This window comes from Plecotus auritus (assembly GCF_963455305.1).
Source record: "Plecotus auritus genome assembly, chromosome: 1".
Taxonomy (NCBI): domain Eukaryota; kingdom Metazoa; phylum Chordata; class Mammalia; order Chiroptera; family Vespertilionidae; genus Plecotus; species Plecotus auritus.
In genome coordinates this window covers 150,291,418-150,353,030 of record NC_137770.1, presented here as the reverse complement: position 1 = coordinate 150,353,030, position 61,613 = coordinate 150,291,418, and the positions used below count along the sequence as shown (strand labels likewise).

General features: G+C 42.8%; 2 protein-coding genes and 1 pseudogene across 3 annotated transcripts; 1 reads left to right on the top strand and 2 right to left on the bottom strand.

The window, feature by feature from the left end:
• Positions 1-13,670: 13,670 nt before the first annotated feature.
• On the bottom strand, positions 13,671-14,461 carry LOC308243389 (large ribosomal subunit protein bL9m-like; annotated as a pseudogene). Its single transcript has one exon. The product of its transcript is annotated as a large ribosomal subunit protein bL9m-like (transcript).
• A 3,155-nt stretch (positions 14,462-17,616) lies between these two features.
• On the top strand, positions 17,617-47,752 carry OLAH (oleoyl-ACP hydrolase; the record flags this gene model as incomplete). The annotated part of the gene is made up of 7 exons (XM_080654763.1): positions 17,617-17,621; positions 18,898-19,028; positions 32,792-32,930; positions 37,287-37,386; positions 38,040-38,209; positions 47,224-47,306; positions 47,625-47,752. The coding sequence occupies 7 exons, from the start codon at positions 17,617-17,619 to the stop codon at positions 47,750-47,752; spliced, it is 756 nt and encodes a 251-aa protein (XP_080510889.1).
• A 1,647-nt stretch (positions 47,753-49,399) lies between these two features.
• Positions 49,400-61,357, bottom strand: ACBD7 (acyl-CoA binding domain containing 7). The gene is made up of 4 exons (XM_080650455.1): positions 61,253-61,357; positions 51,279-51,396; positions 51,113-51,175; positions 49,400-51,031 (listed from the first exon to the last, which is right to left on the bottom strand). The coding sequence occupies exons 1-4, from the start codon at positions 61,262-61,264 to the stop codon at positions 50,958-50,960; spliced, it is 267 nt and encodes an 88-aa protein (XP_080506581.1). The 5' UTR covers positions 61,265-61,357; the 3' UTR covers positions 49,400-50,957.
• Positions 61,358-61,613: the final 256 nt, after the last annotated feature.

Below are 61,613 nucleotides of genomic sequence, written 5' to 3'. Positions count from 1 at the left end.
TTTATACTGGCACCCCATTTCCCCAGCAGAAATAAGCTTCAGTCACCTGCAACTGTATCTGACTTGATCAAGTGGGATTTCTTTTTAAGATGCAAGGCTGGTTCAATATTTACAAGTCAATTAACATGATACAACATATAAACAAAATGAAGGGTAAAAATTATATCAATACACGCAGAAAAAGCATTTGAAAAAAATCAATTTATGATAAAATACCCTCAGCAAAGTGGGGATAAGGGAACATACCTCAACATAATAAAGGCAATATATGACAAACACACAACTATCACCACACGCAATGATGAAAATCTGAAAGTATTTTCTTTAAGATTAGGAACAGGACAATGATTTCCACTTTCACCACTCTTTTTTTTTTATATATATATTTTATTGATTTTTTACAGAGAGGAAGAGAGAGGGATAGAGAGTTAGAAACATCGATGAGAGAGAGACATCGATCAGCTGCCTCCTGCACGCCCCCTACTGGGGATGTGCCCGCAACCCAGGTACATACCCTTGACCGGAATCGAACCCAGGACCCTTCAGTCCGCAGGCCGACGCTCTATCCACTGAGCCAAACCGGTTAGGGCATCCACTTTCACCACTCTTATTCAACATAGTACTCAAGGTCCTAGCCATAGCAATCAGACTATATATATATGGCATCCAAATTAGAAAGAAAGATGTAAAAATTGTCAGTTTTTGTAGATGACATGATACCATAGAGGGTGGTGCAAAAGTAGGAAGACATCAGGTTCAGGCTGGTGACTCTAAGAGCCCCTACCCAACTCCAGCAAGAGTAAAAACATCTCATACACTCCCCAAATCTGGGAATTTCTTCTGGCTCCACTTCCTACTTTTTGCTTTGAATTATCTCCCTCTCCCCTGGACTTTTTTTTTTTTTTTTTTCAGAGAGAGAGAGGGAGAGAGAGAGAGAGATCATTGATGTGAAAGAGAAACATCAATTGGTTGCCTCCCATATGCACCCTGACTGGGGATTGAACCTGCAACCTAGGTATGTGCCCTGACTGGGAATCGAACCCGCAACCCTTTTGGTGTACAGTGACAACACTCCAATCAATGGAGACACTGGCCAAGGCTCTCTTGGATTTGAACCCACTTTCTTTATCTCTGCATTGATAACTTTTTTGGATTGTGCGTCTGACTCTTTAATTCAGAGCATCATTTCTCCCCCAAGATACTGCTTCTAAGATTGGCCCATGGCTCCATGCACTGCAGCCTAAGAGCTGAGACTGCCCCAAACTGTGAATGTTACCAGGTTCTCTGATACCATGACTGACCCCAGGCCTTACATGTCCAGGGGGAGGATGGGAGACTAAACACTAAGCCCATGGAATGTAAGTTCATGCTGCTTAAGAGATGAGAAACACTGGTAGACCCTGTCATGCTAATTTTATGCTCGGCTATGGAGTTCCCAGATATTGGGTCAAACTTTATTCTGGTGTGTCTGAGAGGGTGTTTTTGGATGAGATTAACATGTGACATGGTAGACCGAGTAAAGCAGATTGCACTCCCTAATGTGGGTGAGCCTTGTCCAATCACTTGAAGGCCTAACTAGAACAAAACGGCTTCCCTCCTGTGAGGAAGGGGGAACCCCTGCCTGATTTCTTGAGCTGGCCCATCAGTTTTCTCCTGTCTTCAGAGTGGAATTCCCCCAGCTTTGCTGACTGCAGATCTTGGGGCCTGTTAGCCTCCATCAATGCCTGAGCCAATTCCTTATAGGAAATTCCTTATCTCCGGTTGGTTCTTTTTTTCTGGAGAACCCCAAATAATACAACCCTCCTGGATACCACAACCCAGTTAAGATAACAAAGTAAATTCATGATGAAATGAGTAACAGGGCCCAGTAGCATGAAGAGAAAAAACATGAATTTTATAGACTAGAGAAATTAGGGAAAGCTTTTTGGAAAGTTTGGGACATGGGCTGAATTTTGAACAGATCAGAACTAGTCATAGGTGCAGAACTCCCTAGGACTTACCAAGTGGATCTTAAATTGGGTTGGGTGGTCCCTTGGAGGGCAGGAATAATGGCTCGTTCATGTTGGTCCCACTCTTCTTTCTTTGCTTAACTTGGCATCAGCCTTCAGAGGAAGCCTTTCCCCATTTTTTTCAACTCCTTCCCTTGACATGTTCTCGCAGCACTTATTTTATTTCAGCACTTTATCACACTCTGTTTTAAAAGTTTATTTTCTTATGTTCCCTGCCTCCCTACAGGACTGAGTTCATGGACGTAGAAGCCTACAGCGTTTATTTGTCATTGCATCTCTTAGCACCATAATTCTAGTATGGATGGGTAGGTAGATAAATAAATGAGTAATAGAAATAATAACAAACTAGTAATAATATTACCTATTATTAATGAGTAACAAAATATAATTCTACTAGAGGCCCGGTGCATGAATTCATGCACGGGTGGGGGCTGGCCAGCTGGCCCTGATTGGGGCCAATCAGGCTGGACCGACCAGGGGGAGGGGCCATGGGCAGTTGGCCATCCCCATCACCTGGCTGAACTCTGGGATGAGAGGATAATTTGCTTATTAGCCTTTTATTATATAGGATTATTAAAACTTTGATAGGACTCTATGAAATAAAGGTAGAAATAATTTATTACCAGAAAAACTTGGATACATTGGAAAATAGAATCCAAGTGAATTCCAAAATGGAAACATTGGATAAATATATTTCCTTTCTCTTCTTTTCATTTGAAAGTGATACATGCTTTTTAAAGAACATTTAAGAAAATACCTGAGTAGAAAAATTAAAAATCACTTACGGTTCAATGCCCCAAACAAAATATATAACAATTTTGTTATATTTCTTTCTGATCAAAAGGACTATAGTGCCCTAGCCAATTTGGCTCTGTGGATAGAGCATCAGCCTGCGGACCAAAGGGTCCCTGATTAGATTCTGGTCAAAGGCACATACTTTGGTTGCAGGCCCCTCCCTGGCCAGGGCCCTAGTCAGGGCTCATGCATGAGGCAACCAATTAATGTGTTTCTCTTGCATTGATGTTTCTCTCTGTCTTTCCCTCTCTCTTCCACTCTCCCTAAAAATCAATGGAAAAATATCCTTGGGTGAGGCTTAACAAACAAACAAAAAAGGACTATAGCTAACATTTAAGACTCACAAATTCTCACAATAACTCACAATGGGTTCAGCAACCAGCTCCAGGTCACAGAACTGGCTAAATGTTAGAGCCAAGCTATGGACCCGAACATCTTGGGTTCAAAGACCTCATTATACCATTTATATTCCTTTTATTATTGCACATAATCTATAAAACAAGGATGAAAGCTGTTGCACTCATGAAAATCCACCATGAGAGCCATCTGGAGACCCATTGCTGACAACTGCTGAGCATCTTTGTTCTACGGTCTTATTACCCTGAAGGTAATAGGCAGTTTATGGGTGTCTTAGCATGAGACTTATTGACCAGGCATAAATAAAACACACAAAATGAAAACCAACCCACAGAGAATTTTGTGACTTGCTGTTCAAAGTGTTAGATGTACAAGGTTTCTCAAAATTGCAATTTCTGGCACAGGAAGTGATTTTTGAAGTGGTTCTCAGAAGTCATGGAAATCAGCATGTTCTTAAATTCAGAGAAGTGGCAACTAAATCGGGCCCTATGTTTCTATCTCTTATGAAAAACAGCTTCCTTCATTCTTACATCTATCAAGGAAGTTACGTATTGAACTCACTTAACAATTTTACTGACTGCGATATATATGTAGCAGGAATATTGCTAGAAATTAGTGGTTCCCTAATTTTTAAGGTTTATAAATTTGGATTTCTGGGCATATTTAATCAAAATAATAGGCGATTGTACAGGTCAAATCCTTTTATGAGTTTAAATCTAGGCATCTAAGCATGATTGATTCCTTTCCTTATCATTATTAGCATAAGTATAGGAACAAAGAGGTAGGGAAGGAGGGAGAGAGGGAGAAAGAGAGAAGGAAGAGGAGGAGATACAGAAAAGGAGGAAGAGAGGGAAAGATGAGAGAGAGGGAGAGAGGGAGAGAGACATCGATTGGTTGCCTCTTGTACATGCCCTGACCAGGGATGGAACCTACAACCTAGATATATGCCCTGACAGAGAATCAAGCCTACGACTTTTCGGTGCACAGGATGACACTCCAGCCAACGAAGCCACACCAGCTAGGGTGAAGCTTTGATTGTTAAAAAAAAAAAAAAAAAAAAAGCTGAAGTCATTCACTGAACCTCCTAGAGGTTGGAGGTGAGTAGGAGCTAGGAGAGAATGCAGTGGGAAGGCGGGACTTCTAGGAACACTGTTCTGGGCTGCAAACATTGCACAGCTCCTCCGTTGCCTGGGGGCAGGATACAGAGGGAGAGGGAGCAGGTCACCGAACAATGGGTCAGTTGGAGTTTGAAGGGAGGCAGTGGTTCATGCTCCGGCCAAGCGTGCCCAGGCATTGCACCTGTGCCCTGAGTTTCTTGGAAACAGCTGAAATGGCTTTTGTAACCTTTGGGTTGTCATTGTAACTATCCTAACTCCCTCTTGTGGTTCCTGTGTATAAATTTGCTGTAACACCTGTGGACTGCACTGCAGTTCGGCCTTTACTGCGGTGAAGTGCTGCAACTGTAGTCGCTGGCCAGCTTAATAAAGGCTCATAAATTTTGATCTCAGTCTCTGGTGGTCGTCTCTTGCGGGTCGCCCCACAACAACACAGAGAAGCAAAATTAGAGAAAAGGAAGCTGCAGAGCAGAAAAAGTTGGTCTGTTAGAGTGGTGATGTTCCAAGTCCTGGGAACAGTGCAAATACCACCATCTTCTGTGCTCACCGGTCAAAAGCATCTTACTTTCTTTCTGTGGTGCAACACTGAGACCCCAGGAGGAAGTGCGGTGGTAGAATTGAGCCCTTGGTGAGAGAAGGGAACCACAGGCACATAACCTACCATTTTCCAACTTGAAAAGTCACAAAAATTAAAGGGTGTTGTGTGTCAGGGTAGTAGGAAGCTAGGGAAATTCCTGGGCAATTGGAATGGGGAAACTGAGATAAGAAAATTAAACAAGGCCAAATAGTTTGGACAGCTTGCAGCTAGCTTGTGAATTGCAAGACCTTATCTTCCCCAACTAAGGACACTTTAGAGGAAATGATTTATACCTCTCTTCCCCAACCAGAGAATATGTAGCTTAAATCATGCTGGCCTAGGAAATATTGAATAAAGACCCTTATCCAGCACCCTCCTACAGTGATGGTGTTTGTACAGCTGCTGCAAAAGGGCCTCTTCCTGAGGGGCCCACTTGGCCACTCTTCCTCCTACTTTCCTGACCTTCCTATCCAAGTCTCCATGGCAGCTTTTTTTCCTGCCTACTATTTAAATACTCGTGATGCCCAAGGCTCTGTCCTAGTCCATTTTCTTGTCACTCAACCTGAAATCCACCAGCTGTCAGTGAGTCCACAGGTGAGTTTGGTGAAGAGAGCACTGAGCACCAACACAAATAGGCATGGCCATTTCTTCCAGGAAGAAGGTCTACGTTGATTTTTGGTGCTCTCTGACCCACTCCCCAGTTAAGAACCTGCTTTCTGTTCTCTCCCAGGCCTTCTCAGTCTTTCCCTTAGCTCCAACCTCCCCTTGATGAAGACCATCCCCAAAATCTCCTCCCAGATATGCTCTTCAGATCCAGATCCTATACCAAACACTTTCTGATACTCTCCCCTTGAAGGCCTTCAAACTTAACACATTCCAAACTAAACGCATCACCTTTCCCCCAAATCCACTCTTCCTCTTGTGGTTTCTATTTCAGTAAATATGTATCCAGCTGCTCAAGCCAGACAGCTGGGAGTCAACCAGATTCCTCTCTCCCCCATCTCTAATAAATTGCCAAATCCTATCAACTCCCAGGGCTGAAGGACCTGGGGAATCCAGCCCCCTTTTCAGTCCCTTAGCACAAAGATGGAATGTGTTAGTGCTTAAGAGGATAGACAGTTTCTGGAGTCAGACCGCTTGGGTCTGTTCCCTGTCTGTCCACATGTGTCTTTTTAAAAATATATATATTTTATTGATTTTTTACAGAGAGGAAGAGAGAGGGATAGAGAGTTAGAAACATCGATGAGAGAGAGACATCGATCAGCTGCCTCCTGCACGCCCCCTACTGGGGATGTGCCCGCAACCCAGGTACATACCCTTGACCGGAATCGAACCCAGGACCCTTCAGTCCGCAGGCCGACGCTCTATCCACTGAGCCAAACCGGTTAGGGCATCCACTTTCACCACTCTTATTCAACATAGTACTCAAGGTCCTAGCCATAGCAATCAGACTATATATATATGGCATCCAAATTAGAAAGAAAGATGTAAAAATTGTCAGTTTTTGTAGATGACATGATACCATAGAGGGTGGTGCAAAAGTAGGAAGACATCAGGTTCAGGCTGGTGACTCTAAGAGCCCCTACCCAACTCCAGCAAGAGTAAAAACATCTCATACACTCCCCAAATCTGGGAATTTCTTCTGGCTCCACTTCCTACTTTTTGCTTTGAATTATCTCCCTCTCCCCTGGACTTTTTTTTTTTTTTTTTTCAGAGAGAGAGAGGGAGAGAGAGAGAGAGATCATTGATGTGAAAGAGAAACATCAATTGGTTGCCTCCCATATGCACCCTGACTGGGGATTGAACCTGCAACCTAGGTATGTGCCCTGACTGGGAATCGAACCCGCAACCCTTTTGGTGTACAGTGACAACACTCCAATCAATGGAGACACTGGCCAAGGCTCTCTTGGATTTGAACCCACTTTCTTTATCTCTGCATTGATAACTTTTTTGGATTGTGCGTCTGACTCTTTAATTCAGAGCATCATTTCTCCCCCAAGATACTGCTTCTAAGATTGGCCCATGGCTCCATGCACTGCAGCCTAAGAGCTGAGACTGCCCCAAACTGTGAATGTTACCAGGTTCTCTGATACCATGACTGACCCCAGGCCTTACATGTCCAGGGGGAGGATGGGAGACTAAACACTAAGCCCATGGAATGTAAGTTCATGCTGCTTAAGAGATGAGAAACACTGGTAGACCCTGTCATGCTAATTTTATGCTCGGCTATGGAGTTCCCAGATATTGGGTCAAACTTTATTCTGGTGTGTCTGAGAGGGTGTTTTTGGATGAGATTAACATGTGACATGGTAGACCGAGTAAAGCAGATTGCACTCCCTAATGTGGGTGAGCCTTGTCCAATCACTTGAAGGCCTAACTAGAACAAAACGGCTTCCCTCCTGTGAGGAAGGGGGAACCCCTGCCTGATTTCTTGAGCTGGCCCATCAGTTTTCTCCTGTCTTCAGAGTGGAATTCCCCCAGCTTTGCTGACTGCAGATCTTGGGGCCTGTTAGCCTCCATCAATGCCTGAGCCAATTCCTTATAGGAAATTCCTTATCTCCGGTTGGTTCTTTTTTTCTGGAGAACCCCAAATAATACAACCCTCCTGGATACCACAACCCAGTTAAGATAACAAAGTAAATTCATGATGAAATGAGTAACAGGGCCCAGTAGCATGAAGAGAAAAAACATGAATTTTATAGACTAGAGAAATTAGGGAAAGCTTTTTGGAAAGTTTGGGACATGGGCTGAATTTTGAACAGATCAGAACTAGTCATAGGTGCAGAACTCCCTAGGACTTACCAAGTGGATCTTAAATTGGGTTGGGTGGTCCCTTGGAGGGCAGGAATAATGGCTCGTTCATGTTGGTCCCACTCTTCTTTCTTTGCTTAACTTGGCATCAGCCTTCAGAGGAAGCCTTTCCCCATTTTTTTCAACTCCTTCCCTTGACATGTTCTCGCAGCACTTATTTTATTTCAGCACTTTATCACACTCTGTTTTAAAAGTTTATTTTCTTATGTTCCCTGCCTCCCTACAGGACTGAGTTCATGGACGTAGAAGCCTACAGCGTTTATTTGTCATTGCATCTCTTAGCACCATAATTCTAGTATGGATGGGTAGGTAGATAAATAAATGAGTAATAGAAATAATAACAAACTAGTAATAATATTACCTATTATTAATGAGTAACAAAATATAATTCTACTAGAGGCCCGGTGCATGAATTCATGCACGGGTGGGGGCTGGCCAGCTGGCCCTGATTGGGGCCAATCAGGCTGGACCGACCAGGGGGAGGGGCCATGGGCAGTTGGCCATCCCCATCACCTGGCTGAACTCTGGGATGAGAGGATAATTTGCTTATTAGCCTTTTATTATATAGGATTATTAAAACTTTGATAGGACTCTATGAAATAAAGGTAGAAATAATTTATTACCAGAAAAACTTGGATACATTGGAAAATAGAATCCAAGTGAATTCCAAAATGGAAACATTGGATAAATATATTTCCTTTCTCTTCTTTTCATTTGAAAGTGATACATGCTTTTTAAAGAACATTTAAGAAAATACCTGAGTAGAAAAATTAAAAATCACTTACGGTTCAATGCCCCAAACAAAATATATAACAATTTTGTTATATTTCTTTCTGATCAAAAGGACTATAGTGCCCTAGCCAATTTGGCTCTGTGGATAGAGCATCAGCCTGCGGACCAAAGGGTCCCTGATTAGATTCTGGTCAAAGGCACATACTTTGGTTGCAGGCCCCTCCCTGGCCAGGGCCCTAGTCAGGGCTCATGCATGAGGCAACCAATTAATGTGTTTCTCTTGCATTGATGTTTCTCTCTGTCTTTCCCTCTCTCTTCCACTCTCCCTAAAAATCAATGGAAAAATATCCTTGGGTGAGGCTTAACAAACAAACAAAAAAGGACTATAGCTAACATTTAAGACTCACAAATTCTCACAATAACTCACAATGGGTTCAGCAACCAGCTCCAGGTCACAGAACTGGCTAAATGTTAGAGCCAAGCTATGGACCCGAACATCTTGGGTTCAAAGACCTCATTATACCATTTATATTCCTTTTATTATTGCACATAATCTATAAAACAAGGATGAAAGCTGTTGCACTCATGAAAATCCACCATGAGAGCCATCTGGAGACCCATTGCTGACAACTGCTGAGCATCTTTGTTCTACGGTCTTATTACCCTGAAGGTAATAGGCAGTTTATGGGTGTCTTAGCATGAGACTTATTGACCAGGCATAAATAAAACACACAAAATGAAAACCAACCCACAGAGAATTTTGTGACTTGCTGTTCAAAGTGTTAGATGTACAAGGTTTCTCAAAATTGCAATTTCTGGCACAGGAAGTGATTTTTGAAGTGGTTCTCAGAAGTCATGGAAATCAGCATGTTCTTAAATTCAGAGAAGTGGCAACTAAATCGGGCCCTATGTTTCTATCTCTTATGAAAAACAGCTTCCTTCATTCTTACATCTATCAAGGAAGTTACGTATTGAACTCACTTAACAATTTTACTGACTGCGATATATATGTAGCAGGAATATTGCTAGAAATTAGTGGTTCCCTAATTTTTAAGGTTTATAAATTTGGATTTCTGGGCATATTTAATCAAAATAATAGGCGATTGTACAGGTCAAATCCTTTTATGAGTTTAAATCTAGGCATCTAAGCATGATTGATTCCTTTCCTTATCATTATTAGCATAAGTATAGGAACAAAGAGGTAGGGAAGGAGGGAGAGAGGGAGAAAGAGAGAAGGAAGAGGAGGAGATACAGAAAAGGAGGAAGAGAGGGAAAGATGAGAGAGAGGGAGAGAGGGAGAGAGACATCGATTGGTTGCCTCTTGTACATGCCCTGACCAGGGATGGAACCTACAACCTAGATATATGCCCTGACAGAGAATCAAGCCTACGACTTTTCGGTGCACAGGATGACACTCCAGCCAACGAAGCCACACCAGCTAGGGTGAAGCTTTGATTGTTAAAAAAAAAAAAAAAAAAAAAGCTGAAGTCATTCACTGAACCTCCTAGAGGTTGGAGGTGAGTAGGAGCTAGGAGAGAATGCAGTGGGAAGGCGGGACTTCTAGGAACACTGTTCTGGGCTGCAAACATTGCACAGCTCCTCCGTTGCCTGGGGGCAGGATACAGAGGGAGAGGGAGCAGGTCACCGAACAATGGGTCAGTTGGAGTTTGAAGGGAGGCAGTGGTTCATGCTCCGGCCAAGCGTGCCCAGGCATTGCACCTGTGCCCTGAGTTTCTTGGAAACAGCTGAAATGGCTTTTGTAACCTTTGGGTTGTCATTGTAACTATCCTAACTCCCTCTTGTGGTTCCTGTGTATAAATTTGCTGTAACACCTGTGGACTGCACTGCAGTTCGGCCTTTACTGCGGTGAAGTGCTGCAACTGTAGTCGCTGGCCAGCTTAATAAAGGCTCATAAATTTTGATCTCAGTCTCTGGTGGTCGTCTCTTGCGGGTCGCCCCACAACAACACAGAGAAGCAAAATTAGAGAAAAGGAAGCTGCAGAGCAGAAAAAGTTGGTCTGTTAGAGTGGTGATGTTCCAAGTCCTGGGAACAGTGCAAATACCACCATCTTCTGTGCTCACCGGTCAAAAGCATCTTACTTTCTTTCTGTGGTGCAACACTGAGACCCCAGGAGGAAGTGCGGTGGTAGAATTGAGCCCTTGGTGAGAGAAGGGAACCACAGGCACATAACCTACCATTTTCCAACTTGAAAAGTCACAAAAATTAAAGGGTGTTGTGTGTCAGGGTAGTAGGAAGCTAGGGAAATTCCTGGGCAATTGGAATGGGGAAACTGAGATAAGAAAATTAAACAAGGCCAAATAGTTTGGACAGCTTGCAGCTAGCTTGTGAATTGCAAGACCTTATCTTCCCCAACTAAGGACACTTTAGAGGAAATGATTTATACCTCTCTTCCCCAACCAGAGAATATGTAGCTTAAATCATGCTGGCCTAGGAAATATTGAATAAAGACCCTTATCCAGCACCCTCCTACAGTGATGGTGTTTGTACAGCTGCTGCAAAAGGGCCTCTTCCTGAGGGGCCCACTTGGCCACTCTTCCTCCTACTTTCCTGACCTTCCTATCCAAGTCTCCATGGCAGCTTTTTTTCCTGCCTACTATTTAAATACTCGTGATGCCCAAGGCTCTGTCCTAGTCCATTTTCTTGTCACTCAACCTGAAATCCACCAGCTGTCAGTGAGTCCACAGGTGAGTTTGGTGAAGAGAGCACTGAGCACCAACACAAATAGGCATGGCCATTTCTTCCAGGAAGAAGGTCTACGTTGATTTTTGGTGCTCTCTGACCCACTCCCCAGTTAAGAACCTGCTTTCTGTTCTCTCCCAGGCCTTCTCAGTCTTTCCCTTAGCTCCAACCTCCCCTTGATGAAGACCATCCCCAAAATCTCCTCCCAGATATGCTCTTCAGATCCAGATCCTATACCAAACACTTTCTGATACTCTCCCCTTGAAGGCCTTCAAACTTAACACATTCCAAACTAAACGCATCACCTTTCCCCCAAATCCACTCTTCCTCTTGTGGTTTCTATTTCAGTAAATATGTATCCAGCTGCTCAAGCCAGACAGCTGGGAGTCAACCAGATTCCTCTCTCCCCCATCTCTAATAAATTGCCAAATCCTATCAACTCCCAGGGCTGAAGGACCTGGGGAATCCAGCCCCCTTTTCAGTCCCTTAGCACAAAGATGGAATGTGTTAGTGCTTAAGAGGATAGACAGTTTCTGGAGTCAGACCGCTTGGGTCTGTTCCCTGTCTGTCCACATGTGTCTTTTTAAAAATATATATATTTTATTGATTTTTTACAGAGAGGAAGAGAGAAGGATAGAGAGTTAGAAACATTGATGAGAGAGAAACATCAATCAGCTGCCTCCTGCACACCTCCTACTGGGGATGTGCCCGCAACCAACGTACATGCCCCCAACTGGAATCGAACCTGGGACCTTTCTCTGTGCCTCTTTTGTTCATCTGCAAGATGCAAATAATAACGCCTTCATCATTTTTGTGCAGAATACTTACTTGTGAAAAATAAAAAGCTGAATACATATTAAAAGCATAGAGCAATGCCTGGCCCTTAGTAAGTATTCAATAAGTGTTTGCACATTCTAGGATTCAGCCACATCACCATCCTTTCTGTCCTAGATCATTATGACAGACTCCTAACTTACTCTTTCCCTCACTCAACCTTGTAGCCCAAGCCATCATTCTGAAAAGCAACTATGGTCATTGCATATTTCAATGGATTCTTATCATTCTTAGGGTCAAGTCCAAGATCTTAAGATGAATTCACTGGTAAGATCAAGTTTAAATCTCTTGCTTACAAGGCCATTCACAACCCGTCTCCTACTTACTGCCTTTTTCTCTCACCACCTGCTCATCCATACTCTACTTGCTGGTCATAGAGAAATCCTTTTGTTTCCTCTGGGAGATGGAACGTGCTGTTCTTTCTGCCTTTTTCTCCGGTCGCCATGCCCTTATTTCCCATTGCTGTCAGACAGCTACTCCTCTCTTAGAGATTGTTTTCTCTGTGCCCACTGAATGACTAAATATTCCTCTCTTCTAGTTTGGATGACTTATGATGTGTTTCTGTTCTCTTAAGGACTTGTCTTACAAATTAAAGCGTGCATATTTATTAAAGTCTGCATTTAATAAAACCTCTAAGATAATAATAGAAGGATCTTCCTTTACTCCTTTTTTTTAATTTAATAAATCTTTATTGTTCAGATTATTACAATTGTTCCTCTTTTTTCCTCCCATAGCTCCCCTCCACCAGGTTCCTACCCCACCCTCTGCCCTTACCTCCCCACACTGTCCTCATCCATAGGTGTACGCTTTTTGTCCAGTCTCTTCCCGCACCCCCCACTCCCCTTTTCCCTCAAGAATTGTCAGTTCATTCCCTTTCTATGCCCCTGATTCTATTATATTCACCATTTAATACTGTTCATCAAATTTTTATTCCCTTGGTTTTTAGATTCACTTGTTGATAGATACGTATTTGTTGTTCATAATTTTTATCTTTTTTTAAATATATTTTTTTATTGATTTCAGAGAGGAAGGGAGAGGGAGAGATAGAAACATCAATGATGAGAGAGAACCATTGATTGGCTGCCTCCTGCATGCCCCCCTTGGGGATCGAGCCTGAAACCCAAGCATGTGCCCTTGACCAGAACTGAACCTGGAACCCTTCAGTCCACAGACTGACGTCCCATCCATTGAGCCAAACCGGCTAGGGCGAGAGTAAATTTTAAGACTAAAGACATAAGAGTTTGTTGAGTAACTTGCCCACAGCAACTGTGAGGTGTGGTCTGCAAATGTATTTTCTTCCTTTTTAGTAGCAAACCCCAGTGGCTCAAGAGGACATATCATGTGGATGTCCTGTCCCCAGACTACTCAAGCTCAGTAAACACCTAAAAAGAACACAACCTCTTTCTTTTTGAGACATAAATGTTCAATTTGGATGATGAGGATAGGCAAGCACTAAAGACAATGGCTAGCTCTTCCATTTATTCTAAGACTGTTTTTGATCTATGAATATTTACCTTATCATATCTACAACTTGGTACTTCTTGAGCAGGACTGCCCCAATAAGGCGAGATGTGATAACAGTCGAAGATGGAGATGACAAATATGCAGAATTCAACATATATATGCAGTTTAGTCTGGTGTCCCCATATGGTCTCAAATTCCATATTTGGTCAGAGCTGGCTCATCTTTGCTCCACTGTGCCTCAGATTCTGCTTCACCACTTTTGAGGGAGAGTAGGTTCAGATCGTCTGTGAGCTGGTGGGGGGCGTTTCCTTGGCAGCATGCTGGGCCAACCAGTACTTATATCTGTTTGTCTTGGTTTTCTCCAAGTTCACCACAGACATAGGTACCCTGATAGTGTCAAGCCCATATACTGTCACCTCACACCAATACTCGCCCCATTGTGTGATGGGCTCTTCTGGTAACTTTAATGCATGTGGGGCTACCACAACACCAAGATTTTTTAGAAAATGGAGGGCAACTATTTCAGGGTTTAGCTCCCATTTGACATTGTTCTTCATCCCCACTTCCAGGTGACAGCTTTTCAGAAATTTCACTGTCGTTTCACCGGCCTTGGTCTGGATCTTTTCTAACTTTCCTTCTTTTCTTAGCAATTTCTCCTCTTCAAACAACTTCTTGTTTTCAGGGGATGCATATACAGACAGTCCTTGAGGAAGAAGCTGGTTATGGCCCACAGATTTCTTCACTGAAACCAAGTCACCCCGGACTCCAAGCTCCTCTACCGACTGCGTGAGGATGAGCTCTAGGTTGTCTCTGGGCCGGTGCTTCGTGTCCTCCACCAGCCTGTAGACGCGGTGCCGCCGGTGCAGGCGCGGCTTCCGACCCTTCCCGGCCAGCGGCACCTTCCACCAGCGCTCCATGATGACCGTGCCCCAGTTATGAGAGAGGCTGAAGCCACGCTCCAGGCCTGGGGTGCCCCCTTCGAGTTGTGGCCAGAGCAGTGCCCTGACTGTCCTCGCAGTAGCTGCTCAGCGGCCACACACAGCAGAGCCCGGCTGGGGAACGCCATGTTCCTGGGCTCGGAGGGGGCCCATAATTTTTATCTTTATCTTTTTCTTCTTCTTCCTCTTCTTAAAGAATACCCTTCAGCATTTCATATAATACTGGTTTGGTGGTGATGAACTCCTTTAGCTTTTTCTTATCTGTGAAGCTCTTTATCTGACCTTCAATTCTGAATGATAGCTTTGCTGGGTAGAGTAATCTTGGTTGTAGGTTCTTGCTATTCATCACTTTGAATATTTCTTGCCACGCCCGTCTGGCCTGCATAGTTTCTGTTGAGAAATCAGCTGACAGTCGTATGGGTGCTCCCTTGTAGGTAACTAACTGTTTTTCTCTTGCTGCTTTTAATATTCTCTCTTTGTCTTTTGCTCTTGGCATTTTAATTATGATGTGTCTTGGTGTGGTCCTCTTTGGATTCCTTTTGTTTAGGATTTGGTGCACTTCCTGGACTTGTAAGTCTATTTCTTTCACCAGGTGGGGGAAGTTTTCGGTCATTATTTCTTCAAATAGGTTTTCAGTATCTTGCTCTCTCTCTTCTTTTGGGACCCCCATAATTCTGATGTTGGTATGCTTGAAGTTGTACCAACAGAGGCTTCTTACACTATCTTCAACTTTTTGTATTCTTTTTCTTTTTGCTTTTCCGGTTGAGTGTTTTTTGCTTCTTTGTATTTCAAATCTTTGACTTGGTTCTTGCAGTCCTCTAGTCTGCTGTTAGGTCTCTGTATAATATTTTTTATTTCAGTCAGTGTATGTTTAATTTCTAGTTGGTCCTTTTTCATATCCTTGAGGGTCTTGTTAAATTTATCGGCCTTTTCTAGGAAATTCTTGAAAAACCTTACAACCGTGGTTTTGAACTCTATGTCCAGTCGTTTACTTTCCTCCATTTCCTTCATTTGGGACCTGCCTCTTTGTCTTCGCATTCCAGTTGCTTTCCTGAGTTGATGGAGTGGCTTTGTGTGCTAGGTGTCCTGGCAGGGCCCAGTAGCTCAGCCTCTCCAGTTACCTGAGGTGGACACTCTTGGTGTGCCCCTTTGTGGGCTGTGTGTGCAGTCTTGTTGCAGTTAAGCCTAGATTGTTGTTAGTATCACTGGGGGGAGTTGACCTGGAGGCCAATTGGCTGTGAGGATCAGCTGTGTCTCCGCTGGGAGAGCTTCTGTGCTCAGCTTGGATGGGGCGGAGTCTCAGGGTAAAGCAGACAGCCTTGGTTTCCCATCAGCCACGCCCTACGAGGCCCCTGTGTTTTAGTGTCCCGCGGCAATTGCTGCACTTACCTCTGAGAGAAAGCTGCCCTTGAGTTTCGCCCGCTGCCAGACAGTCCAGTTTCTCCCAGAATGAGTCTGGGTACCGAAAAGTCTCACCCGGGACTGGATTTCAGTGCAGTTGGGAGGTTTTGTTTCTCTCCCGAATGAGACACCTAGCCTCATGCTTGCTGCCCGCCCTCTCCGAAAGTCGCGAGTAAGCCAGCTGCCTATTCAGCTGCCCGCCCTTTCCGGGGGCGCCCGCGAGTCTCTGCACCTCTGTCCTCCACAGCTCCTCTGAGTCTCAGTGTCCTTTTATCTTCCCTTCTAGTTGTAGAATTTCCACTCAGCCAGCTTTCTGGTGGTTCTGGACGATGTCCACTCTGTCTTCCAGTTGCAGTTTTGAAATTGTGTGAGGCAGCAGTATAGGTGTTTACCTATGCCGTCAACTTGGTTTCTCCTACTCACTTCTGACATACATTATTTTTGTCTGGTATTTTAATTCCATATATAGTTTAAGGCCCATTAGATACTACTATTTTATACAGTCAATGTCCTTTACACTTGCTCAAATATTTACCACTATTTACCATGCTTTGTTTTTCATTCCTTCTTACATCTCAAATCTTCCATCTGCTATCATTTACTTTTTGCCCAAGTATTTTCTTTAAATGTTTATTTAGAGAGTGTCTTCTAGCAACAAACTTTGTTTTCACTTGTCTGAAAATGTCTTTAGTTTACCCTGTTCCTTAAAAGTTGTTTTGAGAATTCTAATTTGGCAATTTTCTTTTTAACACTTAAAGATATCATTATACTCTCTTCTACCTTTTTATATTTCTGTCTGTCTAATTGCTCTTCCTTCCAAGATAATAGTCCATCCTCACTTCTTCATTGCCTGGCTGCTTTCAATATATGTTCTTTGTCTTCATTTCTTTTTGTTTTGCAGTTTTATTATAATGCCTCTGTATATAGATTTCTTTCTTTTTAAATTATTCTTCTTGGAATTCACTGGGCATCTTTTACCTTTGGACTGGTATCATGCTTCAGTTCTGGAAAAATCTAAGCCATTGTTAATCCTTACCCGAGGATATTTTTTCCATTGAGTTTGAGAGAGAGAGAGAGAGAGAGAGAGAGAGAGAGAGAACATGCCCTTGACTGGGAATCAAACCTGCAACCCTTCAGTGCACAGGCCAGTGCTCTAACCACTGAGTAATACTGGTCAAAGTTAAGCCATTGCCTCTTGAAAATTGCCTCTCCTTGATTCCCTTTCTTCTCTCCTCTGGGACTCTAGTGGTTTTCTCTTGAGAAGAGTCAATATTATATTTGCATGAAGATACCTCCAGTGTTAAGAAATGACCCCGGACCTTGATCATGACCCCTCAGGAAACGTCTGTTAAATAAATTTGAACATTGGGTTACATTTAATCCAAGTCCAGCTGATCATGAGATATGCCAGTCAAAAATAAACAGACACCAGAAAGACAGGTTTTACCTATTTTAATTGGAAAGTGTGGGATAACTTTAGCCTAATTTTATTGAAGATTTATAGATCAATAACAGCCCTCAGTTGTAAACACTGAAAATGTATATATATCACTCTAGATTGCCTATTTTCCTTGCTAGAAGTAGCCATCTTTTTCTGTATTTTACACCGTTGTCTGAGAAGAAATCCTAATGAGTCATCCAGGTTGTTCTTCTGAGGGTTTTACTGGCTCTCGGTCATCATTACAAAAAGAAGGTTCTGGAGACAGATTCCCATCTCTGTGAACTCGCTGCCTCTGTTGAAGCAAGCCTTCCTGGCACTCCCGGCCCGCATGCCACGGTAAGGGCTCTGTAGGTTGAGGGATCTGCCTGGGCTCTCAGGACTGTTCTGAGATTCGCACCGAGGACTGAGACATGCTTACTTCTTGGGATGTGAGGAGTTCCTATGGCGTAAAGAGGTAAAAGCTTTACAAATGGCAGACCTTTTGCTAATTATTTTTCTTCTCTTTTCTGAGTATTTGCTGCTCACAAAATTGGAAATCTGGCACAGTAGTGAAGTCCTTATGATTTTAGAGAAAATGTAACTATTTAGGAAGCCAAAACATTTATATTTTAAAAACAAACATCCCCTTCCTATGCCAGTTTTCTGGTAGGCACTATTTTCTGCTTGATTCACCTGCAGGGTTGTTCAGTTGTTAGAGTTTAGAAATGTTGCACCTTTTCTCTCTCTATTAGCTGGAGGCTCGGTTGTGCTTGGAGTACATTAGTTATGTTGCTTCTAACACACTTCTTTTTTAAATAGGGGTTGAAACACAGTCAACAGATTTAAAAAGAAATCTGGTCATTCTTCTGTGTGTACAAGAGGTACTGAATTTGCCATTGACCCGCAAGCTGCCAAGACCAGCAATTGTGCGCCATCTCCTCACAGCATGGAAAAAGAAAACAAAGCTGGCAGCCAGGTATGCACTGGGTGCAGCCTGGTCCCTGCCCCACCCCAGGTGCTCCGACGCTCTGCCTCTGTAAGGCCACCTTGTTAGACTGAAAGGGGCTTCAAACAGAAGCCTCATTTGGTGTCCATTGCTTCTAGTACAAGGCATTGTAAATGTCACTACCCACTCACTTTGTACAATGGTATTGAAATGGTAGTGATTTAAAGTGAACGTGTACATCCACGACTTGGCTGAAGCACTTGTGTGGATGAGGAGAGGTGAAGGTGAGGTGCACTTTTCACACCAAAGTGGAGAGGAAGTTCTTGTCCCTGACTCTAATCCAAAGCTTCCCAAATACACTCTCTACTTCATGCCACTTAGTGGTCCACTTGTATATTGTTGCTGAGAATATGGGAAAAGGGTTAAGTCAGGACACTGAGATCACAGCTGCCCATAAACTGTTTCGATAAAACTATTCCCTAAATTGTGAAAAAGGCAATTTCTGAATTAACATTTTTATCATTTTAAACGTGCATATTAAATGTACTTGCTAAATGTTATATAGAAATACTTGACTATTTTACCTATACTCTAAAAGTTTACATATTCAAGTTCTCAAGAACAAACCGTAAAACCTTTTTGCGGGGGGGCGTTCTTATTGGAAAAATTGACACTCACTTTATAGTTGGACATATTCTCCTTATAACTAATAATGATTTCCATTAAAACACACCTAGTTCAGTTTGGGTGAATTAATTGATATGTGTAACATTAACTATATTTTTATTTTTCCCCAGGAATGAAAAAGCTGTGAGCTGCTTATACCGAAAGCCTAATGCAGTTTTTAGGCTGATTTGCTTTCCCTGGGCAGGAAGTGGCTCCCTTTATTTTGCCAAATGGGGCGAAAAGATGAATGACTTACTGGAAGGTGTGTTAACTTTCAACACCATCTACGCAATTTATAAGGTCAGATGACCACACATGTATAGGAATTTGAAGCACAGTAAAGATTTTCCATATTGGGAGATACATAATAATAAGTTATTCAAGATTACATTCTAATAAAATAAATTTTATATTTCTAAAGTAAGAAATTCTGTTACCTTTATTTTGTTATTATTGGAGCTAGAAGGACTTTTTAGAAAATGGTATTCTAACCTTGCACGTGTTTTTAATGTAATTATTGATATGGTAAAATGGAATCTACTATCTTACAATTGTTTTCAATTTGTTCTGAGTTATTCCATTTTCCCTGTTTTGTCCTTTCCTTTTGAAGGAACATAATATTAAAAAACCATTTTTCTTTGTACTTCCTCTATTGCCTTATAAGCCATATTTCTCTTTTTAGTGGTTGTTCTAGAATTTACAAATATATCTCTCACTTATCACTGTCTATCTTCAAAAAGCATTATTCTTGGTTAAACTTCTTCCTAAGCATTTTATTGTTTTTGATGCTATTGTAAATGGAATTGTTTTCTTAATATCTTTTTTGGATGAACATTGTTGGTCTACAGAAATACAACTGATTTGTATGTTAATTTTGTATCCTGCAACTTTACTAAATTTGTTGATTAGTTCTAACCATTTTTTGGTGGAGTCTTCCTAGGGTTTTCTCTATATAAAGTCATGTCATCTGCAAACAAAAACTTTTTTACTTCTTTCTTTTATTTCTTTTTTTAATATATTTTATTGATTTTTTACAGAGAGGAAGGGAGAGGGATAGAGAGTCAGAAACATCTGATGAGAGAGAAACATTGATCAGCTGCCTCCTGCACACACCCACTGGGGACGTGCCTGCAACCAAGGTACATGCCCTTGACCAGAATTGAACCCGGGACCCTTCAGTTCACAGGCTGATGCTCTATCCATTGAGCCAAACCAATTTTGGCACTTTCTTTTGTTTCTTTATTCTTCCTAATTGCTCTGGCTAGGACTCCAGTATTATCTCGAGAGCAGGCATTCTTGTCTTAATCCCGATCTTAAAGGAAGAGTTTTCAGCTTTTCACCATTGAGTTTTATGCTACTTGAGAGTCTTTATCATGAAAAAAAGTCACATTCTTTTTATACACCTATTGAGGTGACCGTATGAACTTTATTCTTCATTCTGCTAATGTGATGTATGAAATATGCTGATTTGTATATGTGTAACTATCATTGCACCCCAGGGATAAACCCCCCTTTGTCTGGTGTATGATCCTTTTAACACGCTGTTTTATTCCATGTAACATATAAGAACTTTAAAACTGCATGCTTCCATTTCCCCTTCTGTCCTTTTGCTATTGTTGTCATACATTTTATTTCTACAGTAAATTTTTATTATTTTTTCTTTGAATAGTTATAATTTTTAAATGAGAAAAACAGCTTTTATATTTACCACATTTTTATAATTTTTAGCATTTTCTTTCTGTATAGTCTGAATTTCTATCTAGAATAATTTTCCTTCAGCCTGAAAGAAATATTTTTGTAGTGCATGTTGGCTGGCAACGAATTTTCTAAGGAGACTGCAGTTTTCTGTATTTTTGCCTTGACTTCTGAAAGCTATATAATCCTATGTAATAAAAGCCTAATATGCTAAGTGTCCAGTCTTTCAGTCGTCCATTCAACCAATCAAAGCGTAATATGCAAATAATATCCTAAGGCTGCTCAACCGCTTCCTATGACGTACACTGACCACCAGGGAGCAGACAGTTGACTGGTCAACCAGTCACTATGACGTGCACTGACCACCAGGGGGCAGACACTCCAACTGGTAGGTTAGTTTGCTGCTGGGATCCAGCTGATCAGGACTGAGTGAGATGGGCCGGACACGTCCTGGAGCCCTCCCGCGGTCCCTCCCTGGCTGGCCAACCTCCCATGTCCCTCCCCAGCCCTAATCATGCACTGGTGGAGTCTCTCGGCCTGGCCTGCGCCCTCTCGCAATCCGGGACTCCTCAGGGAATGTTGGAGAGCCGGTTTTGGCCCGATCCTGCTCAATGCAGGAGCTGCCCCCTGATGGTCAGTGCACTCCCACAGGGGGAGTGCCGCTCAGCCAGAAGCCGGGCTCACAGCTGGTGAGTGCAGCGGTGGTGGCGAGAGCCTCTTCCACCTCCGTGGCAGTGCTAAGGATGTCCGACTGCCAGCTTATGACATCCCTTGAGGGCTCCCAGACTGCGAGAGGGCACAGGCCGGGCTGAGGGACCCCCCGCCACACACACCACCAAGTGCATGAATTTTGTGCACTGGGCCTCTAGTCTGGATATAAAATTCTAGGTTGGCATTTTTTCCTTTATCATTCTAAAAATGATATAACATTGTTCTCTGACCTGTGTTGTTTTCTATGAGAAGTCAGCAATACTTATTATCTTTATATGCAATGGTCTTTTCTGTAGTTGATTTTAAGACTGTCTCTTTATTAATTTTAAGAAAAAGGTTATGATGTGCCTTGTTGAGTTTTTTTTTTTTTTTGGGGGGGGGATCTGTGGATTTACAATTGTTATTAAATTTGGAAAATGTTCCAGCCGTTGTATCTTTGAAAATTATTTTCTATATCTCTCCTTTCTCAATTTGTTGGATTCTGATTAAATATATGTTATACTACTTGATTCTATCCAACAGTACACTGGAGTGCTTCATTTTTTTAATCCCAACCCACAGATATGTTTATTAATTTGACAGAAAGAGAAAAAGAGCGTGGGGGCGCGGGAAGAGTAAGAGAAAGACAGGTAAGAGAGAAACATCAACTGGTTGCCTCCCAGACCCATCCCTAGCAGGGATTGAACCTGCAACCTAGGTATGTGCCCTGACCAAGAATCAAACCCTCAACCTTTTGGTGTACACGGGATGATGCTCCAATCAACTGAGCCACCTAGCCAGGGTGAGCTCTATTCATTTTTTAAAGCCACTTTTCTCTGTGCTTCAGTTTGAATCTATTGTTCTGTCCTTCCTAAGATCTTTCTTGTTGGTGGATTGTAAACTTTTTTCTCTCATAGCATTGTGAAACTCAAACGCCATTCTTTTTTTCAATAATTTTCTGTTTATATTTTCTTAATCTCTTAATATGCCTAATTTAAGAATAAACCAAATGTTTTAAGGGAGAAAGCACTGTACTTGTCTCTCTGAGATCATGGGCTCTTAAATTCTAACTGCTTCTATAGCCACTGTATTTCAATTTTTGTATCTCTAGCTCAGTGGGAACACAGAAAGCTCTGCTGGTATCTTGGTCTCTTAGAGGTAGCCCTCAGCCTGGAGTACAGAACTCTTGACCTGTGCCGAATAATTGACATATTTCCATAATGGAAAAGAGGCTGGAAGAATCTCAGTTCACTTTTCTAGCATTCTCTTCTCTCCAGGCAAGTCCTGATGGCCTCAGCAGCTTACAGATGCTTTCAAACAGTGCGTGCGTGCATGCATGTATTTGTATGTGTGTGATTCTGTTTTCTATTTGTTCAATCAGAGTGTTGGTCTAATGTGAGCTGCTTCTGAATAACCAAAAGTGAAAAGATGGTTATATAAAGTAATATAACAAACCATAGTGTACCAACTACCTGCCTTTCAATATTACCTTCTTTTTAATCCTCACCTGAGGATGTGTTTATTGATTTTAGAGAGGAAGTGAGAAACATCAGTTGGTTGCCTCCTGTACACACCCCAACCAGGGATTGAACCTGCAACCTTCTTGATGTACAAGTCAATGCTCCAACCAACTGAGCCACCTAGCCAGAGCTCAACATCACCATTTCAACATATTTGCTTCAAATTCTTTTGCTCCTGATTAAATAAGAACCCCCCCCCCACAAATATAAAAATGCATTAACTACAATATAAAAATGCATAACACTGTTCTGTAACTAGCTTTTTTTCATCAATTACCGTATACAGCAAACTATTATCCATATCTACACATTCAGGCTTTACTCATTTTTTTTTTTTTTAGTGTTATGGTATGCTCCCATTTGTGTAAATCCCTAAAAATATATACACACACATATACACAGATTAATACAATGGAAGCATACCCAGAGAAAGGTATGGATGCTACACGAAAACATGGCAGAACACACAATACTGATAACAGTGGTTTCCTTTGAGGTGATGAGGTAGGATTGAGGAAGTGGAAACATTTTGCCTTATAGTTAATGCATTTTTATATTTGTGAGGGATTTTTCTTGTTACATGCCTGTTTTACTTGGAAATGGAAACATTTTCTATGCTTCCACTCTAAAGAGGGAAGGAAGGGAAAGTTTTCTCCAGGTCCCAGCATTAGGCAGAGCTGTTTGAAAGTATTTTGGAAAATGTAAGCCATTTTATAAATGGGAACCATTACTGCTGTTTGCAAAGAGGCTGTCCTTGGTGAGAGCCTGCCCACTAGTGCACACAGTCACAAAGGCACTCCGGGAAGCTTCTTTTTCTCGTGTCATTTTTACACCAGTCCCTATATCCATTTTCATGTATAAGAAAGGTTTTTCTAGAGTTCTTCTCATGTTTTTTTTTTTCCAGTCATTTCATATTAGGTATAAATGTTATAGCTATTTCATAAAAAGAATTTGAACACTTTCCTTCTTTTCTAAGCTCTGGAGAGTTTAAGTAGCATTGATATTATGTCCTGTGAACATTTAGAAGAATTTCCCTAGACAGTCATTTAGGCCTAGTGGTTTTTTTACATGAATACATCAACAACTCCTTCTATAAAAAATATCTGTTTAAATTTCCTATTTTTACTGGGATCAATTTTGGTAAATTGAATTTTTAAAGATACACAAATTACATGTAAATTTCCAAATTAATTGCATAGAGAACTGCCAAAAGTCTCTTGTGATTTTCAAAAGTTTCCTTGAGTTTAAGAGTTGTTTCCTCTTATTGTGTGTATTTTCACTTTCTCCTTTTTTTCTTAATTAAATTGTTACAGTGATTTTCCTAAGAAAAAAAAATACTGAATTGGAGCTAATTAGTATTTTAGGAGAATAGTGTTAGGAGAAAATCAAAATAAAATAACCTTGTTTGAATAAATTCAGATGGGTGATCTGAAGATTTTACAGTTCACTGCCAATCATGGATTAGTACTACTTACGAAGAAAAAAAGTCCTCACATAATAAATAGTGCCCCTTTATTTATAAGAGCTTGACTGAGTGTTTCAGTTATGTCTAAGAGACTGGCATGAGAGCCAGGGGGAATGGAAAAATTGGAAGTATTAATTTTGATATGGTCACCTCTTGAACCTTTCATAAGTGACAGCAGGAGTCTCATTCTCTTCTTTTCAAAGTACATTGATGGTTTGGACAAGGGGACCATCTCATAGTCAAATAAATCTGTAGGGGAGGGGGAAGGCTGCTCCTTTAAACCAATTTTTCAGTAGTTCATATGTAAAAAAATGTATAAAGAATAATACCTAAAATTTAACCATGGCCACTGCTCCTCTTGAATAATAAAACATTACAACTGAATAACATTTACGTCTCCATGTACTCCCTTCCTAATTGTATTCACTCTCCCTTTCTAACCTCCTCAAATACCTAAATAAGATACAGAATTATTTCATATATTTCTAACTTTTTATAATTGTATCATATTGCAAACATTCCTCTGATACTTGCTGTTTTCTCCTAAGTTTATTTTTTAAGATTTATCATGTGTATCTCTATTTCATTGACTTTTTTTGATTGTTTAAAGTATTACATATAGTAGTACATATATCTCCTTTTTTTCCCATTGACCTTTCCCCAGCTTCCCCTACCCTCTGTCGCATGCCCTTATCCTACACGCCCCCCCCCACCCCCCAGTGTCTTCTGTCCATTGGTTGTGCTTATATGCATGCATACAAGTCCTTTGGTTGATCTATTTCCCTCCCTCCCCAACACTCCCCAGCCTTCCCGCTTTAATTTGACAGTCTATTCGATGCTTTACTGCCTCTGTATCTATCTTTTTGTTCATCAGGTTATAATGTTCTTTATTTTCCATAAATGAGTGAGATCATGTGGTATTTTTCTTTCATTGCCTGGCTTATTTCACTTAACATAATGCTCTCCAGATCCATCCATGTTGCTGCAAATGGTAAGAATTCCTTCTTTTTTATAGCAGCATAGTATTATATTGTGTAGATGTACCATAGTTTTCTAATCCACTCATCTGCTGATGGGCATTTAGGCTGTTTCCAAATCTTAGCTACAGTGAATTGTGCTGCTATGAACATAGGGGTGCATATATCCTTTCTGATTGGTGTTTCTAATTTCTTGGGATATATTCCTAGAAGTGGGATCACTGGGTCAAATGGGAGTTCCATTTTTAGTTTTTTTCAGGAAACTCCATACTGTTCTCCACAGTGGCTGCACCAGTCTGCATTCCCACCAGCAGTGAACCAGGGTTCATTTTTCTCCGCATCCTCGCCAGCACTTGTCGTTTGTTGATTTGTTGATTGTTGCCATTCTGACAGGTGTGAGATGGTACCGCATTGTTGTTTTGATTTGCATCTCTCGGATAATTAGTGACTTTGAGCATGTTTTCATACGTCTCTTGGCCTTCCTTCTGTCTTCTTTCAAAAAGTTTCTATTTAGGTCCATTGCCTGTTTTTTTATTGGATTGTTTATCATCCTTTTATCAAGTTGTATGAGTTCCCTGTAAATACTGGAGATTAAACCTTTATCAGTGATAACATTGGCAAATATATTCTCTGATGCAATGGGCTTTCTTGTTGTTTTGTTGATGGTTTCTTTTGCTATGCAAAAGCTTTTTATTTTGATGTAGTCCCATTTGTTTATTTTTTCTTTAGTTTCCATTGCCCTAGAAGTGGTATCATTTCTTCGGCATATGTCTGAGATTTTGCTGCCTGTGAATTCCTCTGGAATTTTTATGGTTTCCTGTCCTATGTTTAAGTACTTTATCCATTTTGAGTTTATTTTTGTGTATGGTGTAAATTGGTGGTCTAGTTTCATTTTATTTCACGTACCTGTCCAATTTTCCCAACACCATTTATTGAAGAAACTGTCTTGACTCCATTGTATGTTCATGCCTCCTTTGTCAAATATTAATTGAGCATAGTGGTTTGGGTCGATTTCTGGGTTCTCTATTCTATTCCATTGATCTATATGTCTGTCCTTGTGCCAATACCAGGCTGTTTTGAGAACAGTGGCTTTGTAATACAGCTTGAAATCTGGTATTGAGATCCCACCTACTTTGTTCTTCTTTCTCAGGATTGCTGTGACTATTCGGGGTCTTTTTTTATTCCAGATGAATTTTTGGAGAGTTCTTTCTAGGTCTGTAAAATATGCCATTGGTATTTTAATGGGAAGTGAATTGAATCTATAGATTGCTTTGGGTAGTATGGACATTTTAATGATGTTGATTCTACCAATCCATGAACATGGTATGTTCTTCCATCTGTTTATGTCTTCCTCTATCTCTTTTTTCAGTGTCCTGTAGTTTTCTGCCTATAGGTCTTTTACCTCCTTAGTTAAGTTTATTCCTAGGTATCTTAATTTTTTTTGGTGCAATGGTAAATGAGATTGCTTTTTTAGTCTCTCTTTCTGTAAGTTCACTATTGGTGTATAGAAATGCCATAGATTTCTTGGCGTTAATTTTGTATCCTGCTACATTGCCAAATTCATTTATTAACTCTAATAGTTTTTTGATGGAGTCTTTAGGGTTTTCTATGTATAGTATCATGTCATCTGCAAATAAGGACAGTTTTACTTCTTCTTTTCCAATTTGGATGCCTTTTATTTCTTCTTCTTGTCTGATCGCAATGGCTAGTACTTCCAGCACTATGTCTAACAGGAGTGGTGAGAGTGGGCATCCCTGTCTTGTTCCTGTTCTTAGGGGAAATGGTTTTAGTGTTTGCCCATTGAGTATGATGTTGGCTGTGGGTTTGTCATATATGGCTTTTATTATGTTGAGGTATGATCCTTCTATTCCCACCTTGCTGAGAGTTTTTATCAAAAATGGGTGGTGGATTTTGTCAAATGCTTCTTCTGCATCAATTGATATGACTATGTGGTTTTTATCTCTCAATTTGTTTATGTGATGGTATCACATTTATTGATTTGTGAATATTGTACCATCCTTGCATCCCCGGGATAAATCCTACTTGGTCATGGTATATGATCTTTAATAAATGAATTCGTGATAAATGTGTTGTCCCAAAGTTCTCTTAGGCTCTACTTCTGCTTTTTAATTTTTTTTTCTAGAAGCTGCTCTGTTTGGGTATTTCCTCCTTCCTTGTCTTCTAGATCACTGATGCATTCCTCTGCTTCTTTTAGTCTACTGTTGATGCTTTCTACTGAGTTCTTTATAGCAGCGATGTCATTTTTCATTTCTTCTTGGTTCTTCTTCATTTCCTCTTGGTTCTTACACATATTGTTGAATTTGTCTTCCATTCTTTTCATCCACCTTATGACCATTTCTCTGAATTCTTTCTCTGACAGGCTGCTTGCCTCCATTTCATTTACTTCCTTTTCTGGTGATGCCTGCTTTTCTTTCATATGTGGGTTGTTTCTTTGTCTCCCCATGATCTCTCTTCTCCAGATGTCTGGTTATATAGTTCTCTCTCTCCTGCATTGATTTAAAGGCACAAAATACAACATAACAAGGTACAATGCATAAGGCACTGAACACAAATGTATTCATGATATTAATAACCCAAATAAAGGTGACCACCATAGAAAGGTGAATTAGAGAATAAGAAAGAAAGAAGAAGAGAAAAAAAAAGAAGAGCAAAAATGAAATTGGGTAAAGGAAGAAAAAGTAAGAGAGAAAAGAAAGAGAATAACAAAGAAGAGGGGAAAAAACTATGTGTATGGGGAATAAACTCCAATAGAACAGCCACTAATCCCAACAAATGCCAGAAACAAATACCTAGAGACGAATGCAAACTACAAACAACAACTAATATCAAGCGAGGGGAGGTAAACAGAAGCAAAAAACAAACAAAAAAACAAACAGAAAAAGCAAAACAATCTCACAAACAAGCATAAAAAAACCAATATAATCAACAATCAAGCAAACAAGAACAAAAGGACAGAGAGAAAAAAAATTGGATAGTGAAGAAAGAGAAGAGAGAGGTGTGTATGGACTTGGAGCATGGGATTGGAAATTAGATATATAAGTAGGGTGAAATTTTAACAGGGGGTAAAAAGAAGAAATAGGGAAAATCTACAGCAGGAATAGGGTAAGAGAAACAGGACAACAAGAGGGGAAAAGTGAGGAAGCGAGTGTTGGCATAAAGGTAAAGTTGAGATAGAGTAAAATAATGCTAAAGGGAAGATGAAAATAGAATATAGAACACCAATCCCAAAGTAAAATAAAGAGAAAATGAAATGACACTTTTAAAAATAAAAGGTAAAATAGTAGTAGTAATAATACTGATTGAAAATAAAAATGTAATAATTAAAAAGGTAAAATCAAGTGAGGAAAAAAAATTTAGTTTCTTAAGTAAAAGATGAAAAAAAATAAAAAATAAAAATGTGACATAGTGAAGGTCATTCACTTCCTCTACTGTTCTGTTTGGCACGCCTGTTTCCTAGTTAGGACAGTATTAAAGATCCCTGTGTTCCACTGCTCCTCAGTGTTGTAGGCCACAGTCCTGATTTTTAAGCAGGCAGTACGTCTTTATTTCTTATACTCCTTTATTTGTGTTTACACAAGCGTCAATTTGTGATTCAACCCCTGGGTGGCAGTGTTTCTGGACAGACCTCTGGGTCTATAGGTCCTCTCTAGCTAGTGTTTAGATTTTGTTTTCCCTGTGTCACTTAATACCGGTTTGGGGGAATGGACTGCCCCAGAGCTGGTTCTCTGATAGTTATTCCCCGCTCTGATCCCGTTTCCACAAAAACAACTTTCCCCTTTTGTATTGGGCTTAGTAATCAAAAGCAAGGATTTAAAGAGAGAGAGAGAAAGAGAGAGAGAGAGAGAGAGAGAGAGAGAGAGAGAGAGAGAGAGGGAGAAAAGAGCCAGAGTAATTGCATGAACTCCAGTGCTGCGCGCAAGTCTGTGCAGTCTTTTTTCCCTTTGGGTCTAAGCAGCCGGCACACTTTTAAAACTTTTAGGCTGTCTTTTTGTGCCTAGTTCAGCTATGGGTTGCTTTTTAGAGTTCCCTTCTGTTAGCAGCTCTGTGGACCCCCTTCCACATTCGCGGATCACGCCAGCCCCAATGGCCACGGACTTTTCTGGGCAGAAACTTCCCCAGGTCCTCCAGCTCCCACAGTGCGCATTTCTCTCTCCAGCCCGGACCACAGACCTCACCTTATCCCAGGTGAAATCTGACCTTTCCGTGAGGGGGTGCAGAACTCCTCTGAATCCGCGTGCTCGCGCCACTTGGGAACCGGTATTCTCGGGTTCGCAGCTGTTCGTTGGGTGCCGTAGTTGTAGATTTTCAGGCTTCCGATAACATCCACTTTCCCCTTCAAGATGGTGTGGTCTCCATGTCAGAGCTGGTCGCTCCGGGAGGGAACCCAGCAGCAGTGGGGGCTGCTCGGTCAGGGGAACCCTGTCTGGCCATCCCCCACAGTCTCCTGGAGTATATCTGTCCCTCAACTCACCAACAAACACTCCCTGTGCGACCACACTCTCCCTTTGTTCTCTCACTCACACACTATCTTGCAGTCTGCCTTCCCGTCGTTAGCCATCTTCTGGATGTCTTCATTGACTTTTAACTATTGTATATCATTCCATTGTTTGACTATAACACAATTCAATTTATATATATATATATATATATTCTTCTCTTTATAGACATTAAGGTCATTTTATTGTTTTTATGTTAAAATAATGCTTCTATGAGCAGTCTTTTATATATCTTCTTGCATACATGTGTAAGAAAGCCTGTATCTAGGAATGGAATTTCTGGGTGTTAACGTATGAATATCTTCAACTATATGTGATATTGCCAAATAGTTCTCCAAAGGAATTGAAGTTACTTACACTGCCAAAGAAGTATATAAAAAGAAAATTCTTATTGCTCTATATCCTTGACAATACTGTTAATGCTAAATTTTACAATTTTTTTGTAAATCTGTGCATGAAATTACTCTGTTTTTATTTTTTCCAGATTTATTGATATATAAGTAATATTTAACATTATATAACATTTTAGGTGAACAACATTATGGTTGTATATATAAATACATCAAAATGATTACCACAAAAATTAACTTCTATTGCCTCACATAGTTACAATTTCTTTCTCTCTTCTTTTTTCTCAACTTTTAAGAGCTACACTCTAAGCAACTTTCAGATATATAGTATATTACTGTTAACTATAATTACCATGCTGTACATTACATGGTGACTATAGTTAACTATAATAATCAAGGCAGAATGCTATTAGCATAAAAACAGACACATAAACTAATGGAACAGAATCAAGAGCTCAGAAATAAACCTATGCATATCTGGTCAACTAATATCTGACAAGGGAGACAGGAATATTCAATGGAGAAAAGACAGTCTCTTCAATAAATGGTGCTGGGAAAATGGGATATTCACATCCAAAAAAATCAAACAAGACCCTTATCTTATACTCACAAAAATTAACTCAAAATGGATTAAAAACTTAAATGTAAGAACTGAAATCATGAAACTCCTGGAAGAAAACAGAGAAAAAGCTCCTTGGCATTGGTCTTGGTGACGGTTATTTTTATATGATACCTAAAGCACAAGTAACAAAAGCCAAATAAACAAGTGGGACTACATCAAACTAAAAAGCTTTTAAACAACAAGTGAAACCATCAACAAAATGAAAGAGTAATCCACTGAATGGGACAGATATTTGCAAACCACATATTTGATAAGAGTTTATATCCAAACTATATAAGGAACTCATACAACTAAATAACAACAACAAAAAACAAATCCAATTGAAAAATAGGCCAAGGACCTGAATAGACATTTTTCTAAAGAAGACATACAGATGGACAACAGGTACATGAAAAGATGTTCAACATCCCTAAACATCAAGGAGATGCAAATTAAAACCACAATGAGATATCACCTCACACCTGTTAGAACGGCCATCATCAAAAAGAAATAACAAGTGTTGATGAAGGTGTGACAAAAGGAAACCTTTTTGCAGTATTGGTGGGATTATAAATTGGTACAGTAACTATGGAAAACAGTATGGAGGTTCCTTAAAAATTAAAACTATAACTACCATATATGATCCAACAAGCCCGCTTCTGGGTATCTATCCAAAGGAAATAAAATGGTGACCTCAAAGAGAGGTGCACTCCAGTGTTTACTGGAGACAACATGGATGGATCTTGAGAGAGTTATGCTAAGTGAAATAAGTCAAAGACAAATACCATTATGATCTCACTCATATGTGGAGTCTAATGAACCAAATAAACTGATGATCAAAAATAGACCCAGAGTCATAGAAGCATAAACACACTGTTGAACCTCAGAGGAAAGGCAGGGGAGGGTGGGTGGGAAGAGATCAACCGATGAACTTGTATGCATATATGCATAACCTGTGGACACAGAGAATGGGGTGGTGAGGGCCTGGGGGGTTAGAGGGATGGGAGCGGGCTGGAAGAGGTTAATGGGGGCAAAAGGAGGATCTACTATTATGTAATACAACAATAAAGATTAAAAAATAAACAAAAGTCATACTCTAGTACCATAGAGTTATTTTTTTCAGCTTCATTTTCACCAGATTACCAAGATAATATCAATTTAAACTTCAAATTTGCATAAATGCAAGGCTTCGGTTAAAAAAAATATATATAAGGGCAGACTTTTCCCATTCAGAGCCAAGGTAAACACAGAAAGTTATTATCACCCTTTGGCATTAGGAAGATTTTCTTTTTTCCTAGTCTACTTTTCACTGAGAGTTTAGAGCTTAGAGTCCCTGGCTTTATGTCAAGGGCTCTATTATAGGTCACCCTTGAAACCTGATAATTTATTTTCCTGATATAGGCAATAGGCGGCAGAGTAGCCATTCCATTAGCACATGCTCACTACTTTTACTGTGAGCATCCTATTATATGGATGCTTCTTTTAGTATTTCTAGGTATTTTGTAGTTGGAGAGTGTTTTTCAGATAATCTGCTGTATCTTATGCTACTGCTTTTTCTCAGCAAATCCTAAATCTTTTATATCACTGGATTTGACATTATTCATTTCTTTGAAATTATTCACGTCATCCTATCTAATAAAGAGGGAATATGCTAATTGACCCTCATGCTGTCGCAAAGATGGTGGCACCCACAGCCAATAAGGAGGGAATATGCTAATTGACTGCCACGCCCTCAAAGATGGCGGCGCCCAGTCCCCTCAGCCCTGCCGGGGCAGCAGGCATGTAGCAAGGCCAGGCCCACCCCCAGACAGGCCCGGCTGCTCAGCACGCCTGCCTCCAGAGTCCCCCAGTCCCCTCAACCCCCCAGCTGCCCAGGGCCAATCCGAGGCGCAGACAAGCCTTGGATGGCAGCTGCCCAGCTGCCCAGGGCCGCCCGAGGCTCAGTAACCAGGGCTGACCAAGGCTTGCACTGCTGGCAGTGACAGCAGCAGAGGTGTAATGGGGCGTTGCCTTCCCCTGATCGCTGGGTCGCCTCCCACCCCTGAGGGCTCCCGAACTGTGAGAGGAGGCAGGCTGGGCTGAGGGACACCCCCCCTCCCATGCATGAATTTTCATGCACCAGGCCTCTAGTGTTAATATAAGTTCTTTTACAACGTCACAGTATCTCACCCACTTTCTGCATGCATTCACTTGTGTTTTCCGATCTCCAGTGCACTCCATAAGGCTTGTTGGGAGAGAAAGTCGATTTGAAGAGCCTTTTGCCAGTGACATCTGCCAGATAGTTGATGAAATTGTTTGTGTTCTGCTGCCAGTCCTCCAGGATAAACCATTTGCATTTTTTGGCCACAGGTATTTAAAATCTGTTTTAAAAGCCATTTCCTCAATCATGAATCCTTAGCAAATGTTGTTCTTTGTGTCTTGTGAGATGCATACCTTTTGTATTGGTTACACTGCTTCATTGCTGCTTAAAGGAGTGAGTGATTAAATATGGCTATAGCTGTTCCCAGACAAGAAAGTTAGACTGGAAGAAATTGTGCAATAGGGACCATAAAGATATAAATGCCAGGTTGTGTGATGAATTGTGAAAATCCTGGGCTCCTAGCATCTTCTCATTGTAATATAGTCCTAGAATGTTGAATAATTATGACCAGTCACAACTCTTACAATTGGACGTTTGTATAGTAATTATATCTTTAGGCAAATAATAATAATAATAATAATAATAATAATAATAATAATAAATCAGGACTTGTAAAATCAAGATTATAGCAGTAACTTACATTGCACTTATTTTTCACTATATAAATAATATGTGCTAGATGTATAATTTTAAGGTTATAACATGAAACCTGCAGTTTTGACTACCTCTTAGTCAGTTTGACCTGGGAGAAATTCCTACGGTTTTTTAATTAGTTTCCTTCTCTGTAAAGCTGGAAAAATAATAGTTTCTTCTTATGAGGATTAAATGAATAATGATCATAAATTATTTGGTATGTGATAAGGACTCACTAAATTTGGGCTATCATGTTATATAATATTTATAGATATGTTCAGGCAAAAAATAAAATGTGTCATCCTAGAAAGTATTTTAAAATTTTGATGTGGTTCCATAGTATGTTACATATATGGTCCTGCTTTGTACCTTTTCCTGACTTTCTTTCACTTACTATTGTTGTGAAGGTCACATTGTTTCATGACCTGTTTTATCATTTCATCAATTTCCCTTTGTGGACATAGTTACTTTTATCTTTTTCTGTTAGCCAAAGAACATATATGCATGGCCCATGGACACAATAAGAGTGTGGTGATGTGGGAGAAGGGGGGAAAGGGCAGAAGCTGGGTAGAGGCAGGGAAGGGGGACATCTATAATAGTGTCAACAATAAATAAAATTTTTTGAGGAGAAACCAAGATGGCGGCATAGGTAAGCACCTAAACTGCTGCTTCACACAACAATTTCAAAACTACAACTAAAAGACAGAACGGACTTCATCCAGAACCACAGGAAGGATGACTGAGTGGAAATTCTACAACTAGTAGGATAGAGAAAAGCTCACGGAGAATCAGAGGAGTGGCAAAGGGCTGAGGTACGGAGACATGCACGCAGAGAGGAAGGGTGGCTGAGTGCTTGGCTGACTTTCTCTGGCGGGAGAGAGAAGGAAGCCCCCAACTGCACTGAACCCCAGTTCCGACTGCACTGAACCCCAGTTCTGGGCGAAACCCTGTGGACCCAGGCTCATAGAGGGGGAGCGTGGACTGTCAGTTAGAGAGAAAGGCACACGGAGACTCGGAGCCTCTGGGGAGCTGCAGCGGGCAGGGGTCTGGAGGTGCGTGCGCGCGAGAGCTCACAGAGAAGACTGAATGCAGAGGTTGCCACAGGCTTTCCCTAGCGGAAGGGAGTCGGAAGTTACTGACTGCACTGAACCCCAGTTATGACTACACTGAACCCCAGTTCCGGGCGAGCCCCTGGGGACCCACACTCTTAACGGGGGGAATCTGGACTGTCAGGCGGAAACTCAGGGGAGCTGTGGAAGGCAGAGATCTGGAGGCACACACGCAAGGGCAGGGCTGACAGGAAGCCAAGACTGTCTGCTCCACGCTGAGACTCCGCCCCATCCAAGCTGACCATAGAGGCTTTTGCAATTTTTCAAGTCTGATCCTATAAGGCTGTCTCCAACACTGAACTTCTCCCAGCGTAGACACAGCTGATCCTCACAGCCAACTGGCCTGGAGGTCAATTCCTCCCAGTGATACCAACAATCAAGACTTAACTACAACAAGGCTGTACACACAGCCCACAAAGGGGTGCACCAAGAGTGTCCACCTCAGGTTAACTGGGGAGGCCAACCCACTGGCCATATAGGAAACCTAGCACACAAAGCTATCCTACCAACTCAGGGAAGCAGCAAAAATGCGGAGACAAAGAAACAGATCACAAACGAAAGAAAGGGAGGAAAACAAACGACTGGATATAAAATTCAAAACCACTGTTATAAGGCTTTTCAAGAATCTTCTAGAAAAGGCCGATAAATTTAGCAAGACCCTCGAAGATATGAAAAAGGACCAACTAGAAATTAAACATACACTGACTGAAATAAAAAATATTATACAGAGACCCAACAGCAGACTAGAGGAATGCAAGAATCAAGTCAAAGATTTGAAATACAAAGAAGCAAAAAACACTCAACCGGAAAAGCAAAAAGAGAAAAGAATCCAAAAAGTTGAAGATAGTGTAAGAAGCCTCAGGGACAATTTCAAGTGTACCAACATCAGAATTATGGGGGTGCCAGAAGAAGAGAGAGAGCAAGATACTGAAAACCTATTTGAAGAAATAATGACTGAAAACTTCCCCCACCTGGTGAAAGAAATAGACTTACAAGTCCAGGAAGCGCACAGAACCCCAAACAAAAGGAATCCAAGGAGGACCACACCAAGATACATCATAATTAAAATGCCAAGAGCAAAAGACAAAGAGAGAATATTAAAAGCAGCAAGAGAAAAACAGTTAATTACCTACAAGGGAGCACCCATACAACTGTCAGCTGATTTCTCAACAGAAACTATGCAGGCCAGCGGGAGTGGCAAGAAATATTCAAAGTGATGAATAGCAAGAATCTACAACCAAGATTACTCTACCCAGCAAAGTTATCATTCAGAATGGAAGGTCAGATAAAGAGCTTCACAGATAAGAAAAAGCTAAAGGAATTCATCAACACCAAACCAGTATTATATGAAGTGCTGAAAGGTATTCTTTAAGAAGAAGAAGAAGAAGAAAAAGGTAAAGATAAAAATTATGAACAACAAATACATATCTACCAACAAGTGAATCTAAAAATCAAGTGAATAAAAAATCTAATGAACAGAATAAACTGGTGAATATAATAGAATCAGGGGCACAGAAAGGGAGTGGACTGATAATTCTCAGGGGCAAAGGGGTATGGGGGGGTGCAGGAAGAGACTGGACAAAAATCGTACACCTATGGATGAGGACAGTCGGGGGGAGGTAAGGGCAGAGGGTGGGGTGGGAACTGGGTGGAGGGGAGCTATGGGGGGAAAAAGGAGAAACAATTGTAATAATCTGAACAATAAAGATTTATTAAATTAAAAAATAAATAAATTTTTTTAAATAAAAAGAAATGTCTCTAAAAATTTTTCAATGAACATTTTTGTAGAAAAATTTGCATATATCTCCTAAGTTTCTTAATATAAATCTTCAGAATTTCTGTTAAATGATATGCCCATTGTTAGAGTTCTTAATATACATCTCCAAATTACCTGCAATTTACGCTTCATCAGCAATGAACATGGGACTGAGTTTCCCTTTTCCTCCCCTAAGGTATTTACCAAAGTAATCTCTGGCAGTATTGTTTACAAAACATATTTACATTGTCTACAGTAGCTCACAATTTTTTTGGTCCCAGTACTGTTTTAATACTTTTAAAAACATTGAGGAGCTCAGAGAGCTTTTGCTTATGTTTGATATTATGTCAATACTTACTATATTAGAAATTAAAACTAAGAAATTTAAATATACATGTGTTAAAATAATATTAATAAACCCGTTGCATGTTGTCATAAATATAGTTTTAAGTAAAAGACTGTATTTCCTCTCAAAATTAGTGAGAGGCAAGGCATTGTTTTACACTTTTGCAAATCTGTTTATTGTCTGGCTGAACAGAAGGCAGCTGGATTCTCATTTTTGCTTCTCCATTCAAACTGTTGCAATATCCCAAGTCACATAGCCTCAGGAAAACTCAACTATGCTCTCAGGAGAGAATGAGAGTAAGAATATAACATTTTGGCATTGTCATGAAAATAGCTTTAACCTCATAGACCACATGAAAAGGTCTCAGGATTTCCCAGGGGATCCCAGACCATACTTTGAGAACTGCTGATACACACTATCAAAGGCCTAGTGATAGAGAGCTGAAGGGACACAAGGAAACTGAAATAAATTTCAAGGCATTGTGGAAGTAAGTACTAAATTTTAGCCTGAACTATCAGGGATGTCTTAAAACACTTCTTATGCTGATATCAGTTGTTGAAAGTATACCCTCCATAACACATTTATTATTTAAGTAACTTATACTTTTCTTTGCATATGTCATGATCATTGCTGTTTTATGATCCTTGTCTTTATATACTTTCAGTGGATTACCATGACTTTGTTGAACAGTTATTATCATGTTTTTCTTTCCCAAATTTAGTATGGGGGCCTACATTGCTTTTATGACTGCACTACAGCTAAAAGAAAAACATAAGCTAGAACCGATGCATTTATTTGTGTCAAGTGCAACTCCTCCTCATGTAAGTAATTTCATTTTCCTTAGGGTGAGTGGTGAGAGGAGGGAAATGAGGGGGAAATCACGACGCTCTGTCCCTATATGGTGAATTCTGGTCCAGCATGGGGATGATGGTGAGACCCTACTGGCTCATGAAAACACCCTCAAATTTCTTCCAATATCATTTCCCCTTTTCTCTGAAATGCACTTTAACCATTTCCTGGTCAGTCCCTGGTATCTCCAAGCCATTATTGACCCAAAGTGCTTGTTCTTTCATTCTGGGTCAGGTGGGAACTTAATCAACTTTCAGCTGAGTAACTGGATCAGAGCCAGGAAAGAATACTTGAAATCGCCGAAGGGGAAAGTGACCTCAACGTTTCATACCACCCTGGCTCTTCAAGTCAGTGCTGCCGTGCTGCTCACACTCCTGCCTGGTTCTAGCTTCCCCCTCAGAAGGAAGGCCCGATGGCCACGCAGTGGCATTATGACACTGGGTCCTAGTGTAGGGGAACTTTCTTCTCCCTGCTCTTTTTAAAAAAAGAGGTCTGCCCCGAAACCTGTAGATAAAGAAGTCCACTTCTGACCCTGACTTGATGGCATTTCCCTGGAGAGGCAGCTTTCAGTTTATGAACGAGTATGTTTTATGAAATATTAGACTTACGTTGTTTATGTTTCAAGTCAAAGGCCAGGGATGGCGTTCCTGAAGATGAAAAATTGTCAGAAGAGCACATTCACTCTTTCATTTTGAATTTGGAAGTCACTCCCATGGATTTCATTAATGACAAGGAAATTTCTCAACAATATTTGTCCAGACTGATGGCAGATGCACACATTCTTCACGATATCACGTAAGTAAATGAGACACGTGCTTTTTAAAAAAGAAATAATTATCTGTAGAAAAATGTATGTTGGGGGAGGATCCAAGATGGCGGCATAGGTAAACACCTAAACTGCTGCCTCGCACAACAATTTCAAAACTACAACTACAAGACAAAACATCTATCACCCAGAACCACGGGAAAGCTGGCTGAGTGGAAGTTCTACAACTAGAAGGAAAGAGAAAAGAGCATTGAGACGTGCATAAGCGCTGAAAAGCTGAGGTACAGAGGCGCGCGAATCGGGCTGGCGGCAGGCAACTGGGAGCGCTGCTTTTTTCAACCTGAAGGGAGACAAGCTCCAAATTACTCTGAACTTCAGTTTCTGGGGAGACGCGGGGGACCCAAACTCCTATGGGGAGAAGCTGGACTGTCTGCCATCGGGTCAGAAAGTGAGGGTGGCTTGCTTGCAGGGCTGCACGCAGGAATAATTGTTTATGGCACTGGGGCGCGGGACGCGGGGACGCAGTCGGAGACGCAGAGCCGGCTAACTGACAGCCATCGCTGTTTGTCACACCCTAGCCTAGTGACGCCCTGAGACCCACACCCCGCACAACCTACAAACCCACCCAAGCTCCAAGCAGCGGCTTTAGCATATGAATGGCCTGCCCAATCGCAGCTTAACATAGCAAACTTGCAGCCCGGGTCAGACAGCTCCAAAACCTCCAAACCCCAAGCAAAGAGGGGAAAACTGTAGTTCTCACTGTAGCTCCTGCTTGGGTGGCCTCAAACAGTAGCTGACCTGTACCCCATTGGAGATCCAGAAGCCAGTGTACCTAGTGGTCAGTGTGAGACACCAGATTTCAACTCCTCACATCCATAAGTGACACATTCAAGAGGGAGACTCAGTGAGCACCAAAGCCCCACTGAAACAAGTCCTGCACCATAAGCATGTCTCCAGCGCAGCAGTTCTTCCATTATAGACAGAGCGGGTCCTCACAGCCAATTGGCCTGGAGGTCAATTCCTCCCAGTGTACCAACAGCAGTCAAGGCTTAACTACACCAAGACTTTGCACTCAGCCCACAAAGGGGTGTACCAAGAGTGTCCACCTCAGGTGATTGGGGAGGCTGAGCTACTAGCCCCTATAGGTCACCTACCACACAAAGCCACTCCATCAACACAGGGAAGCAACAAAATGCGGAGACAAAGAAACATGTCACGAATGAAAGAAATGGAGGAAAGCAAACTACTGGACAACATAGAGTTCAGAACCACATTTATAAGGTTACTCAAGAATCTTCTAAAAACTGCTGAGGAACTTAGTGAGACCTTTAAGGATCTTAATGAAAATGCAAAAAAAATGGAAAAGGGCCAGTCAGAAATTAAACATACACTGTCTAAAATAAAGAATATACAGAAACTCAACTGTAGATCAACGTACCCCAAGAATCAAACCAAAGATCTGGAATATAAGGAAACAAAAAACACCCAACCAAAAAAACAAAAAGAAAAAAGAATCCAAAAATATGAAGATAGTGTAAGGAGCCTCTGGGACAACTTTAAGCATACCAACATCCGAATTTTTGGGGTGCCAGAAGAAGACAGAGAGCAAAATATTGAAAACCTATTAGAAGAAATAATGACAGAAAACTTTCCCTACCTGGTGAAAGAAATAGACTTACAAGTTCAGGAAGCGCACAGAACCCCGTACAAGAGGAATCCAAAGAGGACCACACCAAGACACATCATAATTGAAATGCCAAGGGCAAAAGACAAAGAGAGAATCTTGAAAGCAGCAAGAGAAAAACGGTTAGTTACCTACAAGGGAGTACCCATACGACTGTCAGCTGATTTCTCGGCAGAAACTATGCAGGCCAGAAGGGAGTGGCAAGAAATATTCAGAGGGATGAACAGCAAGAACCTACAACCAAGATTACTCTACCCAGGAAAGCTACCATTCAGAGTTGAAGGTCAGATAAAGAGCTTCGCAGATAAGAAAAAGTTAAAGGAGTTTATCACCACCAAACCAGGATTACATGAAATACTGAAGGGTATTCTTTAAGAAGAGGAAGAAGAAGAAAAAGGTAAAGATAAAAATTATGAACAACAAAATGACATCAAATACATACCTACCAACAAGTGAATCTAAAAATCAAGTGAATAAAAAATCTGAAGAACAGAATGGACTGGTGAATATAATAGAATCAGGGACATAGAAAGGGAGTGGACTGACAATTCTCAGGGGGAAGGGAGTGTGAGGGGTGCGGGAAGAGATGGGACAAAAATCTTACACCTATGGACGAGGGGGGGGTAAGGGCATGGGGTGGAGTGGGGAATCAGGTGGAGGGGAGATACGGGGGGGGGGGAGAAAGAGGAACACCTGTAATAATCTGAACAATAAAGTTTTATTAAAAAAAAAAAGAAAAATATATGTTGGCAGTTCTCTGAGACTGCTTATTCAGGAAGATAACATCCTAAGAGTTTGATTTTATTTCCTTTGGAGCCACTGTGATATTTTTACTGGCTTAGAATGGAGCGTGGGCACAGAAATGATATAAATGAAAGATAGAGGGTATCTTTGTTTTAAATATGTATGTACTTGTGTGTGGTTCAACATACATGTTTTATCATATAACACATATTTGTTGAATAAACACCAAGGCACCCTCATCTTCTCCAAGGGCCAGAAGCAGAGCCTTACTTTCTGAGTTGTGTGGAGGTGAACCAGAGAGGAAGGAGTGGTTGGCTTTTTTGTGAATTCTGTTCCAGAACTCGTTTAACTCCATGGCATCTGACCATTGCCTTGGGATGTATGTACTGAAGCTTGATCTTCTGGAGGCCTGGAGACCTAACATTCTGTAAAGCCTCCCCAGTCATCTAAACCTGCCCCTGGCTCTAACTTCCCCATCACAGTGAGTCGGGGCCAGCCTTAGGCCCTTAATCACCATTAGATTCTGTCACGCATTCCTCCAATTTTGCCTAGGCTTTGTTTCCTCCACGTAGGTCCCTAGAAGGCAGATGCTTGGGCCTATGTTTCTTTTATTTCCTCCACAAAGGCTAGAACTAGGCATAGGGCCACTACGGCAATGTTTGTGACGAGAAGTTTATACAAATATCTACAAAAAGTGGAATGTACTCGAAGCGCCTTGAGAACAGACAATCCCACTCACCTATGACACATCCCTCTGTGCACTGCCATCTCCAATCTAGCACTAAGTTCACCAGCTGCCCCCTGGTGACCGAAGTCTATTCCTCTTGCCATTTCTGTCCCAACCATCTTGGCCCAAGTGTGAGTCTCACAGGGATAAGCTGTCTGTGCCGCTGGCTGAGCACAGAGTCAGAATCAAAGAAACCAGTCTGACATCACAAATAGAAAAGTAATCCAAGTCACTGTGGACATTTAGTGAAATACTGTAGGCAAAAGCTGGTTTAATCATTAAGCCTCGCACAATGGTTAAACATGCTGTCTGTCTAGTCTGCCTCCCAAGATCAAAACTCTCTGCCCGTGGCTTACCAACTGTGAGATTCAGAGCAAGTTTCTTTAACAGTTTGTGTCCCATCTGTCAGAGGAAGGAATAAAAACTCTCTCCAGGTGTTGCGGTGAGGACTAAATGAGGTCAGATTGGCAATGTAACTAACTACTACAGTTAAAAAAAACACACAAAAATTCACTTCCAAAGGCTGTTGTGGCTTTAACATCTTAGCAGAGCCTCAGGGTGTCGGTGGTGGGCCATGGTCAACCACAGCCTACCAGAGGAAGTGAAATAGGGTTATTCCCCCGGGCCCTGGAGGAGGTCCACGGCCTGCCTGGAGGGCCCAGGGTGTGGAGGGCAGGTGTAGGCAGACAGTGTGGCAGGACGGGGACAAACACCTTTATTATAGTGTCTGTGGTAAAGTGCTTTGGAGTTCCTGGGCCAAGGCCAGATTGGTCAATTCAAACAAACAAAACAAAAAAAGTGGGGTTTTGGTAAGCTTCACAGGGGTCTTGTCTAAGGGATGCATGAGGGGAAGGCTCTGGGAGGCAGGAGAGACTGTTTATCACAAAGGCTGTTGGGGGACTTACCCTTACTTGTGACTCTGCAGCTGTCATCTAGGCTAGTGTCACTCAAGACTGCTGCAGGCTGCTTATGCTTAGCCAAGGCAGCAACATTAGCCACACTCTCAACAGCTCTCAGGAGAAACCTCCCAACACCAAAGTGAAAGAGAAATCACTCACAGGGATATTGCACTCATACAACAGAGAAAACCTTCTTAGCACTCTCTTCCTCCCCCCAGTAAATCTGAGTGTAATAGCTACTCACAACATATGCCCCCTCTCTCCAAACTCCAAAAATTCTCTCCGAACCCTGCTTTCTGGGTTCTTCTCCCCTCTTCACTCCCACTCCTTCAATCTCTCCTTCAACCTTCTCAGTCTGTTCTCTCTTCTGGTCTCTGCAGCTCTCAGCTGTTTCCAAAAAATAAAATAAAATCAGGCCTATAGCGCCCCTCTCTGTCTTCTCTGTTTCCATGACCACAGGGTTCAGAGCCTGATGGCCAGAATGGAAATCTGTGGCAGGTGAGAGCTGTGACAGCTCCCGACTCACTCAAGCTCTTCATCTCCTGCCTGAGCGTTCGTGCTGTTCTCTTGTCTCCTCCTAGAACCTGATTGTATACTAGTACATGCAAGGCTGTTGGATTTTGTCCCTTGGCTCTGGAATAGTCTGCCTTTTTAAACTGTCTTTCTTTGCCTTTCAGTTTGGATAATTCCTGTTGACCATCTTCAGGTTCAGTGATTCTTTCCTCAGCTGTATCCAGTCCACTGATGGGCCTGTCAAAGGAATTTATTTGGGTTACAGTTTGTTCCTACAATTTCCACTTGACTTTCTTATAGTTCTCACCTCTCTAACAAATTTCCCATTTGCCTACACATGTTGTCCACCTTTTCCACGAAACCCTTTGACATCTCACACACAGGTATTTTAAGTCCCTGTCAGATAGTTCCAACATCCGGGTCTTATTGAGTCTGATTCTTTTCGTTGCTTTGCCTCTTGACGATGGAGTTATTTCTTGCTTTCTTATGTCTGATAATTTTTGTTTATTGAGAGCCAGCTATCATGCATAAAACAGAGACTGCAGGACATATTTTTACACCCGGACCTGAGCACATCTCATCAGGCTATAAGTATGGGGAGTTGAGTCGATCTAGACTGGAGATGACCTGCTTGGCTTTTGTTACTATTGTTCCTCAGGGCAATGCCAGCTTCCAAGTCCCCTAGTGTTACTGTGTGCTCAGCGTAGTGACTGGGCTGCTGGAGTTTTCCTCAATGCAACAGTCTTTCCTGTGCTTCACAGAACAGTCTGTCCCCACTGACAGACAGTTGTTACCCGACGTGTGGTGTCAGCCTCTGGGGTAAGATGGGAAGTTGTTGGACGTCCTAGAGCAGTGGTCGGCAAACTGCGGCTCGCGAGCCACATGCGGCTCTTTGGCCCCTTGAGTGTGGCTCTTCCACAAAATACCATGGCCTGGGCGAGTCTATTTTGAAGAAGTGGTATTAGAAGAAGTTTAAGTTTAAAAAATTTGGCTCTCAAAAGAAATTTCAATCGTTGTACTGTTGATATTTGGCTCTGTTGACTAATGAGTTTGCCGCCCACTGTCCTAGAGTCTTGAGCTCCCATCTTAGGCAGGTCCCCTTGTGCTTGGGCCTTCTGAGTGGGACTCTCAGCATGCCTGCCCCTTCTCCCTGTGTCTGTGGTTGGCATAGATGTGGGCCCTCACCTGTAGGGGAGTGAGAGTGTCTGATGCCCCGTTTCCAGCAGCTTGAGGCTTTTGCTTAGTAAGAAAGGCCTGGATAGGGGCTGGGATTTAGTGCCCATTTTATGGCCTATCTGCCCACCTGCCCCACCCAGGGGGCTCTTTCTGGACTCCTGCCTTGTTCCCAGTCTTTTTTTCTTTTTTAAAATATATTTTTATTGATTTCAGAGGGGAAGGGAGAGGGAGAGAGAGAGAGAAACATCAATGATGCGAATCATTGACTGGCTGCCTCCTGCACGCCCCATACTGGGGATCGAGCCCCTAATCTTGGCATGTGCCCTGACCTATGAACCTCACCCTGAGCCACACCGGCCTGGCGAGTCTCTATTGTTTTAAGCCCCGTGGTTGGTGGTCACTGTTACAGAAGCCCCAGCAACAGACAAGAGGTCAGCAGGAAACCTAGTCAGGACGGTCCTGTGTCTCACCGCCAAGGGCCCCTGCAGGCCTCTGAGGGGGAAATACTTGGAGGACCCTAGTGGACCACAAACACTACACGCTGAGTGGGCAGCGACGGCAAAGGAGAGGCAACCAATCGCACCCTCTGCCTCGTAGAGGCATCAGTCTGCTGGTCCCCGTGCGTCCCCTCCTCCCTACGTCCATCTTACCAGACAACCAGCAGCGCCCACCGGAGAGTGTGGAACTCCAGGCAGCACTTGGCCGTGGCCGGAGCCCAGGCCAAGCAAAGGGAGAGGTTTGCTAAAATAAGGCCAGGCCACGGTGACCTGTGAGTTTCCATCAGCCAGGAGAGCAGGTTGCTCAGCTACCATGAATAATCAAGACGGGATGTCCATTCCCAGGTACATGACACGCCCTCCCTCGCCACGCACACACGCCTTCGGGGTGGGGGGTGATGATCTCCGGGAGGATGACCCCCCCCGCCCCCCGCACTGTGGCACTGGGCCTGCCCGTGCGGAGGCCACACCCGCAGAGAAAACACCGGTGGTACTCCCGTCCGTGGGCAGCACTCAGCACCGCGCGCGGACTCAGGCACCTTCTGAGGTCCGAGGGCCTGGGTGTCAATGAGCACTAAGAGCCCCGGGTTGGCACTGCCCGTCACTCACAAGCACCTCGGAGAGAGGGGGCGGGCGGGGCGTGCCGAGGCCGCCACCGCGCAGCCTGCAACCTCGGAGCCGCGGGCCGCGCCCGCTCACACTCCCGGCGGCAGCGCTTCTGCCACTGGCCCTGCTGGCAAAGAGCCCCGTCGAGGACTGACGGGGACCTCCAGTTCTCTTAGCAGGTCTCGTTCCTCAGAGCTGTCACCCCCCAATTTCTTCTCGCCGGTCCGCACGTGCAGCCCCTCGCACACCTTGGCGAAGGAGCCCTCGCCCTGCTGGCGGCTTCCCACCAGGTAGTTGCCCACGCGCCGGTGGTGCGGAAAGTCGCGAAGCCGCTCGCGGGGCAGCCGCTCACCCGGGCGGGCAGGAAGCTTCCCTCGCGGGCCGCCCCCGGCGCCGGCTCGCGCAGCAGCCCGTCCCCCGCCGCCGCCGCCGCCGCCGGTCCCTCCTCCGGCTCCGGTTCGGGCTCCGGCTCGGGCTCTTCCTGCCGCCGCCGGGCCCGGTCCCGCCAAACGCGCGCAGCCAATAGCTGCCGCCCCAGGCTCCCGGGCCGGGACCCGCCCCCAACAAGTTCTTCCTCGGAGGGTCGCCCGGCCCCTTTCATGGGTAGGGGGAGCGGGCGGGCGGGGGGCGGTCCGGCGCCCGGGTCCCGGGTCCCGGGTCCCGGGTCCCGGCGCCTCCGCAGCCTCCGCCCCGCCGCCGCCGCCGCCGCCGGTCCGCGCGGGCTCGGGTGCGCTCCTATCTGGGCGCGCGGCGGGCTGCAGGCGCCCTCTGTGCGGCCGCGGAAGAAAGTCCCATTCAGTCTGGATTTGCAGAAATTCAATCCGGCCGCGGGCGGCGGGAACAGCCTTCCCAGTCTTTCTTGTGAACCCATAGTGAGGCCCGTGGAAAGGCCGGCGAGCAGTGTGGATTCTATCTGACAACACCCTTCCCCCCCACCTCCCACCCTTCCTGCTTGATCTCCAGCACTCTGTTAACATTTTAGCTGATTATTTCTAACTTGAATGGCCAGCAGACACCCCTTCCTCCTGTGCTTTGTGCATGTGAGCCAGTCTGCACGCCTCACATCTCCTTAAAGGTGCCTGGCCCTCCTTGGAATTTCTTTTCTAGTTTGCCTTGCAGACCCAGCTCTCCGATGAGTTCAAGGCGTTGTGATCTTGTAGTTTGTTGGGCTTTTTCTCATCATCAGGTTGAGAGAGGCACTTCTAGTTTTCTACTTTCTGGGCAAGAGTGGAGATTTTTTTTTAGGAGTGGAAATTATTGCCTGGACTATTGAAAGAGCCAGTGAGCTGATCCTAGATACCCTGTGTCCCACATTATACCTAGATGTATGATGTCAACTTTTTTCACAGCGCACTTGCCTTAAATCCTTTGGGTGGCTTCCTGTCATTCTAAGGGTGACCAAAATCCTTTGAGGCCTAGACTTGGCCCTTACCCACCTCTTTTACCTTAATTTGTCCCAATCCCCCCTTTACTCTCTGTAAGTCATTGTTTGTACTCATTCTCTTCCCTCTTCCCCTGCTGCCTCTCTCCCCTTTGCCAAGTTTTGTCTTATTAATTCAGATCTCAGATGCAAGGAAAAGGTCTCTTTTTCCTTGAGACCTTGCTTAATGCCACCTCACCCGCAACTGTCAAGTGTTCGCAGGTCCTCCTTGGCAGCACTTAGACATCTCTCTAGTTCCCTTTATTTCATTTATGTCTGTCTCCCCAGCCAGTTTCTAAGTTGTAGGAGGAAGGAGACCCTGTTTAGCCACAGGTTCTTAGTGGCCAACACAGCAGCCAGCACCACACTCAATAAACATATGTTGCTGTTGTGATTAAACTAAGAATGGGTGGAACCAACTCAGGGAACCTGCTTTTGTTCTGCTGGTTGCAACTCTCTCTGGACCATGGAGAGCTGGTTGTCTCTGGGGAATGGCAGTTAAAGGGCCTAGTTGTAACCAGCCTCACCTGAGTTGGACTGGGTGCCCAGGTGCCATCCAGCTGCCATCTGAACTGTTCTAGAAGTTAGATGATCTTAGAAAATGGCTGGGACCACAGTCTGACATGTGGAAATATGGCTGGTAAAATTTTTTTTGAATTGCTAGAAACAGCAAAAGAGAAAGAAGTGAGGACACACCCCGTTTCATTCAAGTGACACTGGTAATACTTCAGGAAAGATCCTGGGAAAAGTTACTAACTGGTTCTTTCCTGTTTACAGCTTTACTGCACCATCTGAGGCCATTCTATCTTGTGACTTGACATGCTTTGTTGGATCTGAAGATATAGTAGAGGATATAGAAGGTGAAATAATTTTGAGTATTTTATTGAGATAAAGTTCAACCAGCAGTCACTGCAATGAGTAGAAAACGGGCCCAAGTTTTATTTAATATAAATGGAGAGATGTCAGTCATGTGTAAAATGAGAGAATGCAGGTACTACTACCGTATACTGATAGGTCTTAGAGAAATTAAAAATTCAGGACTTATAGAACATGAGACCTTGAAACCAACTTGCCACTGGGGTCAGATCTTTGAAAGGTAATATCTGGAAGTGTGTTTTGTTGTTTTTGGTGTCATTTGTTACTAAATTTATAATTTTGTTTATTTTTGGCCTGGAAAGATGTCATCAGTGGGAGTTTTCATATTCATGTGCGTCCAGGAAATCACTTTTATCTCATGGAAACTTCCAATGAGACCTTCATCATGAACTACATAATCAAGTGTCTAGAAATATCGATGCTTGCCTGACTAGACATTTTTCAGGTCTTAAAAAGTCAAAGTGATTATATGATACTTAAAAAAATTTTTTTCAGAAGTAGTTCATTGTTTTCATTCAGAAATTGGAAAGTTACACATTTGCTACTGTCAGGGGATTTGATATATATCTGTATCTGGGGACAAAAGGCAGATGGGTCAAGCATACTTCTGGTAGGGCCTTTGTCTTTGTATTAGAATCTCATTTGAGTTTCATCTGTGGGAAGTTTGTCAACAAAATTCCTGCTTAGTAAATGATCCATTTTCACATTCAATTATTTTAACAGTGAAAATGGCAGACAGGGCACCTGCTTGAAATTAAATTATTGTTTCATCTGCACACGGGCTCAAATCTTGATCTAATCTTTTGAAATATAGGCTCATTCCATTTAATACGAAAATGTAACCTACTGCTTGGTTAAAACAAGACGGTCCTAAGCAATCATTGCCGGCTGCTCTGTTGGTACTCAGAGAGCCCTTGCCCTCTTCTGGTGGGCTCCTCCTACATCGATTGCCCTTTGGCTCTGGGTGGCCCTGCTGCTGCCCTGGCAGTGACTGACTTTGACCCAGGGGGAGTATGGAGTGGCCAAGTACAAATGCCACATCCCATAGGCACCTCAGCCTCACTCTGTTGACGTGAGGAGGAAGCAGAACAGGTGGAAGCAAACAGGAGCTAAAAGGGGAAAAAGCAGGAATGGGAAAATGAGCTGGGTCAAAACAATGAAGAGTACAGATGGGATCTGCAGATGCTCCCGATGAGAATGAAGAGGCCCCGTGTCTCTGAGCCGTGTGGGTCCTGCAGTCTCGGGCAATTCCCAAACTGTTTGTCCTTGGAATCCTGGCTATTCTCTCAGACATACTGATTTCCTTATTTCCTGTGGATCTTCACTATAAACTCTAGTACTTGATTGATGTAACCGATGTCTCTTGCTTATGGCTAAAACTGCTTAACCCAGCATCATACATTAAAATGTTAACTTTTAAAGCATTGGTATGTTTATGATCACATAATATGGGTTCATGTTTTTTAGCAATTTTAAAATCATATATAAAGTCTTAGTAAATAAGATAAAAGGAAATGCATACAGGAGATATTTTTCAGAATTTACCAGTACTTTTTAAGAAAGTACAAATAATATAAAATGCGTTATGGAGAAAGGGCTTTGAGCTAGAATTCACATAATAATAAATTTGGGCTAAAAATAGCCTCAAGCAAATGATGTTAAATGTTTAGTACGTGCTGTGCTGTGCTTTACTCTCTGGTATATGACTTCCAGGGTTCCCTTACAGACGAACTGGTACTAAAGTAATTTAGATTCTTGATTATTAGTTTAAATAATTTTTAGTTATTATAGTCCACAAATGGAAATCCCACGAAGGAGCCAATGCCAGGCTTTTGGGGTGAGCTTTCTCACCTGCCTCTCCACCTGGGGAGGTGAGGTCCACATGGGAATAGCTCTGAGAGTTTTCAAGGCCTTGATTGGACGGACCAGGCCTCCACTGCTGATGTCTTCTCATTGTTGGATTTGGACGTTGACTCATCGTGTAAGACTTCTATCTTTAGGCAAAACTTAATAGAAATGAGAATCATTGTTAAACCCACAAATTTTCCAAATTAGAAATCAAGCTAGATTTATTGTTAATTAAACTTTTTATTTTGAGACAATTGTAGATTCACATGTGGTTGAAAGAAATAATATAGAAACAGTTTCTCCTCATACTAACATCCCACAAACATCTAGTGTAACATCACAACCAGGAAATTGTCATTCATATCATCAAAATACAGAACATTCCTAGACCACAGGATTCCTCCCACTGCCCTTTTAACAACACCTGTGTCCCTCCTCCCTGGCAATCCCTGTTCAGCCTTTTAGGTCTGTATCAAGAATATTACAGAAATGGAGCAGTATGTAACCTTTAGGGATTGGCTTTTTTTCCGTTCAGCATAATCCCCTAGAAATTCATCTACTGAATCTAGATATTTTTTTTAAGTCATATGAAATCAATCTATCTCTCTAGTCATACCATACCAAACCTGAACCCTCATGCAGGCAATAAAGGTACACTGTTTTGGGTAGATTTGTAGCCTATGAAATCTCAAACATATTTTAGAACTATTAAAATGAAACTATCTTCATCCTGGCTGGGTGGCTACAGTTGGTTGGAGTCATGTCCTATAGACCAAAAGGTTGTGGGTTCCATTCCTGGTCAGCGCACATACCTAGATTGTGGGTTCAATCCCTGATCAGAGTGTGTACGGAGGGCAACAAATCTATATTTCTCTCACATTGATATTTCTCTCTCTCTAAAAATCAATAAACACATATCCTCAGGTAAGGATTAAAAAAAAGAGAGAAACTATCTTTTTTTAGAGAGTCTGTGTACCAGCAAGGAAAACTAGTATTGGGCCAATATATTTCAGACTCTACACTTTCACTCTGATAAAACTCAACATAAGAGGTATATTACCATTAGATAGTATATTTCAGGACTAGAATCAGGCCCGTGCCAGTGTCGATCCCAAAGCTACATGGTGCAACAAAAGAATAGCTTTGTTATTGGTTCTTTAAAAACTGTTGATTACACCACTGTAGAAAAACAGATAAGCCAAAAAAACAAACAAATGTGCCCAGCCAGCATGGCTCAGTGGTTGAGCGTCAACCTGTGAACCAGGAGGCCACGGTTGGATTCCCGGTCAGAGCACATGCCCAGGTTGTGGGCTCTATCCCCAGTGTGGGGAGTACAGGAGGCAGCCAATCAGTGATTCTCTCTCATCATTGATGTTTCTATCTCTCTCTCCCTCTCCCTTCCTCTCTGAAATCAATAAAAATATATTTATTTTTTAGAAAGCACAAACACTTGTTAATGTTTTGTGCACACACTACCAGAGCAATAATTTTTAAAAACAGTGTTTAGAATCATCTCTTTATATTGATTAGTCTTTGACAGGTGATAAATCAGAAACCTAAATAAATTATTTTAAATGTAAAAGAACACAAAAACCACCTGGTTTTTAGTAAGTAAAATTTCCTTAAATATATAGTTTAATCATACCTCTAATTAAAGATTATAATTCATGTTACTAGCAAAAATTTTCATGAGATGTAATGAGTTAACAGTGCATTTCTCCCCTAACTGTTAGGTCATGATACCATTACGAAGGCTTCAAAAGAAAAGTTTTCTCAAATGCTGAATTCTAAATTCCATATTTTTCTATCAGCTCTTTTGCTTTAGAAATATAGGCATTCATGGCATCTTCCTTCGATAATCCTAGAAAGATACAAACAGATCATCTCACTAACAGATGCATTGGGAAGTTAAGAAAGTTCACTGAATTTAAGAATTAACAACCTTTTTGGAGGTTCCATGCTTCCCACTTAGCCTTGCCTTTTAAATCTAGCATTCCTGGAGACTCTGCCAAAAGAAGAATAGACATATTTTCAGGTTTACTTTTTACTCTATGCTTCTATAAACATTGATGAAAGTATATCACTATTTTAAAGATGACAATAAATACCAATATTGATGTCTCCAATTACAGATTGTTTGTAGAGCCCATAAAGTTCTTTCAGTTCTTCATCATCTGGCCTTGCTTTCAGCTTCCTCACATCTTCCGCCGCTCTATCAAAATCAGCCTAAAGCGAAGGAGAAAAGGCACATAGTGCATTCGCTAAGTGTATGCAGGCCCGTCTATTTGGGGGCTTTTACCACCAAGCAGTGGGAACTCAGAGGAGCAGGGGGAGGGAGATGCAAATAGAAATACTACTGTTGCTCTGGCTCGGCCAGAATTATCATAACTTATTCATGGACCCCACTCCAGGTACTTATGTGTTACATAGACAAGATATGGTGAACAAAATATAATTTTGAATACTGAAAATATTCAACTTACCAATGTTTAAGAATTGAAGATGACACAAGTAAATGGAAAAAATATCCTGTGTTCTTGGATTGGAAGAATTAATATTGTTAAAATGTCCATACTGCCCCAAGCAACCAAGCAACCTACAGATTCAATTCAATCCCTATCAAAAGTCCAGTAGCATTTTTCACAGAAATAGAAAAAACAATCCTAAAATTTGTATGGAACCACAAAAACTCCAAATACCCAAAGCAATCTTGAGAAAGAAAATATCCAGAGGCATCATGCTTTCTGATTTTAAACTATAATACAAAACTATATTATTCAGAGCAGTAGGGTACTGGCATAAAAACAGGCACCTAGGTCAATGGAATGGATTAGAGAGCCCAGAAAGAAACTCATGCATATATGGTCAGTTCCATTTACAACAAATAAGCCAGTCTCTTCAACAAATGGTGTCGGGAAAACTAGACAACCACATGCAAACGAATGAAACTGGACCACTATCTTACACTGTACACAAAAATCAACTCAAAATGGATCAAAGACTTGAACATAAAACTTGAAAGCATAAAACTCCTAGAAGAAAACATAGGTGGCAAGCTCATTGAAACTTGTCTTAGAGGTAATGTTTTTGGATTTGACACCCACAGCAGAAGCAACAAAAGCAAATGTAAACAAGTAGCATTACATCAAACTAAAAAGCTTCTACACAGCAAAAAAAAAAAAAAAAAAAACACATCAACATGAAAAGACAAACCTACCAAATGGAAGAAAATATTTGAAAATCATATAGCTGATGGGAGTTAATATCTAAAATATCTATTAAAAAGTCATACAATTCAATAACAAAAAACAAGCAATCTAATTAAAAATGAGAGGTAGATCTGAATGGACATTTTTTCCAAAGAAGACATACAGATGGCCAACAGACATATGAAAATGTGCTCAACTTCACTAATCATCCAGGAAATGCAAAGCCCATCAGTAGATGAGTGGATAAAAAAGCAGTGTTACAGCCCTAACCGATTTGGCTCAGTGGATAGAGCATCAGCCTGTGGATGGAAGGGTCCCAGGTTCGATTCTGGTCAAGGGCATGTACCTTGGTTGCAGGCACATCCCCAGTGGGGAGTGTGCAGGAGGCAGCTGATCGATGTTTCTAACTCTCTATCCCTCTCCCTTCCACTCTGTAAAAAATCAATAAAATATATATATATATTTTTAAAAAAGCAGTGTTACATCTACTAGTATTCCATGGAATTCTATGCAGAAGTAAAAAAGAAGGTTCTCTTACCCTTTGAGACAGCATGGAGGGGCCTGGAGAGTATTATGCTAAATGAAATAAGCCTGTCAGAGAAAGATAAGTATCACATGATCTCACTCATATGTGGAATCTAAAGAACAAAGTAAACTGATGAACAAAATAGATCCAGAGACACGGAAGCATGGAACAGACTGTGGAATCTCAGCGGAAAGGCAGGGGTAGTGGGTGGGTGGGAAGAGATTAACCAAAGAACTTAAACGCATATATGCATAATGCATGGACACAGACAATAGTGTGGTGAAGGCCTGGGGTGAGGAGCAGAGCAGGCTAGAAGGGGTCAATGGGGAAAAAAGGGACATCTGTTATACTTTCAATAAAGATGAATTTAAAAAAAACACACAATGAGATATCACTTCACAATGGCTTTTGTCAAAAAGATCTATATATATAAAGAGCCAGGGTTGTAATGACCGAAGGCTCAACTGAACGCCAGACTGCACACGCAGCAGGCAAGTGGGCTGAACTGCTGACCTCTGGGAGAGAGAGAGAGGTGGGGCTGATCAGCAGCAACTGTCTGCTGGCGAGGCCCAGAGAGAGAAACCAAGCCTCTCTCTCTCCCCTAGAGGTCAGCAGTTCAGCCCACTTGCCAGCAGCCTGGGGCAGCTGCTGATCAGCCCCCCTCTGTGATCAGGCCCAGAGATGCTGACTGGCATAGAAACTGACCAATCAGAACCAAATCTGGGTGAATTGCGAGGAGCCAATGGCTGCCTAGGAGGCGGAGCTTTTGGTGCTGACTGGCATAGAAATCAACCAATCAGAACCAAATCTGGGTGAACTGGGAAGGCAGAACCTAAGGGGCTGAGGAGGGGTTTTAAGGGCAACAGCTGTTTGGTGTAAGGTGTAAGAAAGTGGTTCAATTTTTAATGACTGGTTTGGCAGTATACTGCATATGGTTGGCTATCAGTCCAGATATAGGGATTATGTGTTTTTGTCTGCCAAGAGCCTCTCCTCCTGCTGAAAAAGGCTTCCGCGCCCCCCCCCCGCCCCCTCATTTAAGCAATCCTATACTATATAATCTATCTATAGTATTTGTACCCATTTAATGGACTAGGTAGTTTCTGAGGGCAGTATTTCTGCTTTCATTGTCTTTTTGCTGTTCTGATTGGGTGTGTTTTGCTTCCTTATATTCCAAATAACTGATTTGATTCTCGGCTTCAACTTTACTGTTGATTCTCTGTAAATTATTCTTCATTTCAGTTAGTGTAGCCTTAATTTCTGACTGGTCATTTTTTATGCTGTTGAGGTTCTCACTAAGTTCATTGAGCGTCCTTATAAGCAGTGTTTTGAACTCTGCATCTAGTAGATTAGTTGTCTCCATTTTGTTTAGTTCTTTTTCTGGAGTTTTGTACTGTTCTTTCATTTGGGACATGTTTCTTTATCTCCTCATTTTGGCAGCCTCCCTGTGTTTGTTTCTACATATTAGGTAGAGCTGCTATGTCTTCCAGGATTGGTAGAGTGTCCTAATATAGTAGGTGTTCTATAGGTTCCAGTGACACAGCCTCTCTGATCACCCAAGTTGCACATTCGAGGTCCCTCCCCGCCTGGTGTGGTCTGTTATAGTTGAGACTTGATTACTGTTGGCATGTCAATGGGATGGATTTACCCCCATGCCAATCAACTGCAAGGACTGACTGCAACCACCAACCACTGAGCTCTGACCACCAACCTAATCACCGTTGAAGATCAACTGTGCAGGGACCCACTCAGCAGAGCCGGACTTACTTCAAGGGGGCTCTGGTGCCTTCTGAGTCTGCCCCTTGAGTGTGTTTCTTGTGGAGGTGGTTGGGTGGTGATGCTCTGACATGGTCTAAAGCTGTTTACTGGGTGCACTGGCCCTGGGAACTCCCAGGAGGTGCAGGCCAAGATCAGCGGCCACCTGTATTCTGCTCTGGACCATCTGGCATGAGCTACAGAGTGACCTGCAGATGGCTGCTACTTGTGCTGGGCTTGGAGGTGCTCAGGTAAGGCCACACTGTGAACCAAGGCTGGCTGCTGCTAGTGCCGGGCTTGGGGCCACTTAATGAGAGGTACTGGGCACGCTGATGCTAGATGCTGCTTGTTTGATAGATTTTTTTCAGAAAATCTGAAGCATGAGTTGCAACAAGCCATTCATATGGAAAAGCCACTGGAAAAACAGCTTGGGTAGGCCTGAAAGTTGGGTGGAGCAGGGCCTCAGGAAATCATCAGGGCAAACTATATGAGCCAGGTTGATGGAGTCTCAGATATGGTGCCTACCTTCAGGCTCTGTAGGGTGAAAGCTCATCAAAGGAACAATCGGCTCTACTAGCACTTATGTCTGGGAGAAAGATGTCCCTCCAGCTCTTGCCGTGATGCTAGACAATTCAGTTCCTCCCCATATGTCCCTTTTGAGCTGCTGCCCCAGTGCTGGAGCTCAGAGGGAGTGAGTAAGAGTAAGTCTGTGTGAGATCCCTTTAAGAGGAATTGCCTGGGATTCCAGCATCCCTCTGTTTCCCTCAGCCTCAATCTCCCCTGGTTTTTGCAGTCAGAAGTTATAAGGACTTCTCTTCCTGGCACTGGAACCCTGAGCTGGAAGCTTGGAGTGGGATTGGGTCCCTTGCTCCTCAGGGGGACCTCTGCAGCAGAGATATCCCTCCCAATTTTTATCTGCCATATGTGGGTGTGGGACCAGCCCTCACATCTCTGCCCCTCCTACCAGTCTCTATGTGCTTCTTCTTTAATTCCCCAGTTGTAGGACTTCCATTCAGCCAGATTTCAGGCAGTTCTGAATAATGATTGTTGTGTAGTTTAGTTTTAATTCTGATGTGGCTATTGAAGGAGGCAAGTGTTTACCTAAGCCACCATCTTTTTTTTTTAGTTGATTTCAGAGAGGCAAGGAGAGGGAGAGAAAGATAGAAACATCAATGATGAGAGAGAATCATTGATTGGCTGCCTCCTGCATGCCCCCTTCTGGGGATCAAGCCCACAACCCAGTCATGTGCCCCGACTGGGAATTGAACCATGACCTTCTGGTTCATAGCTCGATGCTCAACCACTGAGCCACACCAGCTGGGCTAAGCCACCATCTTGACTGGAAGTTTCCCATTCTATTTTTTAATAGACTGTATTTTGCCTAATGTTATTTGTTTTAATTCAGGGATAAGCAGTAATTGTCGAGTATCAAACAAGACAGTCTCAGTGAGGCATTCTACCCCCACCCCACATTTTCTTTCTCCAAACCCAGAGCTCCCTTTTGATCCAAAGAACCAAATGCCTGGTAGAGAAAGAAGATAGCCCCACTGTAATTTCAGAACTCCAGTGATCTCAGCAAAGCTGCTAGATAAAATTTCTATCCAGCACCAAAGACAGGACAGTAGCACAAATGAATAGTTGTTTTGTAATGAACAAAAATCCTTTGCAAATGGGAGATCAGCGTCTCCAACCTAAATAACCTTGAAAATGACCCCAATTATTGCAGGAATCTGAGAACCATGGGTGCATGTGACAAGGGACAAACCCCTGCCTTATCTTCCTGAATACTTTTAAGAAATTGTCAGCTCCATTATACATAACATCATGGTTAAGAACACAGACTCCAGCTGGACTTGAGTGGTTTGAATCTAAGCTTCACCACTTCAGAGCTGTGTGACCTTGGGCAAGTTACTTAACCCCTCTGTTTCTTCATCTGGAATATGGGCCAATAACACCACCTATCTACAAAGTTGTTAGGCAGATTTAAATAAGTTAACACATGTAAAATATTTAAAATAGTGCCTGGGACATAGTGAGTGGTCAGTAAAGTTTAACTAGTATTATTTTTATTATAAGACTCTTTGAGGAAAAATAAACTAGTCCTAGAAAAAAAACTGAAAAAAGTATTCACAATGAAGCAAGACATGAAAAATACTTTTTAAAATAATTTAACAAAGAATACAAAATTGTTTTCATACACTCAGCTTTGTAAGTAATATGGGGAAAAAAGACTAGAAAGAAATATAATAAAACATGTAAAAATTACCTTTGATTATTGGTAAGTTTTCTGTGTGTGTTTTTTTAATACTTTCTATACTCACCAAATCTTCTATAATGTGCATGTATTGTGTCTATAATTAGGACAAAATAAAAACACTACATTAATGGTGGGGCTTCCTAAGGGCAAGGCAGGGCAGGGCTATTCAGAGAGGCTTGGGGTTCTTCCCCTTCGGGTTTACCAGGAGTCTCTGGTGTCCTGTTGTGAAGTTTCATGCCCTTTTCCAGTAACAGCAACTCAATTGCTTTTGGCAAGCCAAGCCTTGATTAGAATTCTAAGGCTTGGTACCTGCCTTCTAGGAAGAAGTTTCTGGAAAATTGTTCTTCATATTATGGACAGGCTAATAAATATCTCAGACCCTCTCCACAGAGGAGTTCAGCCCCTGACAGTTTCACAGGCAGTGTCAAGGGTCCTTGTCCCTCCTTCCTCCCTAGGTAGAGAAACCCATTCTGGAGCAGGGCCCAGGATCATTCTCTTTCCAGCACGCCCTTCCCTAGCACCCTGACTTGCTACAGTCCTGCTCTATGGTGTGGCTCCCATGTGCCCTCCTCTCTGAGGACTTTCCCATCCAGCCATGATGAGCTCTAGTGCAAGGAACACTGTGAGACACACACTGCTATGGGATTCTGCACACGCACCTAGGCTCCTCTGAGACTCGGCTTTTGCTGAAAAAAAAAAAAAAAAAAAAAAAAAAGATCCTATCAATCTCAAGCAGGGAGGTGTTAGGATTAAATACAATTAAGAATGTAAATATTTTTATTTTATTCTGTTGATTCTGCCTGTCAGAGCTCATCACATGTAACATACTGTTTAACACATGTATTGGCTAGGCAGCCAGGGGTGAACAGGGCAGCCAGCTCTCAAGGAGCTCAGGGACTCCTGGGAGATGGGCAGGTCAATAATGATCTATACATATAAAGAGGTAATATGCTAATTTGTCCGTTAAGGTGTCCCAGTCACAAACAGTCTGTGGGTGGGGATGGGAACAGGGACTTCCACCGCCAGCGCTAATGTCAGGCTGCCTGCGTGTGTTCTCGCCCAGTGCTGAGGTGAAGCTGCCTGCCTGCATCCCCGGCTAGGGACGTGACACTGCCTGTGTGAGTCCCTGCTGACCTGACGCTGCCGGGGAGAGGGGGCTGCCCCTCACCCAGCGGGGCTTGATGGGAGACCTTGGGCTGCACCATCCACTCTGTGGGGCTTGACAGGGGACCTCAGGCCGTGCCCCCCGCCCTGGCACCAGGCCGGGAGACCTCAGGTTGTGTCCCCCGCCTGGCAGGGCTTGACAGGGGACCTCAGGCTGCGCCCTCTGCCCCGACGCTGGGCCAGGAGACCTCATGCTGGGCCTCCTGCCCCAGCACCGGGCTGGTGACCTGAGGCTGCGCCCCCCACCCAGAGAGGCTTGACAGGGGTGGGGCCAGCCGGGTCTGGGTCTCACCCAATGGGGGTGGGGCCAGCTGGGTCTGGGTCTCCTGCGTTTGAAGTGCATGCGGGTGATGGGCAGGGACTTGACTCTAGGTCCCACAGTGGGCCCCAGACTCTGACAGGTGGGAGATTTTATATACATTTTGCTAATTTTCTTTCATCTCTGACACTTCTATTATAGAGAAAGGGCAAATAGCAATATTAAAATATTTTTTCTAGTTAATTCCCTTTTAATGTGCACGAATTTCGTGCACTGGGCCATTAGTCATGTGACATTTGGGTGCTCCTGGAACAAAGAGGAGGGAACAGCAGTAGGGGTAGGAGAATCCTTCCCAGAGGAGATAGAGCTGAACTGAGCTTGGAGGTCAGCGCTTGTGGGATGGCCTGGAACAAGGAGGGGTTCCAGGCAGCATGGACAGCAATTATTAGGGCTCAACAAAAAGGCTGGGTGGGACTGTATATGTTTGTTCCCTCATAGATCCACAACAGAGGGCAGACATAAATATTCATCTTGGTAGCAAGAGCCGGGCCTTACAGAGTGTTGGCAAGTGGTACAGCCTGTGTGCTCCTTATTGAGTAAATGACTACGTGAGTGGATATGAGGGGGGGTCTGAAAGTTACCATAGGTGAGAAGCAGTTTTAAACATACAGCTGTTTACATGTAATTCCAAAGTATTCTGGGCATAAGGGAATGTTTAGTAATATTCCCGTGCTTCTGTGGAGCTGGGCTTGCTGCTGTCAGTGAGAATTTCTGCCTCATCGGAGCTGAGCGCCTGGATGAGCCCAGTCCTTAACATCCTGGATGAATGCACATGTGCCTCATTCCCTGGCAACTGTGGTGGAGAGTCTTTGAAACAACTGCATTCAGGCCTCTCCCCAAACCCTTTCCTGCTCATGTGTTCACCACAAGGACCCCTGGCCACACCCCCGTGTAGCAGTGAGTCCAGTGTCCCTACTGTCTCTCTCAGTGGGTGCATCCTGCCTTCCTGGAGATGGACACAGTCTTTTACTACCTAGGAGCACTGGCCACCCTGGCCTCTGTGTAAATCTCCTTTCAGCTGAAGACAGCCCCCAAGGGTGACTCTCACCTACTCTCACTTTACTTTCTGCGCCAAAGAGCATGGTCATTGCACATGGTGTTGATAATGCCTTTGTGCAATCCGTTCCCACTGAGAAACTGAATTAGGAAGATCAAACTGCACAAAGGTGTGTGCGGAGGGAAAGGGGTTAGACATGTGCCAATTGTGAAATAATGAATTCCCTAGCTCAAAAAGATGTGTTTTCTTGAAGAAGCAGTCTGCCTTTTATTTTAATCATCTAAGAAAGAAATATGTCCAAGTTTACACCACTGTCAGCTTGCCTAAAAACTTTGCTGCAGAAGTAAACAAATTGTAATTCTAAAATACAAATTTGAGGTTATAGCTGAATCAGAAATACCATTTGTTTTGCCAAACAAAACTAAGCAAAGTACTAAGCTAAAAAGGAAGAAAGTTTTGACATTGAAAGATTTGATTATTTGGGGGAAAGTTCAATATGAATTATATCACACATAAGAGAAAAATTCTAAAGATTCAAGGACATGCTTATCCTTATTGGACACTTAGCACATGCCAGGTACTTTTAAATGCTCTATACAGCCAAAACCGGTTTGGCTCAGTGGATAGAGCGTCGGCCTGCGGACTGAAGGGTCCCGGGTTCGATTCCGGTCAAGGGCATGTACCTTGGTTGCGGGCACATCCCCAGTGGAAGGTGTGCAGGAGGCAGCTGATCGATGTCTCTCTCTCATCGATGTTTCTAGCTCTCTATCCCTCTCCCTTCCTCTCTGTAAAATATCAATAAAATATATTTTAAAAAAAATGCTCTATACATGCAGCAAATTTAACCTTAACAATCCCTCTCCTCCATTTGTAGATGAGGAAACTGAGGCACAGAAGGGTTAAGTATGTCACAGGCTAAGAAGGCGAGAGGTTTGGATTTGGAATGGGCTGGCGCTGGAGTATGTGCCTTTGCCCACCATAACATATTCCTTAAGGAATCGTTAATGAAGTGAGACATGCTCATTCCAAGAAATTGTATGCAGATATTTTTAAATTATATTTTAGAAAAATATTTAATAATGAGAAAATGCTGATAACATAGTGTTACATAAAGGAACAAATGTATATACATAATAGCATAATCATTGTCTATATGTACCCACATATTTGCACATAGGTACATACACATGGACATGCCTGGGTGCACACATACATGTGCACATACATATTTCTGGCATACATGTGTAAGTAACCTGTTAAGTCAGTAGTGATCACCTCAGTGAGGTTTTTTTATTTACTTTATATCTGTTCTCTTTCCCCAAAATTTCCATCCTGAACATATATATTTTTCACATATCAGAAAAACAGTATTTTTAAATTGAAGTTTTACAGATATTTGCCCTTGCCCAAGAGAGCCCTTGTTTGTACTAAAAGCAAAGGGGTGTGAGTGAGACCCCAAATGTCCTCGCCTCCACCTCCAGGAAGGAGGCAGGGCACGGCAGGGCAGGGCAGGGCAGGACCACGCCGTCCTCCCCGATCCACCCGGCATCTACCCTCCCTGGGGCTGGTGCCTACTTTGCGTTTAACCAGTCCCTGGGGTTCACAGGAGTTGCCATAGGGAGCCCCAGCTCGCCATCAAAAGAACGGCGCCGGTGTGGTCTCCACTGCAGTAAGTGGGCGCTGGCAAAGGGGTGGGAGCGTCCTCGGGGTCAAAATGGACCGCTCTCGGGTGGCGAGGACGCCGGCAGCAGCTGCCCAAAGCTCCGGGTCCGGGATGCACCGCCGCCCTCACGTCCCCCTGGAGCACTACCCTCTGGGGAGCTGTCCTCCCGCGCGGACTGCCCACCCTCTGGCTCACCTGCAGGGACATGGTAGTGCACTGCACTGCTGCTGCTCCCAGATGCTCGTTTCCCGGGAACCCAGCTCCCTCCTATCTTTAAAGGGCAGCGCGGCCCCACCCGGCGGCTCCCGTTGGCCGTCGGTCCGGGAGGGCGGGGCTGGGAGGTGAGTGGCACTCGCCCTGCCCGGGGCGCCCCGCTGTGGTCCTCCTGCCTCCTGGGTGCGCTGGTCTTTGGAGGATGGTCAGCTGCAAGTGCGGCTGCAACTGGAAAAGCGAAAGGAAGGGAACTTAAATGAGTTCTCTACTCTGGGCTCGCTGCCCGATTCTTCCTCAAGAGGCTGTTGGCAGGAAATCCAACGAGGTCTCCCTGGGCACGGAC

Coding starts and splice junctions, on each gene's coding strand:
- ACBD7 (XM_080650455.1), bottom strand. Junction 51,176..51,278: donor AATTGGAGACATCAATATTG/GTATTTATTGTC, acceptor TTCTTTTGGCAG/AGTCTCCAGGAATGCTAGAT. Junction 51,032..51,112: donor AGCATGGAACCTCCAAAAAG/GTTGTTAATTCT, acceptor GTATCTTTCTAG/GATTATCGAAGGAAGATGCC.